Below are 72,089 nucleotides of genomic sequence, written 5' to 3' on the forward strand. Positions count from 1 at the left end.
TGTCCTTGTCCCCACGGTGAGCCACAGCCACCCCCCGCCTCTGCAGGAGACCCTCCAACAGTAGCAGGTAGGTCTGGTTCAGTCTCCCCTGGGGTCACTGCTCCTTTCCCTGGGTCCCGATGCTCACACTACTTTGTGTGTGCCCTCCAAGAGTGGAGTCCCTGTTTCCCCCAGTCATGTCGAAGTCCTGCAATCAAATCCCACTAGCCTTCAAAGTCTGATTCTCTAGGAATTCCTCCTCCTGTTGCCAGACCCCCAGGTTGGGAAGCCTGACGTGGGGCTCAGAACCTTCACTCCAGTGGGTGGACTTCTGTGGTATAACTGTTCTCCAGTCTGTGAGTCACTCACCCAGCAGTTATGGGATTAGATTTTGCTGTGATTATGCCCCTCCTACCATCTCATTGTGGCTTCTCCTTTGTCTTTGGATGTAGGGTATCTTTTTTGGTGAGTTCCAGTGTCTTCCTGTCGATGATTGTCCAGCAGCTACTTGTGATTCTGGTGTTCTCACAAGAGGGAGTGAGAGCATGTCCTTCTACTCCGCCATCTTGGTTCAGGCTCTTGCATTCATTCTTCTTTCACAGATTTGATGCAAAATTAGTTGGCTTTTCCTTAAAAAACTACAGAGAGAAAATATGCTAAATTTTTTTGTGCATTTGTTTACAGTTAGATATTTGAATATTGTATAAGAAAAATTACTCAATTCTGAAAAATATTTTGAATCATATTGTAAATTATGTGCAGATAATTCAAAGTTCTGCTTTCATTGACATATACGTTCATAATACTTATCTTAGAATTAGAGTAAAATTTCTACAGCTCCTGGAGTATAGCATTAACCTCAGCAGTTGTTTTGATATTGCATATATCCCACATTCCATGGCCTCCCATCTGTTTTTACTTTACAAGAAAGCTAAAATAGTTGGTAACTATTTTTTTTTCCTACTCTTCGGCAAGAGAATAATTTCCTTAAAATGGAAGAGGAAAGAATGGTTTTAATGTGACAAACATTATTTAATTAAAACACAGACTATAAAAGTGCCAAGCTTCCACTGCTTCACTTCTTAAAATATAATAATTTCAAATCTTCTTGCACCCTCAGTCATTATTTTTAGCAATTTGAAAGCAAGAACCATGTTGCTTCACCTCTATATCCTAGCACCTTTTCATTTCATGGGCTGTAAATAAAGAAATCTCCAGGGAGTTTCAAGCAACGTGAAAAATGATTAATGTATAGCTGTAGTAATATTGTTGGTTAAAACTTTATATAGTCAAGCTCCTTAACTTATTTCCAAAGAACTTAAACAAATACTATAATGTGGGGAAAGTGTTTGAAATAGACTTCTCACTTATTGTGACTCCCCTTACAACCCCAAGTAATTCATATTTGTTTGTCAAAAGAATTGTGTATTGTTGAGATGTGTTCATATGAAGACATAATAGAAACATCTGTCTCACTGGCTAAACAGTTGGCACCCATTTATTCATTTCATTGTTTCAACAGACACTTTTTGAATGCCTAATATTTACTAGGATTTAGAATTACAGAGATGAATAAGCTGCAGCCTCTCTCTTTGATGGTCTCAGATATGGTGGAAGATACTGACATGTAAAAAACTTATAATACAAATAGTGTGTGTTATAATAGATGTGAATACAATGTGTTGTGAGAGCTCAGAGGAAGGAGCAAGGATATTTCACTGAGAAAATCTGTTAAAGTTTACAGAAATGACATATTAGGTGGCTCTTAAAGGATAAAAAGTATTTAATAGGCATATGGAAGGATTAAGGATAACATTTCAGTTATTCAGAATAGGAAATTTTTAAAAACTTGAAGATATTAAAAAAAATAGTGCATTCCAGGATTGCCAAATAGTGGAGTATGACAGTAATGTGGCATGTGTGGATGATAGTGTTGACAGATTGAGACAGCAACATGGAAGAGGCCAGATTGGCAATACTCCAAGGTACCATACCAAAGGGTTTAGATTTTAGCATATATGTGGCAGGGGACATTGAAGGTTTCTGCAGTTGACTGATATTAATATACTTGTGTTTTAGAAGGCTATTTTAGATGACCATATACAGGTAGATTGGTGAACATGAGAATGTAGGTAGGAAATGTTTACAGTTGTCTAGGTGAAAGACTAGTTGTCTAGGTGAGAGACAAAATTGAAGGCTGTGGGAGGGAACATGTTAAATAGAGATTTAGGAAGATTTATAGTCCTAGAGTTTACAATAAAAGAGATCTAAGTAGAGTACAGGTGAGAAATGAAATAATGAGAATTGAAGTAATTGAAGTAATGAGATGCTCTCTGAAGTCAATCAGAGAGGAGAAGTAGAGGACCTTGAATAATAGCATCAGCATGTAAGAAGGCAAGGGAGAAAAAAGGATCCAAAGAAATGAAGAATTTTGAGTCAGAGTACTCATAGATACAGAAATAGAGCTAGAATGAAATGGTTGTGTAGGAAGCCAAGAGAGAAGAGACTTACATGAAAATGGTAACAATGGCAAATGTGAAATATATGTCAAGTAAAATAAAGTATAATAAAGGACTGTTGGATTTGACAATTAGGAAGTCATTGATTGACTTCAGCGCAAGCATTTTAAAGAACTAAAGACCAAAACTAATTTGGTGTGGGTTGAAAAATAATTACTAGGTTAAAAACTAGAGACAATGTGAGAAGTCTGCTTTCTTAAGAAGTTTGTATAAGGATTGCAATACAACAATAAGTTAAAGAGAAACAAAGTTGAGAGGTTTCTTCTCTTTTTCCTCCTCCTGCTTCTCCTCCTCTTTCACCTGCTTATTCATTAACTTCTTTTTATTTTTTAATGGGAAAACTTAAGCATAATTATAGACTGAAGGGAAGATGCAACTGTAGAGATATTGAAGACAGTGGGAGTGGTGGGAAAACCCATAACTGACAGTTCAAGGTCACAGAAAAAATAGGATAGAGATTGATATTACTATGACTTAACACATAACACCCCAGATTCTGCAGAAACCAAGATGGCGGAGGAGTAGGAGGATCTGGACTTCATCTCTCTCCACAAATGGGATAAAATATTTACAAATGAAGCGACCGACAAGGAATTAATCTCCAAAATATACAAGCAGCTCATGCAGCTCAATATCAAAAAACAAACATCCCAATCCAAAAATGGGCAGAAGACCTAAATAGATATTTCTCCAAAGAAAACATACAGATTGCCAACAAACACATGAAAAGATGCTCAACATCACTAATTATTAGAGAAATGCAAATCAAAACCACAATGAGGTATCACCTCACACCAGCCAGAATGGCCATCATCAAAAAATCTAGAAACAATAAATGCTGGAGAGGGTGCGGAGAAAAGGGAACCCTCCTGCGCTGTTGGTGGGAATGTAAACTGATACAGCCACTATGGAGAACAGTATGGAGGTTCCTTAAACTAAAAATAGAACTACCATGTGACCAGGAATCCCACTACTGGGCATATACCCAGAGAAAACCATAATTCAAAAAGCAACCAAAATGTCCATCAACAGAGGAATGGATAAAGAAGATGTGGTACATATATACAATGGAATATTACTCAGCCATAAAAAGGAACAAAATTGGGTCATTTGTAGAGGCGTGGATGGACCTAGAGACTGTCATACAGAGTGAAGTAAGTCAGAAAGAGTAACACAAATATCGTATATTAACGCATATATGTAGAATCTGAAAAAATTTGTATAGATGATCTTATTTACAAAGCAGAAATAGAGACACAGATGTAGAGAAGAAACGTATGGATACCAAGGGGAAAGGGGGGTGGGATGAATTGGGATTTTGGGATTGACATACATACACTATTGATACTATGTATAAAATAGATAACTAATGAGAACCTACTGTATAGCACAAGGAACTCTACTCAGTGCTCTGTGGTAACCTAAATGGGAAGGAAATCCAAAAAAGAGGGGATATATGTATATGTATAGCTGATTCACTTTGCTGTACAGTAGAAACTAACACAACATTGTAAAGCAACTATACTCCAATAAAATTTTTTAAAAAAAGAAGGGTAAACTGGATTAAAAAAAGACCCCAGGTTCTGGAAACTGGAACACCTGGGTTTATATTCTGGCTCTCCATTGAATATTTCTGTGAATTCAGAAATCTATTAAATGTTTCAAGTCTCAGTTGCTTCATATATAAAATGGGAGCAACAATAATAACCACATCATTGGGCTATTTATTATGAGAAGAAAATGACAAAATGGAACAAAAAAACCATGAAACACTTCCTGTTACACAGTAAACTATTATTATTATTTTACTATCAGAGGTGTATCTTTACAAAGGAGATAGGTTACCCATTTCTCTAAAATAAAATGAAAGGAGAAAAGAATGATTAAAGGCATAGATAATTTTATATATAATCAAGGACAATGTCAAAATTATTTTATTTCTGGAGCAGCTAACATGCTGTAGGTACAATATGCACATTTTTCTTGGGAATGAGTAGCTTGGAAGGCCAAATTAATTATCTCAGTTATCTTCTCTTTGATCAAATATTTAGGTCCTCAACCAAATATTTTAGTCATCTAAACTCAGACATAAAGTTTAGGGATGATAAAGAGTAACACAATCCACCCCATGTCCAGTTCTCACCTGACCTTCCACGCATGATCAACAAACTACCATATTCTTCACAAATAACCATAACTTTGTTATTATAAAGTTATCTTTGTATCTTACTACAAATATTTTAAAAATTGTGTTTTACGTTTTTTTTAAATTAGTCATAGATATGTGACACCTAGTACCTTAGTATGATGTTCTGAGTCTCCCTCCACTCATGTTTTATCCACCAATTAATTCTTTGTACAAATATTTATTTCTAATATTTGGCCACTTTTTCCAATATTGGTATACTGAAGCTGGCAGCCAGTGTCTCAGGATCAAGGCTACATCTACTGGAAGCTATTACTGGCAGAGTGATTGTCTGGGTGTCCATACTGCATCAACAAACATGCATATTAAGAAACTGTAGTTTGGAAGTCACATGTGGATGTATCACTGTTCTACCATAAACAGGTCACTGTCTTAACCTCCTGCCTATGAGGTAGATTAGCTAGATGTTAAAGCTATTAATGTATAATTTTAAGAATTAATGTTTTAGCATCCTATTTTCTTTGCCTTGCGTTCATTCCAGAACAACTGTGACAAAAATTATTTTCATTGTTCTATAGGGAGATCCTGCTTTGTCATATTACATCTGTTCCTGAAACTCAGGGACCCTTGGTGGCAGCTGAGGCAGATAAATCTGTCAGAGACATATGCTTCAGGTTCCAGGGACCCAAATGATCTCTGTCTCCTGGGTCAGTGTCATTAATGATTACAGTATTGATAAGCGCAAGTTAAAGTCGGCCTGCTCAGACCTCTCTTCCATATTAACTGTTCAGAATTGGATATCCATGATAAAATTTTCTACAACAATGAAAATTGTCACACTGCCAGCTTGATAAATTGGAGCCCCAACTGGCAGAGCCATTTGCCTTGCAGTAAGCACAAAATGACAGATCTTTGCTGAATACAAACTATAATGCTTGCATCTTTCACAGCTAGTTTAGCTTGTAAACACAGAAGAAAAAAAGACTTTGATAAAAATTGATGATTATGTACAAAACAAGCCCACAAGTAACTTTTTTTTTAGTTAGAAAGTATCACCTCAGTTATTGAAAGCTGGCCTAAATGAATACCCTAAAATAGCTGATGATGATGGTTCAAAAGTTCCTGTGGCATAGTAAACTGATTATTTTCCATACATTTCAACTAGTGTAACTTTCAACAATATGTTATTTATTATCTGCAAAAAGCTTTCTTTTCATCTTTACTTTCCACTCAGAACTTGAGTATTTACTGGTACTTTGTATAAACACTGTACTATTGCTTATATAGGTGTCTCTCCAATACCAAGTAATTGTAACACTTCATACAAATAGCCACCCTATGTGTATGATCAAAAAATAGAGAGGTATGGAAATATTTCAAAACATTTTAAGCATGCTATTGTGTGATACACAAGATTAATCCCTAAGCCTGCTCTTTTCTTTAGTTACTGAATAAATGATATCTGAACAATTCTATGATGTATCAAGAAATTGATGTTAATCTTCCCTTTTCAAGCAAAACTAAATTTACAGGCATGAATTTAATACCTTTATCTAGAAAAAGAGGAGCTCTTTTTTTTTTTTAATTATTTACGTCTACTTTATATTTTACACCAGCACTGCTTCTTCAACTTTAGGCTACCCAGGTCACTTATTGTTTTATACCATTATATAAGTTTCATATTATATTATACTTTATATTTCTACTTCTGTATACACTACAGCATGCACACCACCAAAAGTTTAGTTTCCATTCGTCACCATACTATTGACCCCCTTTGCCCATTTTGCCCTCCCGCTACCGTTTCCCCTCTGGTAACCACTACTCTGTTCTCCATATCTATGTGTCTTTGGTTTTTGTTTATTTTCCACATATGAGTGAAATCATATGGGATTTGTCTTTCTCATCTGACTTATTTCACTTAGCATAATTACCTCAAGGTCCATCCATGTTGTCACAAATGGCATGATTTTATCTTTTTTATGGCTGAGTAATATTCCATTGTATATAAACATTTTCTTTATCCATTCATTCATTGAGGGGCACATAGGTTGTTTCCGTATCTTGCCTATTGTAAATAATGCTGCAATGAACATAAGGGTGCATATACATTTTCAAATTAGTGTTTTCATATTCTTTGAATAAATATCCAGAAGTGGAATAGCTGGATAATGTTGTAGTTCTATTCTTAATTTTTTGAGAAATCTCCATACTGTTTTCCATAATGGCTGCACCAATTTACATTCCCACCATCAGTGTATGAGGGTTCTCTTTTCTCCACATCCTCTCCAACACTTGTTCAACATGCCTTGTAAGGCAGGTCTAGTATTGATGGACTCCCTCAGCTTTTCTTTGTCTGGGAAAGGCTTTATTTCTCCTTCATAGCTGAATGGTATCTTGCTGAATAGTGTATTATTGGCTGACAGTTTTTATCTTTTAGTGTTTTGAGTATGTCATTCCACTCTCTCCTTGACTATAGAGAAATCTGCTGATAGTGTAACAGGGGTTTCTTTGTAGGTTACCATTCTTTTGTCCCTGGCTGCCTTTAAAATTCTTTTTTATTTTTTAAAATTTATTTATTTATTTTTGGTTGCATTGGGTCTTCGTTGCTGCACGCGGGCTTTCTCTAGTTGCATCGGGTGGGGGCTACTCTTCATTGCGGTGCATGGTCTTCTCATCACGGTGGCTTCTCTTGTTGTGGAGCATGGGCTCTAGACACGCGAGCTTCAGTAGTTGTGGCACGCAGGCTCAGTAATTGTGGCTTGAGGGCTCTAGAGCGCAGGCTCAGTAGTTGTGGCGCATGGGTTAGTTGCTCCGTGGCACATGGGATCTTCCCAAACCAGGGAATTGAACCCACGTCCCCTGCATTGGCAGGCAGATTCTTAACCACTGAGCCACCAGGGAAGTCCCCTCCTTTAAAATTCTGTCTTTGTCATTGACTTTTTTTTTTAGATTGCTATTCATCTAGATTCTTCTTCATCTTTTTTTGTCATTGACTTTTGACAGTTTTAATATAATGTGTTTTGAGGAAGGTCTTTTTGCACTGAAGTAATTAGGTGTTCTCTTAGCTTCATGGAATTCTATATCCAGTTCCTTCCCCATATTTGGTAAGTTCTCAGCTATTATTTCTTTAAATGAATGTTATACTACCTTCTACCCTTCTCCTTCTGGGATACCCATTATCCTAATTTTGCCCTTCCTAATAGAGTTGGATAGTTCTCATAGAATTTCTTCATTTTTTAGATCTTATTTCTCTCTCCTCTTTTACCTGTGCCATTTCTAGAGTTGTATCTTTGAATTCACTGATTCTGTCTTCCACATGGTCTTCTCTATTTCCAATGCTTTCTAATGTATTCTTCATCTCATCTTTTGAGTTCTTCAGCTCCAGAATATCTGTTTAGTACTTTTTTTAGAGTTTCAATCTCTCTCCTTCTGTTCATTAATTTTATTCCTGAGCTCACTGAACTGCCTTTCTGGGTTTTCTTGTAGATCACTGAGTTTCTTCATGACAGTTATTTTGAATTCTCTATCAGTTACATGGCACTATTCAATGACTTTAAATTTGGCTTCTTGGGAATTGTCATTTTCTTTTTGTGGTTCTGTGTTACTGTGGTTCTTCACGGTGCTTGATGTTGTTCCTCTGCTGATGCATTTGAAGTCGTGAACACCTTTCTTCTTCTTCTTCTTCTTCTTCTTCTTCTTCCTCTCCTTCTTATTTTTCTCCTCCTCCTCCTTCTCCTCCTCCTCCTTCTTCTTCTTGTTCTTGATTCTAAGAATTCAACAGGTTAGTATTTAAGGGCCTTTCTTTTGTTTTCCAGTAGGTGGCACTACAGCACAAGTTTTTCGTTTCTCTTCCCTTAGCTACCTCTGGTTATACTTGAGAGCTGACACTTTCCACCCTACATGGCCTATTTCAGAGGTACCTCCCCTTGGTGATGATTGTGCCTCTGGGGTCATGGGTGCCTTGATGCTACTGATGTCACTGGCATTGCTGCCTGTGGCACCAGGATGGCAGGCACCTGTACTGGATCCAGAATCTCCTGAGTTGTAGGCCCCCCCATCATGAGGAGGGGTGGGGACCCAGGGTCACAGGTGTCACAGCCCTGATTAGGGTTGTTGGGTTCATGGGTGCCACCACTGCAGGTGGTGTTGGGGGGCCAGAGTCATGGGTTGCCTCCATGGCTGATGGGACAGGGTCGCAGGTTTTACTGCCCTCATGTCCAGTTCCCTGTGGCTGTGGGCAACACTGCAGCTGAAAGGCTGGTTATGTGTGTGCTGCCTTCCCTGATGCTACTGGGTTCCCTGGGGCTGCAGGCTCTGCCACTGCAGCTGGGGGTCCAGGATCACAGGCACACAACTGCTCCCCTTGTTCCATCTCCTCTATGTGTTCCAGTCCACCTACCTTTAGATGTACAGATGTGTGGAATTCTCCATCATCCTGGAGTATTGGGCAGAGGCAACTCTGTTGAGCTATGGGTGTTTTAATGGTTATAGACTGAAGAGGAGAGAAAAAGGGAGCATTTCATGATGCTGTGATGTTGACATCACTCAAGAATTCTTTATTAATAGTTCAATTTAAGCTTTTTCAACAATTATCTTAAAATTCTAGCTTAAACCAAATATATCAAAACTGAGAAACTTCCAAGTTACATAGTTACATTGTTACTTTAATCACCTGCTCTCAATCATTATCATTCCTAGTTCCTTCTTACTTTAATCATGTTGTTAAATAAACTTAAAAGACTTAGATATTATCCCTCTGTTTCTTTCTAACTTTAGACATAACTCCTTCATATTTATCTGAGGCCTCTCCAGGGTTGTTTGGCCACCAACAATTCTCAGCCTTATATTTTTCAGAATCTGCAAATCTCAGCTACTACAAGGAAGAAAATAATATTGTAAGAAAGTAAGACTGTTTCTTTCTCAAGACCCTGATTTAATAACTTTATTTTTTCATCCAATAAGTGAAAATATATTTTCCAGAAAATATGTTTTTATACTTTATAAGTAAATTTACATATGAGACCTCAGATTCATTTAATTTAAAAGCTGTTTTTAAGTTGAAAAACAAGTTTAATTAAAGCAAACAAGTCAGGTAACAATAATAACAAGAACATTGTTTACATATAAATACATACAATAAGGTGTATTAATCTTTTTTTATCTGTCATATATATCTTTTATTTTTTTTTGAGGTTTTGTGATTTTTATTAATTTATTTTTATGGAAGTATAGTTGATTTACAATATTAGTTTCACATATACAACATAGTGATTCAATATTTTTATAGATTATATTCCATTTAATGTTGTTATAAAATATTGGCTATATTCCCTGCACTGTACAATATCTTTGTAACTTATTTATTTTATACATAGTAATTTGTATTTCTTAATCCCATACCCCAATCTTGCCCCTCTCCCCTCCCCTCTCCCCACTGGTAACTACTAGTTTTTTCTCTGTATCTGTGATTCTGCTTCTGTTTTGTTATATTTTTTCACTTGTTTTTAAAATTCCACATATGAGTGATAACATACAGTATTTTCTTTCTCTGATTTATTTCACTAAGCATAATACCCTCCAGGTCCATTCATGTTGTTGCAAATGTCAAATTTTCATCTTTTTTTATGGCTGGGTAATATTCCAAGGTATAATCTTAATTATACAGATTGAAAAAATTTTATATCTACATATACATCATAATTACCACCCTAGTCAATTTATTACTCCATAAAGTTCTCTTATGTCCCTTTAATTAATTAATTAATTAATTAATTTAATATTAAAAATTTTGGCCGTGCCATGCAGCTTTTGGGATCTTAGTTCCCAACCAGGGACTACACCCATGCCCTCGGCAGTGAAAGTGTGGAGTCCTAACCACTGGACCACCAGGGAATTCCCTCTTATGTCCCTTTTAAATCAATCTCCCCACTACAGAGCCAATCATTATTCTTATTTCTGTCACCATAAATTTCTTTGCCTCTTCTTAGTTTTTCTCCCAAAGTGTTTGTACCATTTCCACCAACCAAAACATCTGAGAGTTCTGGTTGTTCTACATCCTTACCAAGCTCAGAACTGTCAGACTTTTTAATTTTAACTATTTTGGTATGACTATAAAGATAGCTCATTTTGTTTTTATTTGCTTTCCCATAATGAAGAATAATGTTGATCACCATTTGGGAAAAATGGAACAAAACACAATTAGATATCACTACACACCCATTAAAATGGATAAAATTATAAACAAAAACTTAAAATACCAAGTTTTGGAGAGAATGTAGAACAATTGGAATTCTCCAACATTGCTGGTAAGAATGTAAAATGTTATAATCGTTTTAGAAAACAGTTTGGCAGTTTCTTATGAAGTTAAATAACCACATACCATATGTCTAGCAATCCAAATCCTAAGTATCCAGGAAAAACGTAAATTATCTGCATATAAAAGCTTGGACATATATATATAGAAGCTTTATTCAAAAATTTCCCCAAACTGAAAGAACTCAGATACCTTTCAAAAGGTGAATGGATAGATAAACCTTGTTACATACATGGAATGGAGTGTTCCTTATCAAGATAAATAAAGAACTAGTAATTCATTCATCAACTTAGATAAATCTTAAAGGCACTTTGATAAAAGGAAGAAGGCAGATCCAAAAGACTATATATGATAAGTTTCCATTTATATGACATTATAGAAAAAGGAAAGTATAGGGATGGAAAACTGTTCACTGGTTGCAAGGGGTGGAAGGGTGGTAAGGAGTTAGACTACAAAGGGAGAGCTTGTGGGAAATTGGGAGGTTAAGAAACCATTCTATGAGGAATTGTGGTGGTGTTAACTATATGTATTTCTTAAAACCCATAGAACTATACACCACTAAAGAGTAACTATGCACTAAAGAGGGAAATTTACTATGTGCGCGTTAAAAAAATCTTTCAGGATGTGGTGGGTCCCAGGATGAATGCAGACTATGACAAATGAATCCACTTTACAACTGAGTCAAATAGTTACACTGAGGGAATGGAGAGTGAAGGAGATGGCCTAAGTAACTTTGGAAAACAGTATTTTTTGGCTAGAGAATGCAAGGTTATACGAAACGAGTTATACACAAATACTGTACTCTAGTTGCTAAATTTGTTTTTCAGACGAGTATGGGGTTGCAATTCTAAAACCATTTCATTTGTATTCCAGCATTGAAGAATAAGTAAATGTAGTGAAGAGCCAGTTTTCTTAGTGTTGGAGAAAGACATTGCAAATATAAAAGGAAGTATGCTAGAAGGAAACTGGTGGTACTGGATTAGAGTGAGAGGTATTAGTATGATTCTCTGTGTGTATATGTGTGTGTGTATAAACATGCAGATAAATAGATACAGGAATAAAGAGATGTACATGTATGCATTAGATAGTATTAATACATGTGGTTTCTAACTCCACCCACAGAAGGTGACTAGAAGCAATGACGCTTCAGTAGCAATGTCTAGCTACCAGTTATTAGTTTCTAAATACCATTCGTCACTAAAAGGAAGTTGTTGACTTCAAACTGTGGCAGGGAATATACAAGCTGAATTTGGAGCATCTTGTGATTTCAGAAATAAGGATGTACTAAAGTCCAAATATTAATGAAGTTATATCAGAAAGGTACAGAGCCAACCTGAAAGAGCTCACAAATGGCCAAATTTGGAAAAACTTGAGCAACAAAATAAGTAACAATATTATTGGATTATAACCCCTCCCAAATAAAATAAATAACCATTGGTCATAAAGATTTCATTAAATAATTGAGGAAGAAGGGACAACTCCTCCTTCCAGAAGAATTCCAACTGATATGTATAGAAGGAATGATGGAAATAGAATACAATATTAATAATTGCTGAGGTGAGATGTACCAAACAATGACAAATCTGGTCGACAAAGTTTTAAGGAGAAACAGGTTATTTCCATGGCTTTAAATTACTTCCAAATATTTATTAATTACAAAAGTGAAACCTGACAGCACCATGCAAACCAAGGGATCAAGGTTAACATCCTCAATAATAAGATATAATGACATCATTATGATATCTGATATAATGAACAGAGAAGGACACGTTACAATATTTTTACCAATAATAACAATAATGCATTACCTCAATGTAATCATGGAAAAACATCAGACAGACACAAATTGAGGGGCATTCTACAAGATAACTGACCAATACTCTTCAAAAGTGTCAGAGACAACTACAACAAAATGGGATCTCTGATTAGATCCTGGAACAGAAAAATTACATTAGAGGAAACTAGTAAAATCTTAATGAAGTCTGTTAATTTAGTTAATGGCATTATACTAATGTTTATTTCTTAATTTTAATAACTAGGGGAGATGAGTAAAGGGCATGTGGTATCTCACTGTACTACTTTTGTAAGTGTGTGATTAAGTCTAAAATGACTTCAAAATAAAAGTTAAAAAGAAAACAAGAAAAAAATAAGAAAATAAACAAGCAAAAAACAAATAGCAAGATCACAGCCTTAAAACCAAAGAAAACAACGCTTAAAATTAATGTAAATGGAAAAACATCCCATTTAAAAGGCAGAGATTGTAAGACCTAATGAAAAATAAGACAACTAAATACTATTTACAAGAAGGATAGTATAAAGACAGAAATTGTTGGAAAGCAAGAGTGGAAAAAATATACAACATTCACACCATCAGCATGAGAATTTGCATGAGTTTATAATATCAGATGAATCAGACTTCAAAAAAAGGAGTATTACCTATTACCAGACACAAATAGGAATATATCATGATGATATAATCAATTAAGAAAAGATGATCTTTATTGGATATGCACATAATTATTGAGTTTCTAAATGCATAAAGCAAAAACTGACAGAAGTGAAAGGAGAAAGACAACTCTACGATCATAGTTGATATTTTTAACATATCTCTTTCAGTAATTGATGGATAAGGAGACAAAAAATGAGTAAGGATATAGAATATTTGAACAACACTATCAAAACTGACCTAAGTGACGTTCATAAAGTTCTACTCTAGCATCCAGAGAACGTGGTATATTGACCAAGATAGACTACTATATACAGGGCCATAAGACAAGTTTTAATTAATTTAAAAATATTAAAATTATAAAGTGTATATAGTCTGACTGCAATGGAATTTAATCTGATACCAGGAAAAAATAGCCAAACTTTAAAAAGTAAACAACTTACTTCTAAATAACCCATAGATCAAGTAAGTAATCACACAGAAATTAGAAAAGTTATTTAAATGAATGATAACAAAAGAAGTGAATATACAGGACAATTTTTTAAATGTCTGAAATAAATGATCTAAGTCTCCAACTTAAAAGCTATAAAAATAATTGCACGTAAGTCCAAAGTAAGGAGATACTTTCAGCTTTTTCCCATTGAGTATGACATCAGCTGTGTGTTTGTCATATTTGGCCTTTATTATGTTGAGGTAGGTTCCCTCTATGCCCACTTTCTGGAGAGTTTTTATCATAAATGGATGTTGAATTTTATCAAAAAGCTTTTTCTGCATCTATTGAGATGATCATATGGTTTTTATTCTTCAATTTGGTAATGTGGTGTATCACACTGATTGATTTGCAGATATTGAAAAATCCTTGCAACCCTGGGATAAATCCCAGTTGGTCATGGTGAATGATCCTTTTAACGTACTGTTGGATTCAGTTTGCTAGTATTTGTTGAGGATTTTTGTGTCTATATTCATAGGTGATATTGGCCTGTTATTTTTTTTGTGGTATCGTTGTCTGGCTTTGGTATCAGGGTAATGGTGGCCTCATAGAATGAGTTTGGAAGTGTTCCTTCCACTGCAATTTTTTGGAGTAGTTTCAGAAGGATAGGTGTTAACTCTTCTCCAAATGTTTGGTAGAATTCACCTGGAAACCATGTGGTCCTGGACTTTCGTTTGTTGGGAGTTTTTAAATCACAGATTCAATTTCAGTACTTGTAATTGGTCTGTTCATATCTTCTATTTCTTCATGGTTCAGTCTTGGGAGATTATACCTTTCTAAGAATTTGTCCATTTTTTCTTGGTCATCCATTTTATTGGCATTTAGGTGCTTGTAGTAGTCTCTTATGGTCCTTTGTATTTCTGTGGTGTTGGTTGTAACTTCTCCTTTTTCATCTCTAATTTTATTGATTTGGGCCGTCTCCCTTTTTTTCTTGATGAGTCTGGCTAAAGGTTTATCAATTTTGTTTATCTTTTCAAATAACCAGCTTTTAGTTTCATTGATCTTTTCCATTGATTTTTCAGTCTCAATTTCATTTATTTCTTCTCTGATCTTTATGATTTCTTTCCTTCTACTAACTTTGAGTTTTGTTTGTTCTTCTTTCTCTAGTTGCTTTAGGTATAAGGTTCAGTTGTTTATTTGAGATTCTTCTTGTTTCCTGAGGCAAACTTGTATTGCTATGAACTTCCCTTTTAGAATTGCTTTTGCTATGTCCCATAGGTTTTGGATCATCATGCTTTCGTTTTCATTTGTCTCTAGGTATTTTTTGATTTCCTCTTTAATTTCTTTAGTGATCCATTGGTTGCTTAGTAGCATATTGTTTAGCCTCCACGTGTTTGTGTGTTTTGCAGTTTTTTTCTCGTAGTTGACTTCTAATCTCATAGCATTGTGTCAGAAAAGCTGCTTGATAAAATTTCAATTTCATTAAATTTACTGAGGTTTGCTTTGTGGCCCAGCAAGTGATCTATCCTGGAGAATGATCCATGTGCACTTGTAAAGAATGTGTATTCTGCTGCTTTCCAAATGAATGCTCTATAAATATCAATTAAGTCTATCTTGTCTAATGCGTCATTTAAGGCCTGTGTTTCCTTATTGGTTTTTCTCTATGGATGATCTGTCCATTGATGTAAGTGGGGTGTTAAAGTCCCCCACTATTATTGTGTTACTGTCAATTTCTCCTTTTATGGCTGTTAACATTTGCCTTATGTATTGAGGTGCTCCTATGTTGGGTGCATATATATTTACAATTGTTATATCTTCTTCTTGGATTGATCCCTTGATCATTATGTAGTGTCCTTTTTTGTCTCTTGTAATAGTCTTTATTTTAAAGTCTACTTTGTCTGATATGAGAATTGCTACTCCAGCTTTCTTTTGCTTTCCATTTGCATGGAATATCTTTTTTTAATTCCCCCACTTTCAGTCTGTATGTGTCTCTAGATCTGTAGTGGGTCTCTTGTAGACAGCACATACACAGGTCTTGTTTTTGCATCCATTCAGCCAGTCTGTGTCTTTTGGTTGGAGCATTTAATCCTTTGCCACTTAATGTAATTATCAATATGTCTGTTCTTATTGCCATTTTGTTAATTGTTTTGGATTTGTTTTTGTTGGTCTTCTCTTCTTTTGTTCTCTTCTTTGTGATTTGATGACCTTCTTTAGTGTTGTGTTTGGATTCCTTTTTCTTTTTCACGTGTGTATCTATTATAGATTTTTCATTTGCAGTTACCATGAGATTTTGATATAGCAGTCTATATATATACATGATTGTTTTAAGTTGCTGATCTCTTAACTTCAAATGCATTACCAATATCCTGCACTTGTACTCTCCTCCTCTCACAGTTACTGGTTTTGATATCATATTTGTGTGTGGATGATTTCCTATCTTTACTGTATGTTTGCCTTTACCAGTGAGCTTTCCAATTTAGTAATTTTCTTGTTTCTAATTGTGGTCTTTTCCACCTAGAGAAGTTCCTTTAGCATTTGTTGTAGAGCTGGTTTGGTGCTGCTGAATTCTCTTACCTTTTGCTAGTCTGTAAAGCTTTTGATTTCTCTGTCAAATCTGGATGAGAGCCTTGCTGGGTAGAGTATTCTTGGTTGTAGGTTCTTCCCTTTTATCACTTTAAAAATATCTTGCCACTTCCTCCTGGCCTGCAGAGTTTCTGCTAAAAAATCAGCTGATAGCCTTATGGGGGTTCCCTTGTATATTATTTGTTGCTTTTCCCTCATTGCTTTTAATATTTTCTCTTTATCTTTAATTTTTGGCAATTTGATTACTACATGTCTTGGCATGTTCCTCCTTCGGTTAATCCTGTATGGGACTCTGCACTTCCTAGACTTGGGTGACTGTTTCCTTTTCCATGTTAGGGAAGTTTTCAGCTATTATCTCTTCAAATATTTTCTCAGGCACTTTCTCTCTTCTCCTTCAGGGACCCCTCTAATGCATATGTTGGTGCATTTGACATTGTCCAGAGGTCTTTTCAACTGTCTTTGTTTCTTTTCATTCTTTTTTCTTTATTCTGTTCCATGGCAGTGATTTCCACCACTCTGTCTTCCAGCTCACTTATCTATACTTCTGCTTCATTTATTCTGCTCTTGATTCCTTATAGTATCTATTTCAGTTCAATTATTGTATTCTTCAACTCTGGTTGTTCTTTATATTCTCTAACTCTTCGTTAAAAACTTCTTGTAACTTCTCACTCTGTGCATCCATTCTTTTCCTGATTTCTTGGATCATCTTTACAGTCATTACTCTGAACTCTTTCTCGGGTAGATTGCCTATCTCCACATCACTTAGTTGTTCTTCTGGGGTTTTATCTTGTTCCTTTAGAACATACTCCTCTTCCATGTAATTTGGAACATATTCCTCTGCCATCTCATTTTGTCTAAATTTCTATTTGTATTTTTATGTATGTGGAAGGTTAGTTATGATTCTCGACCCTGAAGAAGTGGCCCCCTGTAAGGGATATCCTACGTGTCCCAGCAGTATACTCCCCTCTCGTCTCCCAAGGGCTAGGGACCAGCTGGTCCCAGGTTAGGTTCTGAGCTGTGTTTGTGGACTCAGTTCTGCAGGCTGCAGTACTGTAGTTTCCTTACTTTTGGTATTGGCCCCCTGGTGGATGAGGCTGGTCTAGAGTTTGTGCAGGCTTCCTAGCAGGTGGGGGCTGGTGGGTGGAGCTGGATCTTGGCCCTTTGGTGGGCAGGGCCTTGTTAAGGTTCATATCTAGAGGTGGCTGTGGGCTTAAGAAGACTATAGGCAGCCTGTCTGCTGATGGGGGGGGCTGGGTTCCAACTCTGTTGGTTGTTTGGCCTGAGGCGTCCCAGCACTGGAGCTCACAGGCTGTTGGGTGGGGCCAGGTTTCGGTGCCAAGGACCCAAAATGTCTGCCTCCAGCCAGAGTTCACATAGGTCCCAACTTTGTCTGCCACCAGCTTTTGTTGCCCAGAGAGAGCCACAGCTCCGCCTCCCCAGGAGACCCTCCAAGACCAGCACGTAGGTCTGGCCCAGGCTCCTATGGAGTCACTGCTTTTGCTCTGGGCCCCAGTGCATGTGGGACTTTGTGTGCGCCCTCCAACAGTGGAGTCTCTGTTTCCCCCAGTCTTGTGGAGCTGCTGCAATCAAGCCCTGCTGGCCTTCAAAGCCAAATGCTCTGGAGGCTCCTCCTTCCAATGCCAGAACCCTAGGCTGGGGAGCATGGGTGGGGCTCACAGCTCTCACTCCTATGGGAGAACTTCTGCAATACAGTTATTCTCCAGCTTGTGGGTTGCCCACCCAGGTGGTATAGGATTTGATTATATCACGAGTGTGCCCCTCCTACCATCTCGTGGTTTCTTCTTTATGTCTTTGAATGTAGAATATCTTGTTTTGGTAGAGTCCAGTCTTTTTTATTGATGGTTGTTCAGCAGTTAGTTGTGATTTTGGTGTGCTCATGAGAGGAGATGAACTCAAGGTCCCCCTACTCTGCCATCTTGTCTCTCTCTCCCTGAATTTTAAGGTATTATTATAACATCCCATCTTCATCTTTTTGGTTAACTTTATCATTCTTTTTCTCAATTATTAACTAGGACATTTACATCTTTACTTTTTTTTCTTTCTTTAACAACATGCACCTAATAATGTATTTTTCTTTCAGATTTTATATACAGTATTTTAATTATAGTTTAGTTCGGATACTCAAATTTTCCTTATTTAATTTTTATTCTGTGATTCATTTAGAAGAGTGTTTTAAACTTTTGGATTTTGGAAAATATGGCTACATTTTGTTATCAGCTTCCAATTTAATGTATTGTTGTGGAAGAATGTGGTGTTGTCCATATGGTAACAAATCTGGTTTGAGTTTGCTTTGCTCTGTGGCTACTTTCATGGTCATTTATGTAAGTGTTCTATGAATTCTAAACAAATGTGAATTCTGTAAATGGTGGTTGCAGTTTCTATATTTAATTAGATTACAAATTTTATTGTGTTATTTGTATCTTCTATAAACCTTGCTATTTTAAACTGCATGATGAATAAATTATTTGGAAGTTTGTGTTAAATCATCATATAATATTTGCAGATTTATAACTTTCTTTTCATAATCAATTTTATCTTTACATATTTTAAATCTATATCATTGGATATAAACAAGTTCACAATTTTAATAGCTTGTTTGGGAAATATGCTTCTTAGCACCAATTAATAATCACATACTGAATAGTGCTTCTTTCATTCATGTCTATTTTATCTGATATTAGTATCAGGAACCCATTTTTTTGTATTTGTAATGATTAGGTGTTTTTATATTAATTTCTTTCACATTTCTATGATCTCATAGTTTAAGTATGTGTATTTTAAAGAATGTATATAATTTTTAAAATCTGGTTTGATATTTTCTTTCTTTTAGTTGTTGAGTTTGATATACTGATATTTATTATGATTACTGATTTGTTACCATATATTTATTTAATTTATCCTCTCCCCTTGTCTAATGCTTAATTGGCTGAAATTCTTTTTTTTTAATTGAAGTATAGTTGATTTACAATATCATGTATGTTTCAGGTATACAGCACAGCAATACAGTTATATATATGTTCTTTTTCAGATTCTTTTCCCTTATAGGTTATTACATAATATTTAGTATAGTTCCCGGTGCTATACAGTAGGTCCTTGTTGGTTATCTATTCTATACAAAGTAGTGTGTATATGTTAATCTCAGCCAAATTACTTTCTCTATTTAGGTGTTCTACATTCTATTTTAATTTTTTGATCCTTACTTTCAATGTTTTAATAAGGATACTTTAGTTTAATTCTTTTTACTGTATCTACCATCTGTTTTATAATAGAAGTACAATAGGATTTAACTCCAGGCACCCTCCACCTCCATCTTGTTGGTTATATTTGTCTAGAGCAGAGATTCCCAAATGTTGTGCTTGGGAAACTGGTATGGTGAGAAATCTATATAAATGTGTGGAGAGATCAATACCATAGGTACTCAAGGAAGCTAGGGGAGGCCAGGAGCATTAAGAGTCCCCAAGCCAATCACCTCAGTTTGAGAAACCTTGATGATTTACTAGAGCATGACATACAGAAAGTATCACTATCTTACTTGTTCAGCTGTGTGCAAAAATAATGCAATTAATAACATAGAATTTTATTTTCTCCATTAACCACTTATACTTAGTCCTTGTCATTATTCACTTTTTATAGGCAAGGCATACTCAAATCTACTCACATATTTATTAATTTCTTTACACACCACTGCTTCTTGCATCGTAATAGTTTTGGTACAATTTTTAACCACCTGAAATACATCTTTTAATAGTTCTTTTAGTGATAACTTATGAATCATAATTCTTATATTCTTTGTCTGTAAAATGTTTTTATTTGACCCTAATTATTGATTAGTTGCATATAAAATTGTTGTTGAGTAGTTCTTTTTCCTCAAAACTTTAAAAGTAGTATTTTTTCTGTCAATTATTTCGATTGTTCTGTGGTGTTTGGAAAGTTTTGGAAATTTAGCTCTTAATATACTGCTTCTACCGAATTCTTTGTAGTCTCTCCTTCTGCATCTCCTTTCAATATATATTAGACCTTATTATTCATTCATCTACATCTCTTAAATATTCCTTCATATTTTTTTTAACCTCTTTGATTCTATGTACTTCATTTTAAGTAATTTCTTCTGTTTCATTTTTCAGTTTACTGATCCTATTTTCAGTTATGTCTAATCTGATATTTGACCAGCTTGCTGATGTTTTATTTCTGCAGTTAACTTTTTCAGTTCTACAAGTTCTCTTTTGTTCTTTTGAAAAATTATAGTATCTAAGACCTTCTCTGAAATATTGGTAAGTCTTATTCTGTTCTGTTTTTTCTGACTACTCCAATTCTTAGGGCTTGTTTCCTTTTAGGATTTTCTATTTTATCTATGAGCTCATGTTCCTTATATATTAATCTGTAGGTCTTTTTGAGCCCTGTGTTGAAGTTGTGTTCCTCTAGAGGAAATTTGACTTTGTTTCTACTAGTTCCATAGGGCAGTATCAAACTTGGACTTCTTTAGAATAAATTCTCTAACTTTTCTCAGACAAAATAATGTGAATTCAAGACTGCATACTGGCATGTGGACTTGAATTAATTACCTCTTGCTGCATAACAAATTTCCCTAAAACTTAGTGGCTTAAAAATCACACATTCTTTATATCACAATGTTCATGGTTTAGGAATCCAGGCACCATGTAGGTGAGTCCTCTGCTTCAGAATGTTTTACAAGGCTGAAATCGAGGTGTCAGCAGGGGCTGCATTCTCATTTGAAGACATGATTGAGCAAAGATCCACTTTACAAATCCACTTACATAGTTCTTGGCAGAATTCAATTCCTCAAGAGTTGTTGAACAGATAACCCCTCACTTCTTCCCAGGCTGTTAGTCTGAGGCCTCTCTCAGTCTTTCCCAAGTCTGTCTGTCTGTCTCTCTCTCATATATGTGTGTGTGTCTGTGTGTGTGTCCACACACACACTGTTGGCAGTGTTTTTCTAGAGAACCCTGACTGGTACAGTTTTTGGTACTGAGTTGTTCAAGGAGAATGGAATTTTAAGGATGAGTTCTCTGAATTGGCTCTGGAGTTTCTGGAATTGGCTTTCTAACCTCAATAGATTTACAGATGCTAATGACTCTATTTGTAGTAGTAAATAGAGCTCTGATAGTCTATGGTGTGATTTGGCAATTTAGATATGCAAAATATCAGCATTGGTTAATCCTAATCAACCACTTAAAAGAAACAAGGAACTAGGTGACTGTGTATATGATATTTTGAACAGTTTCAACAAACTAATAAATATAGGGAGATTGGCTGCTTACTCCTAATGTCCTTGGACAAATTTGGAAAGAAAAGAATGAGCTCAAGGATTTGAATTCTGAGCTCAAATGCCACTTAAATTACCTGAAATCTTCTATATGTGCTCTGAAGGAGATATCTTCTGTAGCCATGGGGCTTAGATTGCTGAATATCAACCCCAGAATCTCAACTGCATCTGGCTGTATTACAACACAATTTAAACTCACAGCCTCATAGGGTGATTATGATTAAAGTAGAGCACTGATGGGGAAGGACCGGGGCCCTGAAAGTTGGAATGGAGACATGTGGAAGAACACTGATGGAGCTGGGGACACTGAGCCCTAAATTCTGATGAATTTTCTTTGCCACTGGGAGCACCTTTAGTGGAGTCAGTTATCCTGTAAAACAATGCTGATTCTTCTCAAGACTCATCCCCCCCAACTCCTCTTTGTGTCTAGATCTATAACTAGACTCAAGTTCCAGCAGGTTCCTGAAGGTGAGATACAAAGTATGACCCATAAGAAGTTGTGCTACACTCCAAAAGAACTGCTTGAATTTTCTAATTTATATAGACAGAACCCCTCATAATATGTATAAGAATGGATACTATGGAAGAAGAATAATGGTGGGAGGAACATGAAGTTGTAGTAGACCAAATTAATTTACATAGGTTCACTAAGCAGAGATTCTGCATTTAATGTTGCAGTCCAAGGAATTAGAAAGGGCTCTAACAGTTTGTTGGTTTGATTGGTTGAATCGTGGATCTAAAGATGCCCCATCATGTTTGAGTTGGAAATGCTAGACATGACTTAGTTTAATGTAGAGGAAGGGATTCAAAGGCATAGGGATATTGGAATGTTAGAATGGATTTGTCATGTAAGAACTACTCATCCACACTGGGAGGGTCTAGAAGGCACATATTTCACCACAACTGTAAGAAATAAACTTGTGAGGGGAGCCCAGTGTCCTTGAAAAGCCCTGTGGTCACTCTTCTCTGTAGGCCAGACCCTGCAGTGGAAAATGCAGTCAGTGAATTGGGAAACCTAAATGCAATGGGAGTAAAAAATCCCATGGTGACAGAGTCATGTGGTGACACTTAACCACTAAAGGCAAGGTGGTGCAGTTACCATACTGGACAGTAGAGTCAAAGCAGCAATCAGAATCATCTGATTTGCATAGACCTATAGCATTGGCTAGTTTATCATGATGTTTGTAGAAGTGAAACAGATAGGAAGGGTACTAAATTATTACTTGATCTTATATGCAGAAAAGTTCCAGATCAAGCAAGCGAAAGTCTAACTTAAATCATAAAAACAGTCATGGCCCCTCAATCAATTCTCAGACTTGAACCAGTTTACATTCCTAAAACCCCTTGAATAAAGGGGTAATTGAGTCACTTTGAAGAAGGACCCCTGAATACTGCCAAAAAATTATTCTCTTAATCTTCTTTCTCTCAACATTACCCAAAGGGTTCTACAAATATTTACGAGGATAACTGTGTATTTGGGGAAAAAGAACTAATCAGGCCTTTCAGGGACTACTGGACAATGACTCTGATACCCAAATCCTAATTTCAGGACACCCAAAGTGTCACTGTGGCCCACCAACAGAGTAGGGACTTATGGAGGTAAAATAATATAATTTTACCTCTTTTCATCTCACAGTGGGCCCAGTGATTCCCTGAACCCATCCTGTGATAATTTCCTCTGTTCTGAATGCAGAATTGTAATAGATACATTCAGTAGCGGGCATAATCCCCACATTGGTTCCCTGACCTGTGGAGTGAGGGATATTACAGTGGGAAAGGCCAAATGGAAGCCATTAGAATTGCCTCTACCCAGCAAAATAATAAACCAAAAGCAATACTGCATTCCTGAAGGGACTGAAGAAATTGGTGCTACAATCAAGGACCTGAAAGGTACGAAGGTGGTTATTCCCACCACATTCCCATTTTACTTGCCTATTTGGCCTGTGCAGAAGACAGTGGATCTTGGAGAATGACAGTGGATTATTCTAAGCTTAACTGGGTGGGGACTCCAATTGCAGCCTCTATACCAGATGTGGTTTCATGGCTTGAGCAATTTATCATATCCCCTAGTACCTTGTATGCAGCTATTGATCTGGCAAATGCATTTTTCTCCATTCCTGTCAATAAAGATCAGCATAAGCAGTTTTCATCCAACTGGCAAGGCCAGAAATACATCTTCTCTGTCCTAATGCAGGGGTATATCAACTCTCCAGCCATATGTCATAATTTGGTTCACAGGGATCTTGATTGCCTTGCCTTTCCAAAAGATATAACACTGGTCCATTACATCAATGACATTATGTTGATGGGACCTAATGAGCAAGAAATAGCAGCTACTCTAGTCTTATTGTTAAGACATTTGTGTGTCAGAGGGTAGGGTTTAATCCCACAAAATTCAGAGTCCTTCTACCTCAGTAAAATTTCTAGGAGTCTAGTGATGTGAGGCATGTCAAGAAGGATAGGTTGTTATATCTGACTCTCCTGTAACCAAAAAAGAGGTGCAATACCTAACGAGCCTCTTTGGATTTTGGAGGAAACAGTCCTCATTTGGGTGTGTTTCTCTAGTTCACTTATTTACTGAGTGACCCTAAAAGCTACTATATTTTTGTGGGGCCCTGAATAAGAGCAGGCTCTGCAACAGGTCCGGGCTGCTGTGCAAGCTGTTCTGCCACTTTTGCCATAAGACCCCTTAGATCCAATGGTGCTTGAAGTGTCAGTGGTAGATAGGGAGGCTGTTAGGAACCTCTAGTAGGCTCCTATAGGTGAACTGCAGAGCAGGCTCCTAGGATTTTGGAGCAAACGCTGCCATTCTCTGTGGATAACTATTTCACTTTTGAGGAGAAAGTTATTGGCCTGCTACTGGGCTTTAGTAGAAAATGAACGCTTGGTCATGGGCCACTAAGTTACCATGTAACCTGAGCTGCCCATCAGAACTGGGTGTTATTGGACTCACCAAGCTGTAAATTTGGGCATGCACAGCAGCACTCCTTCATCAAGTGGAAATCCTACATACAAGCCAAGCTGAGCAGGCCCTCAAGGCACAAGTAAGTTACACGAAAAAGTGTTCCAAATGCCCCTGGTCCCCATTTCTGCTATGCTACCTTCTCTCTCCCTGCCTGCTCCTTGGCCTCATGGGGGAGTTCCCTATGGTCAGTTGACAGAGGAAGAGAAGACTTGGGCCTGTTTTACAGATGTTTCTGCATGATATGTAGGCATCACCTGTAAGTGGGCAGCTATAGTGCTACAGTACTTTCCTGGGACATTCCTGAAGGACAGCAGTGAAGGGAAATTTTCTGATTGGGCAGGACTTCAAACATTGCATCTAGTAGCTTGCTTTTCTCAATAACGAAGTGAATATGGTGGCAGAGATGGAGGTTATGCATGAGCTCATTATGGCTTCCACTCACCAAAATGAACCTAGCTATGGCCACTGCTGAGTGCCCAATCTTCCAACACTGAGTCCCCAACATGGCATCATTTCCTGGGGTGGTCAGCCAGCTACCTGGTGGCAGGTTGAGTACATTGGACCACTTCCACTATTTACTTCACAGTAAACGAAGTGTAGCAATGGGCCCAAGCTCATGGAGTTTATTGATTGTACCATGTTCAGCACCATCCTCAAACAGCTGTCAAGAGAATTGTGGAACAGCCTTTTGAAGACTCAGTTACAGCACCAGCAAGGTTGAAATACCTTGCAGGGCTGGGGAAAGGTTCTCCAGAATGCTGTATATGCTCTGATTCAGCATCCAATATATGATGCTGTTTCTTCCATAGCCAGGATTCACAGATTTAGGAATCAAAGGATAGAAATGGTAGTAGTACCACTATTACTCCTAGCGACCCACTAGCAAAATCTTTGCTTCCTGTTCCTGTGATCTTATGCTCTGCTGGCCTAGAGGTCGTAGCTCCAAAGGGAGGGATGCTTCCACGAGGAGACACAACAGTGACTCCACTGAAATGAAAGTTAAGTCTGCCACCTGGCCATTTTGGGCTCCTCATGTCCCTGTATGAACAGGCAAAGAAGGGAGTAACTGCTAGCTGGGATGATAGTTCCTGACTACCAGGGGGAAATTGGACTACTACTCCACAAAGAAGGCAAGGAAGAGTATGTCTGGAATACAGGAGATCCCTTAGGGTACTTCTTAGTGTTACCACACCCTGTGATTAATGTCAATAGAAAACTACAATAACCCAATCCAGGCAGAACTACTAATAGCCAGACTCTTCACGAGTGATGGTTTGGGTCACTCTACTAGGTAAAGAACCATGACCAGATGAAGGGCTTGCTGAAAGCACAGGGAATACATAATGGGTAGTGGAAGAAAGTAGCTATAAATACCAGCTATGACCATGTGGCTAATTACAGAAATGAAGACTGTAATTGTCATGACTATTTTCTCCTTATTTTGTTATGAATACATTTTTGTGTATCTCTATCGGTCTATCTAGCATTTATCTTTGTTTTCTTCCCTCTTTTATCCTCTTATCATGTAACACATAATATACTGACTTTTTATCATAGTATTTAATTAGTTATTTTTACATTATATTTAAGTAATAGGATATCAAGAACATGAGTAAACATCATTCAAGGACTTTACCTCCCCTTTTTGTGAAAGATTTTGTGTGTTTTCAGTTATACACAGGATAGTTGTATCATGTTAGGTGAAAGTATTACCTTGTTATTTTCTTTATTTAAAGACTAAGTATGGTTTAAGACTATGTGAATGGGCACCATATTGACAAGGGGTAAACTTGTGATGGTTAATTTTATGTGTCAGGTTGACTGGGCCACTGGGTACCCACGCATTTGGTCAAACAATATTCTGTGTTTGTCTCTAAGGATATTTCTTTTCGTTTTCTTTTTTGTTTTTTGTTTTTGCCACGCCACGCAGCTTGCAGGATCTTAGCTCCCCAACTAGGGATCAAACCCGGGCTCACAGCAGTTAAAGCACCAGGTCCTAACCGCTGGACCACCAGGGAATTCCCTCTGATGATATTTCTGAATGAGATTAATACTGAATCAGTAGAGTTAGTAAAGCACATTGCCCTCTCTTATGTGTGCGAGCCTCATCCCATCAACTGACGATCCAAATAGAACACAAAGGCTGAGTAAGAGGGATCTCATCCTGCCTGACTGATTGTGTTGGGACATTGGTCTTTTCTTGCCTTCAGTCTAGAACTGAAAAATCCTGCCGGCTTTCAAATTGGAACTTACACCATCAGCTCTCCTATTTCTCAGGCCTTCAAACTTGGACTGGAATTACACCATTGGCTCTCCTGGGTCTCCAGCATGCCAAATAAATAATCTGAGAATGTACATATCTCATAGATGTCTATATATCTAGACATATAAATATCTACAGTATATATTATACTATAATTTTATATATATATATATATATATATATATATATATATATATATATATATATATATATATATATAATTGATTTGGATTTTGTTGATTCTGTTTATCTAGTGAGCCCTGGCTAATACATATACCTTTAGAGTTAACCTATACACAGGGTGAGAGAGCTGGATTATGTATTCACAAGTTCTAGTCCCAGTTATTTGTTGAGGGCTGACGCTCTGTAGTATTAATTTCCTGATATTTTTTAGCATATCCTATATGCAGGCAGAGAATTCTCTAGCAGTCAAAAGAGCTCTCTGGCCAAGTGTTGCAGGTACTGGCTGTAGGAACCACCATGCAGAGCAATGGTATGAGCTGAGGTGATATAGACAGCACACTGAAATCATTTGCTAGAGAAAGCAATAGGATAAATAGTTCTGCAGCTTAATAGGTATGGTTGGGCTACAGGTACACATTTGTAATCATAGGCATATTTTAAGTCATTAGAATGGAGAATTTTTACATAAGTTTTGTGTAATGATTAAAGGGCCCAGGTCATATTCTTAAAGAAAACCAGTATTTAAGAGATGTAGAAGAGTAGAAACTAACAAAAGAGACATAAGAGGATCCAGAGAGATAAAAGCAAGTAGAGTGTGTTATCAGGAAAGTCAAGTAACCAAAGGGATTTTCCCCCCAAAGGGCATGTCTTCAAGAATTTTAAATACTATCATGGAGGAAGATAAGGTCTGAAAAATGTCTATTGGACTCAGTCACATGGAGGACACTTGTGATTTGGAAAGTAGTGGGCCACAAAACCAGATTCCAGTACATGCAGTGTGCTTGATAAAAGGAATTTTGTTTCAGAAATTTGTGAAGGATAAAATTAAGTTAGGTACAGAGAGAGGATTGATGAAATATTTTATTTGCTTGGTTGTATTTATGATGGGAGAGATATAAGCATGCTTAACTGTTGATGGCAGAGACAGTACATAGAGAGTGGTAAAAGAGAAAGGAAATAGGATAATTAAAAGTGTCAGATACCTGGAAGGAAGGAAATCATGTCTCAATAGATATCAAGGGACACTATTTCCACCTTTAACAACTGGAAAATTGGATATTTGCATCATAATATAAGAACCATATATATATATATGTATATATATATATAAAGCCTAGGTATTGATAAAATGGTTGGATTAGGTTGGGAGTTATTCGTAGTTATCTGCTTGTACACCTGAGCTATAATATGGTTCAAGTAAACAGTGCATGGTATATAATATTTCACAGATTCATCCATATTATTGTTTGTATCAGTAGTTACTTCCCTTTTATTGCTAAGGAGTATTCCATGGAGATAACACAATTGGCTTAACCATTCATCTGCTGATAGATATTTAGATATAGAATATTAGAAATAAAGCTGACGTAAACATTCCTGTATAAGTCTTTGTGCACGCACATGTTTTTATTGCTCTTTGTTAAATACCCAAGAGCATTATAAGAAACTGCCAAACTGCACCATCAGTGGTAGCATTGTTATCATTTGTGGAGGACCCATTTTATGCTATAATATTATACGTGCTAAACATTTTACAAAAATATTTGGATTCAATCCTTGAAACAACTCTACTTGATTGATATTATCCTGTTTATTTTACCAATAAGGAAACTGAGAATCAGAGAAACAAGGTCATATGCCTTAGGTTACACAGCTAATAATCGTGAAATTAGGACGTGATTCTAAGGTGATTGGATTCTAGAATCTGTATTGTAACAGGAACATTCAACTAGTGTCAATCCTGGCTTTAGCTTTTGAAGTTTTGAAGATTTATGAGTTAACCTAGATTTTCAATTTTTCTGGGGGCTGCTGGTGGGAACCAGTTACTTGGCCAGTTACTGAGCTTAGGAAATTGCAATAACTTTCATTTTTCTTTTATTTTCTTTCTTTTTTTTGCTTATCATCTCATTAACAGTGACACTAATAAAATGATTAAGCAATCATAAATGAAACTCAATATGACAATTGTTTGTGGTTGATGTATTTGAAAAGATAACTGTAGTCATAAGACTGAAGTTAAACCAATAAAAGAGAAAAATTCAAATTTGGTAGTGGCTTACAACTTTGACATGAGTGAGGCTACCAAGGGAAGCAAACTGTGAAACTGTTTTATGGAATACTGAATCCAGTATAAGACATATTATTCAAGTGAGAAAAAAAAATAGTGGTCTTTAATAGACAATATAAGCTCTTAATGGCAATATTATTCAGGAGAAAGACAGAAACCTATATAAACATTGTCATATTTATAAATTTGGCGAAGGCTCTAGAGTTGCTACCAAATTGATCTTTATTCTTTACTACATTTTATGAGAGAAGAAATATGCTATGAAGATACTCAACAATTTGGAGATTTGTGAAGTTCTTTTGTCACATCCTTAACAATTTTCAGTAGTCTTTTTTTTTTTTAACATTTTTATTGGAGTATAATTGCTTTACAATGGTGTGTTAGTTTCTGCTTTATAACAAAGTGAATCAGTTATACATATACATATATCCCCATATCTCTTCCCTCTTGCGTCTCCCTCCCTCCCACCCTCCCTCAGTATCCCACCCTTCTAGCTGGTCACAAAGCACAGAGCTGATCTCCCTGTGCTACGTGACTACTTCCCACTAGCTATCTATTTTACATATGGTAGTGTATATATGTCCATGTATACACTACCACTCTCTCACTTTGTCCCAGCTTACCCGTCTCCCTCCCCATGTCCTCAAGTCCATTCTCTAGTAGGTCTGCATCTCTATTCACATCTTGCCCCTATGTTCTTCATGACTGTTTTTTTTTTTTTAGATTCCATATATATGTGTTACCATACAGTATTTGTTTTTCTCTTTCTGACTTACTTCACTCTGTATGACAGACTCTAGGTCCATCCACCTCACTACAAATAACTCAACTTCGTTTCTTCTTCTGGCTGAGTAATATTCCATTGTATATATGTCACATCTTCTTTATCCATTCATCTGTCAATGGACACTTAGGTTGCTTCCATGTCCTGGCTATTGTAAATAGAGCTGCAGTGAACATTGTGGTACATGACTCTTTCTGAATTACGGTTTTCTCAGGGTATATGCCCAGTAGTGGGATTGGCGGGTCGTATGGTAGTTCTATTTTCAGTTTTTTAAGGAACTTCCATACTGTTCTCCATAGTGGCTGTATCAATTTACATTCCCACCAACTGTGCAAGAGTGTTCCCTTTTCTCCACACCCTCTCCAGCATTGATTGTTTGTAGATTTTTTGATGATGGCCATTCTGACCCGTGTGAGATGATATCTCATTGTAGTTTTGATTTGCATTTCTCTAATAATTAATGATGTTGAGCATTCTTTCATGTGTTTGTTGGCAATCTGTATATCTTCTTTGGAGAAATGTCTATTTAGGTCTTCTGCCCATTTTTGGATTGGGTTGTTTGTTTTTTTGATATTGAGCTGCATGAGCTGCTTGTAAATTTTGGAGATTAATCCTTTGTCAGTTGCTTCATTTGCAAATATTTTCTCCCATTCTGAGGGTTGTCTTTTCGTCTTATTTATGGTTTCCTTTGCTGTGCAAAAGCTTTTAAGTTTCGTTAGGTCCCATTTGTTTATTTTTGTTTTTATTTCCATTTCTCTAGGAGGTGGATCAAAAAGGATCTTGCTGTGATTTATGTCATAGAGTGTTCTGCCTATGTTTTCCTCTAAGAGTTTGATAATGTCTGGCCTTACATTTAGGTCTTTAATCCATTTTGAGTTTATTTTTGTGTATGGTATTAGGGAGTGTTCTAATTTCATTCTTTTACATGTAGCTGTCCAGTTTTCCCAGCACCACTGATTGAAGAGGCTGTCTTTTCTCCACTGTATATTTTTGCCCCCTTTATCAAAGATAAGGTGACCATATGTGCGTGGATTTATCTCTGGGCTTTCTACCCTGTTTCATTGATCTATATTTCTGCTTTTCTGCCAGTACCATACTGTCTTGATTACTGTAGCTTTGTAGTATAGAATGAAGTCCAGGAGCCTGATTCCTCCAGCTTCGTTTTTCGTTCTCAAGATTGCTTTGGCTATTCGGGGTCTTTTGTGTTTCCATACAAATTGTGAAATTTTTTGTTCTAGTTCTGTGAAAAATGCCAGTGGCAGTTTGATAGGGATTGCATTGAATCTGTAGATTGCTTTGGGTAGTAGAGTCATTTTCACAATGTTGATTCTTCCAATCCAAGAACATGGTATATCTCTCCATCTATTTGTATCATCTTTAATTTCTTTCATCAGTGTCTTATAATTTTCTGTATACAGGTCTTTTGTCTCCTTAGGTAGGTTTATTCCTAGGTATTTTATTCTTTTTGTTGCAATGGTAAATGGGACTGTTTTCTTAATTTCACTTTCAGATTTTTCATCATTAGTGTATAGGAATGCAAGAGATTTCTGTGCATTAATTTTGTATCCTGCTACTTTACCAAATTCATTGATTAGCTCTAGTAGTTTTCTGGTAGCATCTTTAGTATTCTCTATGTATAGTATCATGTCATCTGCAAACAGTGACAGCTTTACTTCTTCTTTTCCAATTTGTATTCCTTTTATTTCTTTTTCTTCTCTGATTGCTGTGGCTAAAACTTCCAAAATTATGTTGAATAATAGTGGTGAGAGTGGGCAACCTTGTCTTGTTCCTGATCTTAGTGGAAATGGTTTCAGTTTTTCACCATTGAGGACGATGTTGGCTGTGGGTTTGTCATATATGGCCTTTATTATGTTTAGGAAAGTTCCCTCTATGCCTATTTTCTGCAGGGTTTTTATCATAAATGGGTGTTGAATTTTGTCGAAAGCTTTCTCTACATCTATTGAGATGATCATATGGTTTTTCTCCTTCAATTTGTTAATATGGTGTATCACATTGATTGATTTGCGTATATTGAAGAATCCTTGCATTCCTGGGATAAACCCCACTTGATCATGGTGTATGATCCTTTTAATGTGCTGTTGGATTCTGTTTGCTAGTATTTTGTTGAGGATTTTTGCATCTATGTTCATCACTGATATTGGCCTGTAGTTTTCTTTCTTTGTGACATCTTTGTCTGGTTTTGGTATCAGGGTGATGGTGGCCTCGTAGAATGAGTTTGGGAGTGTTCCTCCCTCAGCTATATTTTGGAAGAGTTTGAGAAGGCTAGGTGTTAGCTCTTCTCTAAATGTTTGATAGAATTCACCTGTGAAGCCATCTGGTCCTGGGCTTTTGTGTGTTGGAAGATTTTTAATCACAGTTTCAATTTCATTACTTGTGATTGGTCTGTTCATATTTTCTATTTCTTCCTGGTTCAGTCTCAGCAGGTTGTACATTTCTAAGAATGTGTCCATTTCTTCCAGGTTGTCCATTTTATTGGCATAGAGTTGCTTGTAGTAATCTCTCATGATCCTTTGTATTTCTGCAGTGTCAGTGGTTACTTCTCCTTTTTCATTTCTAATTCTATTGATTTGAGTCTTCTCCCTTTTTCTCTTGATGAGTCTGGCTAATAGTTTATCAATTTTGTTTATCTTCTCAAAGAACCAGCTTTTAGTTTTATTGATCTTTGCTATCGTTTCCTTCATTTCTTTTTCATTTATTTCTGATCTGATCTTTATGATTTCTTTCCTTCTGCTAACTTTGGGGTTTTTTTGTTCTTCTTTCTCTGGTTCCTTTAGGTGTAAGGTTAGGTTGTTTATTTGAGTTGTTTCTTGTTTGTTAAGGTAGGGTTGTATTGCTATAAACTTCCCTCTTAGAACTGCTTTTGCTGCATCCCATAGGTTTTGGGTCGTTGTGTTTTCATTGTCATTTGTTTCTAGGTAATTTTCTGTTTCCTCTTTGATTTCTTCAGTGATCTCTTGGTTATTAAGTAATGTATTGTTTAGCCGCCATGTGTTTGTATTTTTTACAGATTTTTTCCTTTAATTGATATCTAGTCTCATAGCGTTGTGGTCAGAGAAGATACTTGATACGATTTCAATTTTCTTATATTTACCAAGGCTTGATTTGTTACCCAAGATATGATCTATCCTGGAGAACGTTCCATGAGCACTTGAGAAGAAAGTGTATTCTGTTGTTTCTGGATGGAATATCCTATAAATATCAATTAAGTCCATCTTGTTTAATGTATCATTTAAAGCTTGTGTTTCCTTTATTTTCATTTTTGGATGATCTGTCCATTGGTGAAAGTGGGGTGTTGAAGTCCCCTACTGTGACTGTGCTACTGGTGATTTCTCCTTTTATGGCAGTTGGTATTTGCCTTATGTATTGAGGTGCTCCTATGTTGGGTACATAAATATTTACAGTTGTTATATCTTCTTCTTGGATTGATCCCTTGATCATTATGTAGTGTCTTTGTCTCTTGTTATAGTCTTTGTTTTAAAGTCTATTTTGTCTGATATGAGAATTCCTACTCCAGCTTTCTTTTGATTTCCATTTGCATGGAATATCTTTTTCCATCCCCTCACTTTCAGTCTGTATGTGTCCCTAGGTCTGAAGTGGATCTGTTGTAGACAGCATATATACGGGTCTTGTCTTTGTATCCATTCAGCCAGTCTATGTCTTTTGGTTGGAACATTTAATCCATTTACATTTAAGGTAATTATCGATATGTATGTTTCTATCACCATTTTTTCAATTGTTTTGGGTTTGTTATTGTAGGTCTTTTCCTTCCCTTGTGTTTCCTGCCTAGAGAGGTTTCTTTAGCATTTGTTGTAAAGCTGGTTTGGTGGTGCTGAATTCTCTTAGCTTTTGCTTGTCTGTAAAGGTTTTAATTTCTCTGTCAAATCTGAATGAGATCCTTGCTGGGTAGAGTAATCTTGGTTGTAGGATTTTCCGTTTCATCACTTTAAATATGTCCTGCCACTCCCTTCTGGCTTCCAGAGTTTCTCCTGAAAGATCAGCTGTTAACCTTATGGGGATTCCCTTGTATGTTATTTGTTGTTTTTCCCTTGCTGCTTTTAATATTTTTTCTGTGTATTTAATTTTTGATAGTTTGATTAATATGTGTCTTGGCGTGTTTCTCCTTGGATTTATCCTGTATGGGACTCTCTGCACTTCCTGGACTTGATTAACACTTTCCTTTCCCATATTAGGAAAGTTTTCAACTATAATCTCTTCAAATATTTTCTCAGTCCCTTTCTTTTTCTCTTCTTCTTCTGGGACCCCTATAATTCAAATGTTGGTGTGTTTAATATTGTCCCAGAGGTCTTTGAGACTCTCCTCCATTCTTTTCATTCTTTTTTCTGCTCTGCAGTACTTATTTCCACTATTTTATCTTCCAGGTCACTTACCGTTCTTCTGCGTCTGTTATTCTGCTATTGATCCTTTGTAGAGAATTTTTAAGTTCATTTTTTGTGTTGTTCATGATTGTTTGCTCTGTAGTTCTTCTAGGTTCTTGTTAACCGTTTCTTGTATTTTCTCCATTCTATTTCCAAGATTTTGGATCATGTTTACTATCATTATTCTGAATTCTTTTTCAGGTAGACTGCCTATTTCCTCTTCATTTGTTAGGTCTGGTGGGTGTTTACCTTTCTCCTTCATCTGCTGTGTGTTTCTCTGTCTTCTCATTTTGCTTAACTTACTGTGTTTGGGGGTCTCCTTTTTGCAGCCTGCACGTTCGTAATTCCCATTATTTTTCCTGTCTGCTCCCAGTGGCTAAGGTTGGTTCAGTGGGTTGTGTAGGCTTCCTGGTGGAGGGGACTAGTGCCTGTGTTCTGGTGGATGAGGCTGGATCTTGTCTTTCTGGTGGGCAGGTTCACGTCTGGTGGTGTGTTTTGGGGTGTCTGTGACCTTATTCTGATTTTAGGCAGCCTCTCTGGTAATGGGTGGGGTTGTGTTCCTGTCTTGCTAGTTGTTTGGCATAGGGTGTCCAGCACTGTAGCTTGCTGGTCGTTGAGTGGAGCTGGGTCTTAGCGTTGAGATGGAGATCTCTGGGAGATTTTTGCCGTTTGATATTACGTGGAGCCAGGAGGTCTCTGGTGGACCAGTGTCCTGAACTTGGCTCTCCCACCTCAGAGGCACAGCCCTGATGCCTGGCTGGAGCACCAGGAGCCTGTCATACACACGGCTCAGAATAAAAGGGAGAAAAACAGAAAGAAAGAAAGAAAAAGATAAAATAATTTAAAATAAAATAAAATAGTTATTAAAATAAAAAAAAATTATTAAAAAAAATTTTTAAAGTAATTAAAAAAGAAGAAAGAAAGAACACCAAACCAAAAAACAAATCCACCAATGATAACAAGCGCTGAAAATTATACTATGAAAAAAAAAAAAAAAGGACAGACAGAACCCTAGGACAAATGGTAAAGGCAAACCTATACAGACAAAATCACACACAGAAGCATACACATACACACTCACAAAAAGAGAAAAAGGGACAAAGATATATATATTGTTGCTCCCAAAGTCCACCTCCTCAATTTGGGATGATTCGTTGTCTATTCAGGTATTCCACAGATGCAGGGTACATCAAGTTGACTGTGGAGATTTAATCTGCTGCTCCTGAGGCTGCAGGAAGAAATTTCCCTTTCTCTTCTTTGTTGGCACAGCTCCCAGGGTTCAGCTTTGGATTTGGCCCCGCCTCTGCATGTAGGTCGCCTCAGGGCATCTGTTCGCTCAGACAGGACGGGGTTAAAGGAGCAGCTGATTCGGGGGCTCTGGCTCACTCAGGCCGGGGGGGAGGGAGGGGTACAGATGCGGGGCGAGCCTGCGGCAGCTGAGGCCACCGTGACGTTGCACCAGCCTGAGGCACGCCATGTGTTTTATCCTGGGGAAGTTGTTCCTGGATCACAGGACCCTGGCAGTGGTGGACTGCACAGGCTCCTGGGAGGGGAGGTGTGGATAGTGACCGGTGCTTGCACACAGGCTTCTTGGTGGCGGCAGCAGCAGCAGCCTTAGCGTTTCACTCCGTCTCTGGGGTCCGCGCTGATAGCCGCGGCTCACGCTCATCTCTGGAGCTCGTTTAGGCAGTGCTCTGAATCCCCTATCCTCGCGCACCAGGAAACAAAGAGGCAAGAAAAAGTCTCTTGCCTGTTCGGCAGCTGCAGACTTTTTCCGGACTCCCTCCTGGCTAGCTGTGGTGCGCCAGCCCCTTCAGGCTGTGGTCACGCCGCCAACCCCAGTCCTCTCCCTGTGATCCGACCGAAGCCCCGAGCCTCAGCTCCCAGCCCCCGCCCGCCCCAGCGGGTGAGCAGACAAGCCTCTCGGGCTGGTGAGTGCTGGTCAGCACCGATCCTCCGTGCGGGAATCTCTCCGCTTTGCCCTCCGCACCCCTGTGGCTGCGCTCTCCTCCGTGGCTCCGAAGCTCCCCACCTCTGCCACCCACAGTCTCCGCCCACGAAGGGGCTTCCTAGTGTGTGGAAACCTTTCCTCCTTCACAGCTCCCTCCCACTGGTGCAGGTCCCATCCCTATTCTTTTGTCTCTGTTTTTTCTTTTTTCTTTTGCCCTACCCAGGTACGTGGGGAGTTTCTTGCCTTTTGGGAGGTCTGAGGTCTTTTGCCAGCATTCAGTAGGTGTTCTGTAGGAGTTGGCCCACATGTAGATGTATTTCTGATGTATTTGTGGGGAGGAAGGTGATCTCCACGTCTTACTCTTCCGCCATCTTGAAGCTCCTCCTCAGTAGTCATTTTTAATCCTTTGCATTTAATAGAATGAATTATGATTACCTGTTTATGTGCCTATCTTTTTCATCCCACTGTGAGCTCTCTTATGATTGAGATCCTACCTGATTAATCTTTATTTCCCCAGCAGTTAGCGCAGTACCTGCTTGAAAGCTTATGGGAGGGACTCAAATGCTTACTTAGTGACCAGAATGAATGTATAAATAAGTAAACAAGATACTCAGAGGAGAGGCTTTGTTCAGTTGCAATCACAGAAAATTGCTTCACAAGTTACAAATAAAAAATTTAGAAAAGAAATTTTGCTCTAGGAGCAAATTATTTTAGACTTTACTAAGAAAGAACATTGGCTGTTTCCTAAACCAAAGAAGATACTTTTAAGAGACCTTTTCAGCTGTGTGGATCTCAACAAAATAAATGACAACTTCTACTTCTGATAAGATGTATTTTCATAAAAGAATAGGTCAAAGTAAATTTGTCCCATGTTTCTGGAAATACAAATGCATCATATAAATATACAACTCTGAAATGGTTGAGTGTAAAAGAGAATATGACAAAATATGTTAATTCCAAATTAATTAGAAAATGAAACATACTGCATATCATTATCTTTTCATTTGCTTTCTAGTTTGGCATTTCATTTATTTATTATTTGAAATGTGTAGTTACTTTCAGTAACGTGTAACTACTTTGAAATCTAAAAATAAAAGAGAAGAGCCAATTTTAGAAATAACCCAACAAGTTCCCTTAGAATGATTCCCAATACATAAATACACATAGTGGGAAAGTGCCACAACCAAAGAAGTAAACTCAGATGTTACTGATTTCATGAAGCATTTCTCCAAATCTACGACCATCTCTCAATCCCTATGTGAAAGCCTTGGTATTTGAAGTTGGCACTGTTTATGGATATCTCCTTGCTTTGCTGTTTCACTCTGCTTTCTAACCAAGGAAGAACAGATTCTAACAGTTTTCATTTTCCTGACACTGCCCAGTCTGACTACAATTAAGTTCAACAAACTAAATTCTGCTACCACAGCAGCAGCCAACTCATGGGAATCTGCTATCATTACAAAAAAAGTTAGACTGTATTAATAGCTACAAATATGACTCTGTCCTCAGAAATAGAGTTGCTGGTGTAGAACATCATTAAATGCATGTTAATAATAATTTATTATTAACTGTCTTCTATGTAGATTTCAAGGAGTGACCTGGCATATTGCCTTAGAAACAAATATATAATACAGAATACTTTTTATCCTCCTCTGAGTGCCAGTAACTCATTTAACTAGAATAAGAAAAGTAGCAGTGAGATCCAGTAAATAATGAGGTCTATTTGGTGGTTTTCCACAAAGATATGTGGGTACTGATTAAAACAGAGAGAAGAAAAGGGGGTCACCTTTTTCAAAAGTCATCCATATATTCTGTCTTTGATCAAGAGCATAGAGGTCACATGGGAATTTCTTTGTAAATCAAAGAGAAAATTTGTCTTCACAGTTAATTAATAGAACCTCTTAAGTAAAAAGAACCTTATATTTGGGTGATTTTATCACTTGTTTACTGTGCTAGAATTTTTTCAACTACATTTTGAAAATGTTAAGATGAAATAAAAATTTTGAGTACTAAACGAAGTATTGTAAGTGCTGTTCCTTAGATTGTTCATTGCATTAGCATTATTACATTTTAATGAGAAAGAAGTCAGTCACAAAGGAAAATGGCAAATCAAAGCAATCTGCATTATTAGTGAATTCCCAAGCCAAATAATCATGAGTTCTTTTCTACCATTCTTTACAATGTAATTACAAGGAGAGACTGCCTGTGTTTCTCAGCTAGTTCACAATCTTGGAGCATTCCAGATAGGATGATGATAATTATTTAATATGAATTAGAATGATTAGAGTGCTCAGATTTTTTTAACATCATTGTTACCTGAAATAGCCAAGAAGAATATTGTAATGCATCATTCCTCAAGAAAATGACCCAGTTATTCTAAAGAAACCATCTCTGCATATGGAACTACTAAATAGTTGGTAATCTAATATCTGCCACTTGTGGATAGGTTAAACAGAGAAAAATATCTACTCTTTTTTTAAATTAAAAAAATTTTGATTGGAGTATAGTTGATTTACAATGTTGTGTTACTTTCTACTGTATGGCAAAGTGAATCAGTTATACATATACATATATCCACTCTTTTTTATATTCTTTTTCCATATAGGTCATTACAGAGTACCGAATGGAGTTCCCTGTGCTATACAGTAGATTCTTATTAGTTATTTATGTTATATATAGTAGTGTGTATATGTCAATCCCAATCTCCCAATTTACCCCTCCCCCCACTTCCCCCGGTAACCGTAAGTTTGTCTTCTACATCTGTGACTCTATTTCTGTTTTGTAAATAAGTACACTTGTACCATTTTTTTAGATTCCACATATAAGTGGTATCATACGATATTTGTCTTTCTCTGACTTACTTCACTTAGTATGACAATCTCTAGGTCCATCCATGTTGCTGCAAATGGCATTATTTCGTTCTCTTTTATGGCTGAGTTAATATTCCATTGTATATATGTGCCACATCTTCTTTATCCATTCATCTGCTGATGGACACTTAGGTTGCTTCCATGTCCTGGCTATTGTAAATAGTGCTGCAATGAACATTGGGGTACATGACTCTTTTTTGAATTATGGTTTTCTCAGGGTATATTCCCAGTAATGGGATTGCTGGGTCATATGGTAGTTCTATTTTTCGTTTTTTAAGGAACCTCCATACTGTTCTCCATAGTGGCTGTATCAATTTACATTCCCACCAACAGTGCAGGAGGGTTCCCTTTTCTCACACCCTCTCCAGCATTTACTGTTTCTAGATTTATTGATGATGTCCATTTCTGACCAGTGTGAGGTGATACCTCATTGTAGTTTTGATTTGCATTTCTCTAATAATTACTGATGTTGAGCATCTTTTCATGTGCTTGTTGGCCATCTGTATGTCTTCTTTGGAGAAATGTCCATTTAGATCTTCCACCCATTTTTTGATTGGGTTTTTTTTTTCATATTGAGCTGCATATAAGCTGTATATTTTGGAGATTAATTCTTTGTCAGTCGCTTCATTTGCAAATATTTTCTCCAATTCTGTGGGTTGTCTTTTTGTTTTGTTTATGGTTTCCTTTGCTGTATAAAAGCTTTTAAGTTTAATTGGGTCCCATTTGTTTATTTTTGTTCTTATTTTCATTACTCTAAGAGGTGGGCCATAAAAGATCTTGCTTCGATATATGTCAGAGAGTGTCCTGCCTACGTTTTCCTTTAAGAGTTTTATAGTAGCTGGCCTAACTTTTAGGTCTTTAATACATTTTGAGTTTATTTTTGCATATGGTGTTCCGAGTGTTCTAATTTCATTCCTTTACAGGTAGCTGTCCAGTTTTCCCAGCACCACTTATTGAAGAGACTGTCTTTTTTCCATTGTGTATTCTTGCCTCCTTTGTCATAGATTGATTGACAATGGTGCATGGGTTTATCTCTGGGCTTTCTATCGCGTTCCATTGATCTATATTTCTGTTTTTGTGCTAGTGTCATACTGTTTTGATAACTGTAGCTTTATAGTATATGCTGAAGTCAGGGAACCTGACTCCTCCAACTCTGTTTTCCTTTCTCAAGATTGCTTTGGCTATTTGGGGTCTTCTGTGTTTCCATACAAATTGTAAGATTTTTAAATTCTAATTCTGAGAAAAATGCCATTAGTAAATTGATAGATTGCACTGAATCTGTAGATTGCTTTGGGTAGTATAGTCATTTTCACAATATTGAATCTTCCAATCCAAGAACATGGTATATCTCCATCTGTTTGTGTTGTCTTTGATTTCTTTCATCATACCTTATTTTTTTGTGAGTACAGGTCTTTTGCCTCCTTAGGTAGGTTTATTCCTAGGTAATTTTATTCTTTTTGAAGCAATGGTAAATGGGATTGTTTCCTTGATTTCTCTTTGTGATCTTTCATTGTTAATGTATAGGAATGGAAGAGATTTCCCTGGTAAAGTTGCAGGATACAAAATTAATACAAATTCATTGATGAGCTCTAGTATATAGTTTTCTGGTAGCATCTTTAGGATTTTCTATGTATAGTATCATGTCATCTGCAAACAGTGACAGTTTTACTTCTTTACTGATTTGGATTCCTTTTATTTCTTTTTCTTCTCAGATTGCCATGGCTAGGGCTTCCAAAACTATGTTGAATAATAGTGGTGAGAGTGGACATACTTCTCTTTTTCCTGATCTTAGAGGAAATGCTTTCAGTTTTTCACCATTGAGAAGGGTGTTTGCTGTGGGTTTGTTGTATATGGCCTTTATTATGTTGGGGTAGGTTCCCTCTATGCCCACGTTCTAGAGAGTTTTTTATCATAAATGTTGTTGAATTTTGTCAAAAGCTTTTTCTACATCTATTGAGATGATCATATAGTTTTTACTCTTCACTTTTTTGATATGGTGTATCAATCACACTAATTGATTTGCAGATATTGAAGAATCCTTGCATCCCTGGGATAAATCCCACTTGATCATGGTGTATGAGCCTTTCAATGTGTTGTTGGATTTGGTTTACTAGTATTTTGTTGAGAATATTTGCATCTATGTTCATCAGTGATATTGGCCTGTAATTTTCTTTTTTGTGGTATCTTTGTCTGGTTTTGGTATCAGGGTGATGGTAGCCTCGTAGAATGAGCTTGGGAGTTTTCCTTCCTCTGAAATTTTCTGGAAGAGTTTCAGAAGGATAGATGTCAACTCTTCTCTAAATGTTTGATAGAATTCCTCTGTGAAGGCATCTGCTCCTGGAATTTTTGTTTGTTGGAAGCTTTTTAATCACAATTTCAATTTCAGCACTTGTGATTGGTCTGGTCATATTTTCTATTTTTTCCTGGGTCAGTCTTAGGAGGTTGTACCTTTCTAAAACTGTGTCCATTTCTTCTAGGTTGGCCATTTTATTGGCATATAATTGCTTGTAGTAGTCTCTTATGATCCTTTGTATTTCTGTGGTGTCTGTTATAACTTCTCCTTTTTTATTTCTAAATTTATTGATTTGAGTCCTCTGTCTTTTTCTCTTGATGAGTCTGGCTAAAGGTTTATCCATTTTGTTTATCTTCTCAAAGAAGCAGCTTTTACTTTCATTGATCTTTGCTATTGTTTTCTGTCTCTATTTCATTTATGTCTGCTCTGATCTTTATGATTTCTTTCCTTCTACTTATTAGGGGTTTTGTTTGTTCTTCTTTCTCTGGTTCCTTTAAGTGTAATGTTAGGTTGTTTCTTTGAGATTTTTCTTGTTTCCTGCGGTAGGATTGTATGGCTATAAACTTCCCTCTTAGAACTGCTTTTGCTGTGTCCCATAGGTTTTGGATCATCGTGTTTTTGTTGTCATTTTTCTCTAGGTATTTTTTGATTTCCTCTTTGATTTCTTCAGTGATCCACTGGTTATTTAGTAACATATTGTTTAACCTTCTTGTGTTTGTGTTTTTTACAGTTTTTTTTTTTTCCTGTAATTGATTTCTTGTCTCCTAGCATTGTGGTCAGACAAGATGCTTGATATGATTTCAATTTTCTTAAATTTACTGGGGCTTGATTTGTGACCCAAGATGTGATCCTGGAGAATGTTCTGTGTGCACTTGAGAAGAAAGTGTATTCTGCTGCTTTCAGATGGAATGTCTTATAACAACATGTATATCAATTAAGTTTATATGGTCTAATGTGTCATTTAAGGCTTGTGTTGCCTTATTAATTTTCTGTCTGGATGATGTATCCACTGGTGTAAGTGGGGTGTTAAATTCCCCCACTATTATTGTGTTACTGTCCATTTCTCCTTTTATGGCTGTTACCGTTTGCCTTATACATTGAGGTGTTCCTATGTTTGGTGCATATTTATTTACAATTTTTATATCTTTTTCTTGGGTTGATCCCTTGATCATTAGGTAGTGTCCTTCCTTGTCTCTTGAAACAAACAGTCTTTATTTTAAAGTCTATTTTGTCTGATATGAGTATTGCTACTCCAGTTTTCTTTTGATTTCCATTTGCATGGAATATCTTTTTTTAATCCCCTCACTTTCAGTCTGTATGTGTCCCTAGGTCTGAAGTGGGTCTCTTGTAGACAGCATATATACGGGTCTTGTTTTTTGTAACCATTCAGCTAAGTCTGTGTCTTTTGGTTGGAGCATTTAATCCATTTACACTTAAGGTAATTATTGACATGTATGTTCCTGTGGCCATTTTCTTAATTGTTTTGGGTTTGTTTCTGTAGGTCTTTTTTCTTCCCTTCCTCTTTTGTTCTTCTCTCTTGTGGTGTGATGACTATATTTAGTGTTGTGTTTGGGTTGCTTTTTCTTTTTTGTGTGTGTATCTATTGTAGTTTTTTTAGTTTGCATTTCCCATGAGGTTTTGATAAAGTAGTGTGTGTGTGTATACACACACACACACATATATATACACACACAAGGTTGTTTTAAGCTGGTCATGTCTTAATTTCAAATGCAATTCCTATTTACTGCATTTGTACTCTCCTCTTCTCACGGTTGCTGGTTTTGATATCATATTTGTGTGTGGATGATTTCCTGCTTTTACTGTATGTTTGCCTTTACCAGTGAGCTTTCCCATTTGTGATTGATTTTCTTGTTTCTAGTTGTGGCCACTTTTTCCTCCCTGCCTAGAGAAGTTCATCTTGCATTTTTTGTAAAGCTGGTTTGGTGGTGCTGAATTCTCTTAGTTTTTCCTTGTCTGTAAAGCTTTTGATTTTCTTCATTGAATCTGAATGGGAGCCTTGTTAGGCAGAGTTATCTTGGTTGTAGGTTTTTTTCCTTTCATTGCTGTAAATATATAATCCCACTCTCTTCTGGCCTGCAGAGTTTCTGCTGAAAAATCAGCTGATAACCTTATGGGAATTCCCTTGTATGTTATTTGTTGTTTTCCCTTGTTGCTTTTAATAGTTTTTCTTTGTATTTAATGTTTGTTTGTTAGTTTGATTAATATGTGTCTAAGCGTGTTCCTCCTCGGGTTTATCCTGTATGGGACTCTCTTCACTTCCTAGACTTGGGCGACTATTTTCTTTTTTACATGTTAGGGAAGTTTTTGACTATAATCTCTTCAAATATTTTCTCAGGCCCTTCCTTTCTCTTCTTCTTCTGGGACCCGTATAATTCGAATGTTGGGGCGTTTAATGTCCCAGAGGTCTCTGAGACTGTCCTCAATTCTTTCTTTTCATTCTTTCTTTTTTCTTTATTCTGCTCCTCAGCAGTTACTTCCACTGTTCTATCATCTTCCAGCTCACTTACCCATTATTCTGCTATTAATTCCTTCTAGTGTATTTTTCATTTCATTTATTGTATTGTTCATCTCTGTTTGTTTGTTCTTTAGTTCTTCTAGGTCTGTTAAACATTTCTTGTATCCTCTCAGTCCATGCCTCCATTCTTTTTCCAAGAAAGATCTTGGATGATCTTTACTATCATTACTCTGAATTCTTTTTCAGGCAGATTGCCTGTTTCATCTTCATTTAGTTGTTCTTGTAGACTTTTTTATCTTGTTCCTTCATCTGCAGCATATTTCTTTGTCATCTCATTTTATCTGACTGACTTACTGTGTTTGTGGCCTTTTTTCTGCAGGGTACAGGATCGTAGCTCCTCTTGCTTATGGTGTCTGCCCCCTGGTGGGTAAGGTTGGTCCAGAGGCTTGTGCCATTATCCCCTTGATATGGGGTTTGACTGGTGTTGTGGTGACTACAGCCTGCCCTGGATTTTGAGTGGGGCATGCCTTTTGCTCTGTGGTTGTCACTGCCCTGTTTGTTAGGGGTAGGGGTCTGCTCCCTAGTTGTTGCAATAGAGGCCTCCAGATCTGTTTCTTAGCTGTGTTTCTGATCTGTGTTGTGAGGTAGGCAGGATTGGAGCACTCCCAGTAGGATAGAAGCCACTGAGTATTCCTCCTCTGGAGCTGTTCACCTGTGAATGTGCTCTGTTCTGTCCCCTTTCACCTGTTGTGTGGGCTCACAAAGTACAGTTGTTGGCACTGCTCTCAGTCCCAGGTTAACTGAGGTTATGCTGGCAATTGGCCCTGGTGACTCTCAGGAGTTTTCACCAGGCCACTGGCACAGATCCACTGAGGTCAGGTCCCAGGACTGCAGTAGTTGTGCACCTGGACCTGCTGCGGGGGCAACTCAGACTCTGGCCTTGTCCAACCCCCAAAAGCGTATATGCCCACAAAACCCACAGCTGGTAAAGCTGGGACCCATCCCAGCTTCAGTAGCACTTGTCCTTTCAGATGTTTGTTTGTTTCACAGGTGCTGAATTTAGGAAGCCATCAGCAGAGTTGTAACTCTGTGGTTCACGTCACCACGAGGAGACATTCAGCACTTCTTCCTTAGTCACATGGCCTCTGGGGCTCAGCTGTGGTTTCAGCCCCACCTCTGCATGTGTTCCTCTCACCGGAGTCTGTTCCAGAGTTTGCCAGAGCACACGAGCCCCGTCAGGCAGTGATTGGGTCACCCAGGTGGGGTGGGGGCGGAGGAGGCAATGGCAGGGGCATGCAAGCCAGCTCTGGTGGGAGCCCTCTGTAGTGCCCATAGAGGCAGGGGCCAGCATGTGAGCAGAGAGGCTGCAATGGTGGCCCCACCCCTTGCACATCACTTAACAGTGGCGCTTCACTTCTATGTTGTCAGTCAGTCTAGGCTTCCTCCATGAGCATTCCTGGTTGTGGAGTTCCTCTCTCCCATCCCCTCAGGCTGTCTCCTCTCAGCCAACAGCAGTCCCCTTCCCGGGTCTACTTTCCATACCCCACATTCCAGCACCCACCCTTCTCAGGCTGGGGCATGCAGGGTTGTGGCATGGACCGCCTGTATAGGTCTCACTCTGTCCTGCCACAGACCAGTTGCTGCACTCTCCTCTGAGTCCCTGAAACTCCGTCTCTGTCCCAGATGATCTCCCTGCCAGTGACTCGGCTTCCCTGAGTGTGGGAACCTCTCCTTCAGCTCCCTCCACAGGGGTGCATGTTCTGTCCTGTTTCCTCTTTTCCTTTCTTTCATCCTACCCAGTTGCATGGGGATTTTTCTTGTCCTTTTAGGTGTTCGAGGTCCTCTGCTTGTGTTCAGCAGGTGTTCTTTGAGAACTGTTCCATTTTTAGATGTAGTCCTGATGTACTTGTGTGGAGAGGCCAACTCCAAGTCTTCCTATTCTGCCATCTTGACTCCGTCCCCCCAAAATAATCTCTTAAAAATTTATGAAGTAGAACTAGTTGCAAATAATAACTCTGCTTGTTGAAAAAAATGTTCTCCCAGAGGATTAGGCCTAAGGAAAAACATTATATTTATCTATTCAATTGTGCTAAAAGTACTTATTAAACACTGTATATTATACATAGTGACAAGTAAAAGACAAACGGAAAAGAATGCATGCCACAGAGGAGGCCACTATTCAAGAGTGAAACAACTTCCTGTGGGAGTGATCAAGATGGCAGAGTAGTACGACAGGGAGCTCACCTCCTCCCACAAATACATCAAACATACATCTACACGTGGAATGATTCTCACAGAATATCTATTGAATGCTGGGAGACAATCTCAGGCTTCTGAAAGGGCAAGAAAATCTCCACATAACCAGGTAGGAAAAAAGAAGAAAAAAAAAAAAAAAAAGAGAAAGAAAGGAACTGGGCCAGGACCTGCACTCCTGAGAGGAAACTGTGAAAGAAGAAAGGTTTCTGCACCCTGGGAAGCTCCCTCACCAGCAGAGAAATCAGTCAGCTCAGAGGGGAAGCTTCAGAGGAGAGCGCAGCAACTGGATTGTGGCAGGCACAATGAAGAGAGACCTGCACTGATGGTCGGTACTGCCACCCTACGTTCCCCAGCATGAGATGCATGTCCACCAGTGCGGGCAGGGGGCTGGGTGCTGAAGCTTTGGCTTCAGCAGTAAGATGCAGGGAGAGTACTGGGGCTGGCTGCCTGGTGTGGCCACAACTGAGGGTGTACACAGAGGAAGCCTGGGCCTGCCATAGCAGCAAGATGCCACTGTTGGGGGGAGGTGTGTGACCCACCATAGCCTCTTTCCCTACATGTGCCCTCTCAGGCAGCAGGACACCACCTACATGAGCTCTGGGAGAGTGTGTCAACCACCACCATCACAGGCTCTGGGGGCATGTGTGAGCCTCTGCTGCTGCTGAGAGCTCTGGGAGTAGGCACCAGCCACTGCATTGGCACACCCTCTATCAGGGCAATGATAATGGCTAGCACATGCTGAGGAAAGAGGCAGCAGGCATCCATACTAATAACAGGCTTTACACCAAAAATATTCAGCCACACAGCCTACACAGGGATACTCCCACATATAAATAGCCGTCCAAGACCACAGTAGATACTCTGTGAATTTAGGACCACAGTTAAGAGAAATATAAGTAAAATGAAGAAGCAGAGGAACCACTCCCAGTTAAAAGACCAAGAGAATTCCTGTGAAAGAACAAACAATGAAACAGACCTCTTCTTCAGTCTAATAGACACTGAGTGAGTTCAAAAAGGAGATAATAAAAATGCTGAAGGAATTAAGAAAAGCTATCAACAAAAATGCAGATTACTGTAAAAAGGAACTAGAAGCTATAAAGAGAAGCCAAGAAAAATTAGAAAACTCATTTGCTGAGATGAAAGCTGAGCTAAAGGCAATGAATAGCAGAATGAATAATGCAGAAGAATGAATAACTGATCTGGAAGATATCAATAGAATAACAGAAATCACCCAATCAGAAGAGCAGACAGAAAGCCAAATGAAAAAAAAAAAAAAAAGAAAGCAATATAAAAGAGACCTATGTGATAATATAAAGTGTGCAAATCTATGCATAATAGGGATTCCAGAAGGCGAGGAAAGAGGATCAAAAATGTATGTGATGAAATTATGACTGAAAACTTTTCAAACCTAAAGAAGGAAACAGATATTCAGGTACAGGAAGCATAGACAGTGTCAAAAATGATGAACCCAAACAGACCTACACCAAAACCTTTTATAATTAAAATGGTAAAAGTTAAAGATAAAAAGAGGATTTAAAGGCAGCAAGAGAAAAACAAATAGTTAATTACAAGGGAACCCCCCATAAGGCTATAAGCTGATTTCTCTATAGAAACGTTGCAGGCAAGAAGGGAGTGGCAAGATAGATATATTCAAAGTTCTAAAAGGGAAAAATCTGCAACCTAGGATACTCTAACCAGCAAGATATCATTTAGAATAGATGGAGAGAAATAATTTCTCAGACAAGCAAAACTGAAAAGAATACAGCAATACTAAACCTGTCCTAAATGAAATACTAACAAACAGGTCTTCTCTAAATAGAAAAGAAGCAATAATCTATAGGAAGGAGAAAATCACAAATGGAAAGTAAATCACTTAAATAAGCCAGATTAAAAAAAAAAATCAAAATATTTTTGTGAAAACGATGATAACCACATGAACAGCAAAAGATTAAAAATGAAGATGTAAAAGAGGAGGATATCAAAATCATAAAATTGTGGGAGAGGAGAGTAAGAAAATGTAGATTCCTTTTTTTTTCTTTTTTGGAATGTGATATGACTATCAGTCTAAAGCAAGTAGATACGGGAAGGGGATAACATACTTGAAAAAACAGGGTAAGCACAAATCAAAAAACATATAATACATTAAACAAAAATAAGAGAACACAAGCATAAAATAAAAGGAAACAATCAAACCACAAAAAAATAAAAACAAGAAAAAGAGAGGAACAAACGAAAAACACAGAATCATGCTTGCTTTGGCAGCACATATACTAAAATTGGAATGATACAGAGAAGATTAGCATGGCCCTTGCACAAGGATGACATGCAAATTCGTGAAGCATTCCACATTTTTAATCAAAGAGGAAATCAAAAAATGCCTAGAAACAAATGACAACTAAAACATGATGACGCAAAACCTATGGGATGTAGCAAAAGCAGTTCCAAGAGGGAAGTTTATAGCAATACAATCTTACCTCAAGAAACAAGAAAAATCTCAAATAAACAACCTAACCTTACACCTAAAGCAACTAGAGAAAGAAGAACAAACAAACAAAAAACAGTTAGTAGAAGGAAAGAAATCATAAAGATCAGAGCAGAAATAAATGAAATAGAAATGAAGAAAACAATAGCAAATATCAATGAAACTAAAATCTGGTTCTTTGAGATGATAAACAAAATGGATAAACTTTTAGCCAGATTCATCAAGAAAAAAAGGGAGAGGACTCAAACCAATAAAATTAGAATGAAAAAGAAGAAGTTACAACAGACACCGCAGAAATACAAAGCATCCTAAGAGACTACTACAAGCAACTCTATGCCAATAAAATGGACAAATTCTTAGAAAAGTACAACCTTCCAAGACTGAACCAGGAAGAAATAGAAAATATGAACAGACCAATTCACAAGTAATGAACTTGAAACCATGATTAAAAATCTTCCAACAAACAAAACTCCAGGACCAGATGCCTTCACTGGGGAATTCTATCGAACATTTAGAAAAGAGCTAATACCTATGCTTCTTAAACTCTTCCAAAAAATTTCAGAGGGAGGAACACCCCCAAGCTCATTCTACGAGGCCACCATCACCCTGATACCAAAACCAGACAAAGATGTCCCCCAAAAAGAAAATTACAGGCCAATATCACTGATGAACATAGATGCAAAACTCCTCAACAGAATACTAGCAAACAGAATCCAACAGCACATTAAAAGGATCATGCACCATGATCAAGTGGGGTTTATCCCAGGGATGCAAGGATTCTTCAGTACACACAAATTAATCAATGTGATACACCATATTAACAAATTGAAGAATTAAAAAAACCCATAGATCATCTCAATAGGTAAGCTGAATTCTTTATTATTCTTAAAGTTATGAGCCATTAAATGTTGTCCAGGCTCATGGGTCAAATCAGAGATGGCCAGGACCTAAAGATCAGGTAGGCCATCAGAGATTACATTAGGTCTAAAAAGGGCCCAAGTATTATGAAACAAATTCAAGGAGGTGACCAAAATGTCAGGGGGACCTGGAAGTGGCAACAGTAGATAAACAACAAAAGCAAAACTAAGGAGTGTAAAATAATAAAAGCAACAATTAATGTACAAGAAAAGAGGGGAAATTAGAGTATATTAATAATGAGATATTTCTTATTTTTTTCTTTTCAAAACAGTAAAATTGAAACCAAAGAAATAAAATCCTAACATCAATGGACCTTGAGGGTATGATGCTAAGTGAAACAAGTCACATGGAGAAAGACAAACACAATATGGTTTCACTCATTGTGGAATATAAAAAACAAACAAAAAATGAAATAACTGCACAAACCAAACAAAAATAAACATGTAGATATAGAGAACAGAGTAGTGGTTACCAGAGGAGAAGGGGTGGGGTGAGGGCTAAATGGGTAAAGGGGAACAACTGTATGGTGATGGATGGAAATGAAGTTTTTGGTGGTGAGCACGCTGCAGGGTATATAGAAGTAGAAATATAATGTTGTATATATGAAACTTACATAATGTTATAAACCAATGTTACCTCAATAAATGGCCTAAATGGGAAAAGAGTCAAAAAAAAAAAAAAGATTGGATATGTGTTTAACTGATTTACTTTGCTGTACATCTGAAACTAACACAACATTGTAAATCAACTGTACTCCAATAAAAATTTTAAAAAAATAAAATTATATCAACTTGAGAAAACAGTGGAGAAAATCTAAATATTAAAGAAAATGACTGTGAAATCAAGCAAAAGAGACATGGCATTTTTTAAAGAATAAATTAATGAGATGTGCAAATATATGCTAATATATTTTGAATATTTCCCAGGAAAATGCAAATGGGCAAAAAAAGAGAAAACCTGAATAAACCAATGACCTAGAACATTTTTTTTTTAATATGACAAAATTACTCTAAAATGCATTTGACAAACTTTTAAAAATATGGGTGTTTTCAAAGTTACAAAAGAACAGATTCTTTCAATTCATTTTACCTATTTATTTTTCAATGTTTCATTTTTAATCATATTAAAAAAAAATTTAAGGCAGTATATACATGACATATGAGCTCCACTCTTAGTCTTCAAGGCTCCCTGCCCTTCACAGTGATCCCATTGATCTCTTTTATTTTACTTAATAGATGCTCAATAAGGGTTTTTTTTAATTTGCTATATTGGAGAAAGATTTCCAAAGTGTTATATAAACCTATCATAACACAATAAAATTTTGTAATGATCACTTTTAAAAATAGTAAATTTCATAACAATCTCAAATTATAAATGCCAAAATTTTAAAGTAAGCCCCAGTAAAATAAATATTGCAGTAAATTGACAGAAATACAATATAGACTAGTACAAACTGAGATGTTAAAATATTAGTAAATCCTTCATTAGATCAAGGAAGAAAACAGACAAAAATATGGCCATTAATATTCTGAATAGGCATTTGATGAAAAACAGCACATTTTCCTCATTTAGAAAATGTCTAGGAATAATAAATAGTAAAAATAGTAAACTAAGAATAAAAGGGTTTTTAATAGATTAAAACAGTATTTAATGTAGTGCAAATAAAAGATAAAAGGATATCTCTAATTGCCTTTAGTATTTATTATGTTTTATATATTCTCACCATGTTCAATAACATTAGATGTTTAGTTCAAGATAGTGGGCTGAGCATATAATTTCTCCAAAATCCTTTCTAATAATGATGAGGTATGAGAAATTAATAAATTGGTAACAGCACTATAGCACGAGGAATAGTATTATCAGCAGACTAGAAATTGTGAGGCATTTCTCAAAAATATATTAATCAGAAAATATCAGATTGTAAAAGAAACAAGTGTAAAAAAAGATGTATCGATATATACACACACATACATATATACATAGCATTTTACACTAAAGACAGGCATAGTCAATTTTTTAAAATGATGTCAGTGAAAATGGCAAATTATGGAAATCTGAAAGTTTATCCTTCCACAAAAGTAATAAATAAATTGACAAAACTGTCAAACTTTTTTGGAACTGTAGACTCTAATCCAAACCTTATAGCAACCAGGGAAACAATCAAGAAAAGATAGCTGAATCTTAGTAAAAGAACTTCATGGTATTTTGACTTATCCTGGTAACCATCCCCACCTTCTCAGTATAGCAGTGGCCTTGAAGACAATAACTGTGATTACCAGTACAGGTATGTTATACCAGAGACAGCAATGGACCTTATTCTAAAAAAAAATGTGGTTGTTAGTTTTGACTCATTTTGTGGGTCCCTGAACAGTTGTATCAAAGGACTTGCCTTTATTTAGCCTAACTTGGAACTTTCTAAAGGCTAAGGGAGCTACCAAGGGGGAGGGGACACTTGTGGGAAACATTTAAAAGCAAATGTAGTAGCTGCTACTTCTTGAGTTAACACCAGTTGGGGCAAAAAATACTCTAACCAAAATGTTGAGAGATAAGGCTAGGGAATGAGATGCTTTGGGAAATAAGGACTTTGAAAAGGTTCCACATATTCCTGGAAATGTAGAAGGTCATGTGTATGCCAGGGCTGGGTACATGCTCATAAAAGATGTGAGAAGGTTCTAAGCTCCTACTTATCACTAAACTTCAGGGTTTGTGCAAATAGGAATTGAAGTTTAAGGCAGAATTGTAAACTCCTTGCTGAGCACTGAAGGTATGCCCCAATGCTCATGCAGAGCCAAGTTGCAAAGATTGGTAGATTTACTGGATTCCAGATATTTAGAAAATCTCTGTTCAGTAACTAGCTCACCACTAAATTAATGGAAAAGGGACTTCAGTAATAACATAAAACAAATAATATAGAATTGATGAAATTTGTTCATAAAAATCACAAAACAAAACAAAAAATGACTATAACAAGCATCAACAATAAACCCTGGGAAGGGAGAAAAATGTGATTTGCAGAGTTGCCATATTATAATAGTCAAAATATCCAGTTTTTAACCAAAATGCAAATACAAATACTGCATGATTCCAGTTATATGAGGTATCTGAAGTAGTGAAATTCATAGAAAAAGAAAGTAGAATGATGTTTGCCAGGGTCTGAGGGGAGGGGAAGGAGGGAAGTTGTTGTTTACTGGGTATACAGTTTCAGATTTCCAAGATGAAAATTTTCTGGAGATGTTTCACAACAATGTGAAAATACATAATGCTACTGAACTGTACACTTAAAAATGGTTGAGATGGTAAATTTTATGTTATGTGCTTTTCACTACAATAAAAAAATCTAACCTTTATTAAGGAGCTACAAAAAGAGGAGCAAACTAAACAAAGCAAGCAGAAGGACAGAAACAAAAAGGACTAGAGTGTAGCTAAATCAAATAAAAGAAACCAAGAGATAATCAACAAAACCAAAGGATAGTTCTTTGAAAAGATCACCAATATTGACAAGCCATTAGATAAGGCGAGGAAGAAAAATAGAGAAGTGTTAAATTACTAAAATTAGGAATGAAAGTAGGGACATTACTACCGACATTAAGAAATAAAAGGGATTACAAGATAACACTATGAATATTTGTATGTTGATATAGACAACCTAGATAAAAAGGACAAATTCCTTTAAACATGCAAACTACCAAAACTGACTCAAAAATAAATAGAAAATCTGAATAGACCTGTAAAAAGTATAGAGATTAAATAACAAAAAAACTTCCAATACATAAAAGCCCAAGCCAAGATGGCTACACTTATAATTTCTACCAAACATTTAAAGAATAATAAATGCTAATTCTTTACAAAACCTTCCAGGAATTAAAAAGAAGAATGAACACTTGCCAACTCACTCTATGAGGCTATAATTACCCTGATACCAAAACTACACACAAATACCAAAAGAAAGTACAGCAAAAGACTAATCTCTTATAAATATAGATGCAAAAATCATCAACAATACACTAACAAGCCAAACCTAGCAATATATAAAAGGATTAAGCACCATGACCAAGTAGAATTTATTCCAAGAATACAAGGTTGATTTAATATATGAAAATCAATTAATGTAATACACCATATAAATGAATACAGGCAAAAACCACATAATCATCTCAATAGAAACAGAAAAAGCATTTGACAAAAATTCAACACTCCTTCATGATAAAAAATCATTTAAACTAGAATTAAAAAGAAACTTTTTCAACATGATAAACAGCATCTATGAAAAACCCACAGTTAACATCACTGTGATAAAACAATTAAATATTTTCCCTCTAAGATCCAGAATAAGACATGGATGTCTGTTCTTGCCACTTAACTTCAACAATATACTAGAAGTTCTAGCCATAAAAATTATGTGAAAAATGAAATGATACACATCCAGACTAAAAGAAAGGAATAAAACTACCTCTATTCACAGATGCAAGAATCTTACATATAGAAAATCCTAAAAATCCATACAAAAATTAGTAGAGTTAATAAACAGGTTCAGCAAATTTGAAAGACACAGAATCCACATATAAATATCAGTTGTATTTCTGTAGAAGAGCAGTGAATAATCCACAAATAAAATTAAGGAAATAAATCCATTTATAATAGCATTGAAAATAATAAAATACTTAGGAATACTTTTAAACTACGAGTTGTTAGGAGCTCAGCTGAGCTGAAAAGAACTCATCTGTCTGATGTCAGAGTAGCGGAATAAAGCAATAAGCCAAAATGGAAGTAACAGTGAAATCTTTAATCACATACTGTGATGGCATAAACAAAAGTCTAACCTAAGAAAACACTGACTTTCCCCTGATTCATTCTCCCCCATGGAATGGCACACTCATCAAGGCTCAGGTGGCCAGCAAAGACATGGGTGTGATCCCATTCTCGAGGGCATATGGAACAAAAGGCTCCTGCAGTTTTATGGAACCAGAGACCATGGGAAGAGAGAGAAGGATGGCTAGGGGTAAAAAAATTCTGAGTACTGAGTTAGAATAAGGAAGAGTGTCTTTAAGGTTTTCCACTTCTTCCCTGATAAGGAGGTCTTGACAGGGTTACATGAAGAAACCTCAGCCAGTGTCCTGAGATAAAGACACACCTAGGAATGAGGGCACTTGCCAGGGAATGCAAATACGTAAAGAAGAGCATGACAGGCCAGATGGACTTGAGTCCTTGACTGCAACTTCCCTCAGAGACTGGAATTCATTGGCTGTGCATGAAGTCTGGTGTGGGAAGGGCAGCACTCCACCCGTGAGACCTGCTGGGTAAAACCTATGTAATTGCTATGGTTGGGCACGAAAAATCACACAGAGGCTTTTGGGCAGGAGCCAGACCCCTCAGGATGTTGAAGACATATACTGAAAACAATAAAATATTGTTGAAATAAACTAAAGAAGATAAATAAATAGAAAGTCACTCCATGTTCATGGGGGTGGAAGAATTAATATTATTAATACAGCACTACTACTCAACAAAATCATCTATAGATTCAATGGAATCCCTGTCAAAATTCCAAGTCCATATTTTTTTTTTTTTACAACTGAGAACCAGATGCTAAAATTCACATGGGAATTTTCCAGAAAGTGGGTGGGAGAACCAACATTAAAACCTCTGTTTTTGACCCCCAATTTAGCTTTTCCCCAATAACATACACTGCTCCATGAATGTGCCAAATAATATAATGTAAAAATAATTTTAAAATCAGTAGCACTACCATTTTTTTCTGACTTCTCATGTGGTTATCTCATAGTAAATAGAATAAAAAGAATATGTTTGATATAAGTGAGCTAAATAAACACTAGTGTTCATGATACCAAGTTTCCTAATATCTGGCCTATGGTAGGATTTCACTTTCCCTGGCCCTTGAAGTTATAAAGCCATATGACTCACTGTGGCTAATCAAATGTAAACAGACATGGCAGGAATCACTATTAAGCTGATGCTCAACTCTCCAGCCTAACTCTTCCTGTACTGCAGCATATGTGAAAGCATACGTTCATGGGGTGTCTCCATGAAAATAGGTCCTGAGTAACTACAATGAGCAAAAAAGCCTTTGGCAATGCACACTGGACCTGTATTATGAATGAAAAATAAACTTTTGTGGTTTTAAGTACTGAGATTTTGAGATCATTTTTTACTGTAGCAAATTATAACTTACCCTTACTAGTTGAGATTTATATAAAATTCAAATGGATTCTTGCTATTGTATTTATCTACACACACACACACACACACACATGGATGTATGTGTGTGTGTGTATCAAAAGTAGGCATTATTCCTATTAATTATCTACAAAATCTAACATAAAAGCATAGAGTTAGAAAATCTAATTCTTATAAAACATTTCAATCTGATTTTTTCTACAAAGTCTACTCTTTTTGTCATGCATAATTCCGTATAAGCTTGTATTAAAAAGAAGCTTTGACAAGCTTTGACCCACATGACATTATGAGATACTTCCTTGAATAGGACAATAAAGCTATTAATTACCCTTTAAAAAAATAATTTCAAGTCATATCCTTAATACATTTTGAACTTTATTCCCAAGATTTAGTAACAATTACACAGTGAAGAAGGGTATCAGATGACATTCTATCCTTATGACAGATGGTTTGATTAAGGTATTCAAAAACATATAAAAGTACAGTGAAGTCAACACCTTGAGCTGTATGGCACTTCCAGGCAGCAGACACTAATTGGAGAAAACGTCTGTATGGGTTTAAAGTCGATTGCTAATCAATTTCTCTCCAAAATATTTGACAGGTCCCCCACTGACAAATTATTTTGAAATCTACATGTAGGAGAACTATCCTAATATATCCTACTTGAGTTTTGAAGAGGGAGAGAATCTTATTAATTAAGATCACATTTTTATCCATGTGCAAATTAAATAGTCTGCCTGAAATATACAAGTATTTCTTTGGGTGATTTATTAAGGAAATATATTGAAATTTTTATTGGGAGCAGGGAGCACAGAAAGAGGAATCAGTTTTTCTGCTCAAGTAACTGTATGACATCAAAGTATCTAGATAAGAGTGAAAAATTCAGTAAATCACCACTGATGGCCTTCAGCCAACAAAAATGATGTTTAGTGTGCATTTTCATTTCTCAATAAGACTATAAAATTTAATTGGTACAGTCACTATGGAAAACAGTATGGAGGTTCCTCAAAAAAAGCTGAGAACAGAACTACCATATGATCCAGCAGTCCCACTTCTGGGTATTTATCCAAAGAAAATGAAAACACTAACTTCAAAAGATATTTGTACCCCCATGTTCATTGCAGCATTATTTACAGTAGCCAAGACATGGAAACAATCTAAGTGTCCATGACAGATAAATGAATAAAGAAAATGTGAGATACACACACACACACACACACACATACACACACACACACAGAGGAATATTACTCAGCCATAAAAAGATAAGGGTTAATATCCAAAATATACAAAGAACTCATACAACACAAAATTTTAAAAACAACAACCTGATTAAAAATGGGCAGAAGACCTGAATAGACATTTTTCCAAAGAAGACATACAAATGGCTAACAGACACATGAAAAGGTGATCAACATCAGTAATCATCAGGTAAATGCAAATCAAAACCACAATGAGAGATCACCTCACACATGTCACAATGGTTATTTTCAAAATGACAACAAATAAGTGTTGCCAAGGATGTGGAGAAAAGGGAACCCTCATGCATACTGTTCTCCATAGTGGCTGCACCAATTGACATTCCCACCAACAGTATAGGAGGGTTCCTTTTTTTCCACACCCTCTCCAGCATTTATTGTTTGTAGATTTTTTATGATGGTCATTCTGACTGGAGTGTGGTGATACCTCATTGTAGTTTTGATTTGCATTTCTCTAATAATTAGTGATGTTGAGCATTTTTTCATGTGCCTGTTGGCCATCTGTATGTCTTCTTTGGAGAAATGTCTACTTAGGTCTTCTGCCCATTTTTTGTTTGGATTGTTGGTTTTATTTGATATTAAGTTGTATGAGCTGTTTATATATTTTGGAAATTAATCCCTTTTCAGTTGCATCATTTGCAACTATTTTCTCCCATTCTGTAGGTTGTCTTTTTGTTTTGTTTATGGTTTCCTTTGCTGTGCAAAAGCTTTTAAGTTTTATTAGATCCCATTTGTTTAGTTTTATTTTTATTTCCAATACTCTAGGAGATGGATCCAAAAAGATATTGCTGCGATTTATGTCAAAGAGTATTCTGCCTGTGTTTTCCTCTAGTTTTATAGTATCTGGTCTTACATCTAGGTCTTTAATCCATTTTGAGTTTATTTTTATATATGGTGCTAGAGAATACTTGAATTTCATTCTTTTACATGTAGCTGTACAGTTTTCCCAGCACCACTTATTGAATAGACTGTCTTTTCTCCATTGTATATTCTTGCCTCCTTTGTCAGAGATTAATTGACCATAAGTGCATGGGTTTTGTTCTTGACTCTCTATCCTCTTCCATTGATCTATGTGTCTGTTTTTGTGCCAGTACCATACTGTTTTGATTAATGTAGCTTTGTAGTATAGTCAGAAATCAGGGCATCTGATTCCTCCAGCTCTGTTTCTCTTCTTCAAGATTGCATTGTCTGAGGGAGGTTCAAGATGGCGGAAGAGTAAGATGCAGAGATCACCTTCCTCCCTACAGATACATCAGAAATACATCTACATGTGGAACTGATCCTATAGAACACCTACTGAATGCTGGCAGAAGACCTCAGACCTCCCAAAAGGCAAGAAACTCCCCACGTACCTGGGTGGGGCAAAAGAAAAAAGAAAAACAGAGAAAAAGAATAGGGACAGGACCTGCACCAGTAGGAGGGAGCTGGGAAGGGAGAAAGGTTTCCACACACTAGGAAGGCCCTTCGCGGACGGAGACTGGGGGTGGGGGCGGAGGGGGGAAGCTTCAGAGCCACGGAGGAGAGCGCAGCCACAGGGGTGCGGAGGGCAAAGCGGAGAGATTCCCGCACAGAGGAGCAGTGCCGACCAGCACTCACAAGCCCGAGAGGCTTCTCTGCTCACCCGCCGGGGTGGGCGGGGGCTGGAAGCTGAGGCTCGGGCTTCGGTCGGATCCCAGGGAGAGGACTGGGGTTGGCTGCATGAACACAGCCTGAAGGGGGCTAGTGCACTACAGCTAGCTGGGAGGGAGACCGGGAAAAAGTCTGGACCTTCCGAAGAGGCAAGAGACTTTTTCTTCTCTCTTTGTTTCCTGGTCCGCGAGGAGAGGGGATTAAGAGCACCGCTTAAAGGAGCTCCAGAGACGGACGCGAGCCGCGGCTATCAGCGCGAACCCCAGAGACGGGCATGAGACGCGAAGGCTGCTGCTGCTGCCACCAAGAAGCCTGTGAGCAAGCACAGGTCACTATCCACACTGCCGCTCCAGGGAGCCTGTGCAGCCCGCCACTGTCAGGGTCCCGTGATCCAGGGACAATTTCCCCGGGAGAACGCACGGCGTGCCTCAGGCTGTTGAAACGTCACACTGGCCTCTGCCGCCGCAGGCTCGCCCCACATCTGTACCCCTCCCTCCCCCCAGCCTGAGTGAGCCAGAGCCCAGGAATCAGCTGCTCCTTTAACCCCGTCCTGTCTGAGTGAAGAACAGATGCCTTCAGCTGACCTACATGCAGAGGCGGGTCCAAATCCAAAGCTGAACCCTGGGAGCTGTGCGAACAAAGAAGAGAAAGGGAAATTTCTCCCAGGAAACTCAGGAGCAGCGGATTAAAGCTCCACAATCAACTTGATGTACCCTGCATCTGTGGAATACCTGAATAGACAACGAATCATCCCAAATTGAGGAGGTGGACTTTGGGAGCACAGATATTTTTTTTCCCCTTCTTCTCTTTTTGTGAGTGTGTATGCTTCTGTGTGAGATTTTGTCTGTATAGCTTTGCTTTTACCATTTGTCCTAGGGTTCTGCCTGGCTGTTTTTTGGGGTTTTTTAAAAATTTTACTTTAAAACATTTTTTTCTTAATAATTAGTTTTTATTTTAATAACTTTATTTTATTTTATTTTATTTTATCCTCTTTCTTTTTTTCTATTTTTTCTCCCTTTTATTCTGAGCCACGTGGATGAAAGGCTCTTGGTGCTCCAGCCAGGAGTCAGTGCTGTGCCTCTGAGGTGGGAGAGCCAAGTTCAGGACACTGGTCCACAAGAGACCTCCCAGCTCCACATAATACCAAACGGCAAAAATCTCACAGAGATCTCCATCTCAACGCCAAGACCCAGCTTCATTCAACGACCAGGAAGCTACAGTGCTGGACACCCTATGTGAAACAACTAGCAAGAGAAAAACACAACCCCATCCATTAGCAGAGAGGCTGCCTAAAATCATAGTAAGGCCACAGACACCCCAAAACACACCACCAGACATGGACCTGCCCACCAGAAAGACAAGATCCAGCCTCATCCACCAGAACACAGGCACTAGTCCCCTCCACCAGGAAGCCTACACAACCCACTGAACCAACCTTAGCCACTGGGGACAGACACCAAAAACAACGGGAAATACGAACCTGCAGCCTGCGAAAAGGAGACCCCAAACACAGTAAGTTAAGCAAAATGAGAAGACAGAAAAACACACAGCAGATGAAGGAGCAAGGTAAAAACCCACCAGACCTAACAAATGAAGAGGAAATAGGTAGTCTACCTGAAAAAGAATTCAGAATAATGATAGTAAACATGATCCAAAATCTTGGAAATAGAATAGAGAAAATACAAGAAACGTTTAACAAGGACCTAGAAAAAGTAAAGAGCAAACAAACAATGATGAACAACACAATAAATGAAATTTAAAATTCTCTAGAAGGGATCAATAGCAGAATAACTGAGGCAGAAGAACGGATAAGTAACCTGGAAGATAAAATAGTGGAAATAACTACTGCAGAGCAGAATAAAGAAAAAAGAATGAAAAGAACTGAGGACAGTCTCAGAGACCTCTGGGACAACATTAAACACACCAACATTCAAATTATAGGGGTCCCAGAAGAAGAAGAGAAAAAGAAAGGGACTGAGAAAATATTTGAAGAGATTATAGTTGAAAACTTCCCTAATATGGGAAAGGAAATAGTTAATCAAGTCCAGAAAGCACAGAGAGTCCCATACAGGATAAATCCAAGGAGAAACACACCAAGACACATATTAATCAAACTATCAAAAATTAAATACAAAGAAAACATATTAAAAGCAGCAAGGGAAAAACAACAAATAACACACAAAGGAATCCCCATAAGGTTAACAGCTGATCTTTCAGCAGAAACACTGTAAGCCAGAAAGGAGTGGCAGGACATATTTAAAGTGATGAAGGAGAAAAACCTACAACCAAGATTACTCTACCCAGCAAGGATCTCATTCAGATTCGATGGAGAAATTAAAACCTTTACAGACAAGCAAAAGCTAATTCAGCACCACCAAACCAGCTTTACAACAAATGCTAAAGGAACTTCTCTAGGCAGGAAACACAAGAGAAGGAAAAGACCTACAATAACAAACCCAAAACAATTAAGACAATGGTAACAGGAACATACATATCGATAACTACCTTAAATGTAAATGGATTAAATGCTCCAACCAAAAGACATAGACTGGCTGAATCAATACAAAAACAAGACCCGTATATATGCTGTCTACAACAGATCCACTTCAGACCTACGGACACATACAGACTGAAAGTGAGGGGATGGAAAAAGATATTCCATGCAAATGGAAATCAAAAGAAAGCTGGAGTAGCAATTCTCATATCAGACAAAATAGACTTTAAAATAAAGACTATTACAAGAGACAAAGAAAGACACTACATAATGATCAAGGGAGCGATCCAAGAAGAAGATATAACAATTGTAAATATTTATGCACCCAACATAGGAGCACCTCAATACATAAGGCAAATACTAACAGCCATAAAAGGGGAAATCGACAGTAACACAATCATAGTAGGGGACTTCAACACCCCCCTTTCACCAATGGACAGATCATCCAAAATGAAAATAAATAAGGAAACACAAGCTTTAAATGATACATTAAACAAGATGGACTTAATTGATATTTATAGGACATTCCATCCAAAAACAACAGAATACACATTCTTCTCAAGTGCTCATGGAACATTCTCCAGGATAGATCATATCTTGGGTCACAAATCAAGCCTTGGTAAATTTAAGAAAATTGAAGTCGTACCAAGTTTCTTCTGACCAGAACGCTATGAGACTAGATATCAATTACAGGAAAAGATCTGTAAAAATGACAAACACATGGAGGCTAAACAATACACTACTTAATAACCAAGAGATCTCTGAAGAAATCAAAGAGGAAATCAAAAAATACCTAGAAACAAATGACAATGAAAACATGACAACCCAAAACCTATGGGATGCAGCAAAAGCAGTTCTAAGAGGGAAGTTTATAGCAATACAACCCTACCTTAACAAACAAGAAACAACTCAAATAAACAACCTAACCTTACACCTAAAGGAACCAGAGAAAGAAGAACAAAAAAACCCAAAGTTAGCAGAAGGAAAGAAATCATAAAGATCAGATCAGAAATAAATGAAAAAGAAATGAAGGAAACGATAGCAAAGATCAATAAAACTAAAAGCTGGTTCTTTGAGAAGATAAACAAAATTGATAAACCATTAGCCAGACTCATCAAGAAAAAAAGGGAGAAGACTCAAATCAATAGAATTAGAAATGGAAAGGAGAAGTAACAACTGACACGGCAGAAATACAAAGGATCATGAGAGATTACTACAAGCAACTCTATGCCAATAAAATGGACAACCTGGAAGAAATGGACACATTCTTAGAAATGTACAACCTGCTGAGACTGAACCAGGAAGAAATAGAAAATATGAACAGACCAATCACAAGTAATGAAATTGAAACTGTGATTAAAAATCTTCCAACAAACAAAAGCCCAGGACCAGATGGCTTCACAGGTGAATTCTATCAAACATTTAGAGAAGAGCTAACACCTAGCCTTCTCAAACTCTTCCAAAATATAGCTGAGGGAGGAACACTCCCAAACTCATTCTACGAGGCCACCATCACCCTGATACCAAAACCAGACAAAGATATCACAAAGAAAGAAAACTACAGGCCAATATCAGTGATGAACATAGATGCAAAAATCCTCAACAAAATACTAGCAAACAGAATCCAACAGCACATTAAAAGGATCATACACCATGATCAAGTGGGGTTTATCCCAGGAATGCAAGGATTCTTCAATATACGCAAATCAATCAATGTGATACACCATATTAACAAATTGAAGGAGAAAAACCATATGATCATATCAATAGATGCAGAGAAAGCTTTCGACAAAATTCAACACCCATTTATGATAAAAACCCTGCAGAAAATAGGCATAGAGGGAACTTTCCTAAACATAATAAAGGCCATATATGACAAACCCACAGCCAACATCGTCCTCAATGGTGAAAAACTGAAACCATTTCCACTAAGATCAGGAACAAGACAAGGTTGCCCACTCTCACCACTATTATTCAACATAATTTTGGAAGTTTTAGCCACAGCAATCAGAGAAGAAAAAGAAATAAAAGGAATACAAATTGGAAAAGAAGAAGTAAAGCTGTCACTGTTTGCAGATGACATGATACTATACATAGAGAATCCTAAAGATGCTACCAGAAAACTACTAGAGCTAATCAATGAATTTGGTAAAGTAGCAGGATACAAAATTAATGCACAGAAATCTCTTGCATTCCTATACACTAATGATGAAAAATCTGAAAGTGAAATTAAGAAAACAGTCCCATTTACCATTGCAACAAAAAGAATAAAATACCTAGGAATAAACCTACCTAAGGAGACAAAAGACCTGTATACAGAAAATTATAAGACACTGATGAAAGAAATTAAAGATGATATAAATAGATGGAGAGATATACCATGTTCTTGGATTGGAAGAATCAACATTGTGAAAATGACTCTACTACCCAAAGCAATCTACAGATTCAATGCAATCCCTATCAAACTGCCACTGGCATTTTTCACAGAACTAGAACAAAAAATTTCACAATTTGTATGGAAACACAAAAGACCCCGAATAGCCAAAGCAATCTTGAGAACGAAAAACGGAGCTGGAGGAATCAGGCTCCCTGACTTCAGACTATACTACAAAGCTACAGTAATCAAGACAGTATGGTACTGGCACAAAAACAAATATAGATCAATGGAACAGGACAGAAAGTCCAGAGATAAACCCATGCACATATGGTCACCTTATCTTTGATAAAGGAGGCACGAATATACAGTGTAGAAAAGACAGCCTCTTCATTAAGTGGTGCTGGGAAAACTGGACAGGTACATGTAGAAGTATGAAATTAGAACACTCCCTAACACCATACACAAAAATAAACTCAAAATGGATTAAAGACCTAAATGTAAGGCCAGACACCATCAAACTCTTAGAGGAAAACATAGGCAGAACACTCTATGACATAAATCACAGCAAGATCCTTTTGGACCCACCTCCTAGAGAAATGGAAATAAAAACAAAAATAAACAAATGGGACCTAATTAAACTTAAAAGGTTTTGCACAGCAAAGGAAACCATAAACAAGACGAAAAGACAACCCTCAGAATGGGAGAAAATATTTGCAAATGAAGCAACTGACAAAGGATTAATCTCCAAAATTTACAAGCAGCTCATGCAGCTGAATATCAAAAAAACAAACAACCCAATCCAAAAATGGGCAGAAGACCTAAATAGACATTTCTCCAAAGAAGATATACAGATTGCCAACAAACACATGAAAGAATGCTCAACATCATTAATCATTAGAGAAATGCAAATCAAAACTACAATGAGATATCATCTCACACGGTCAGAATGGCCATCATCAAAAAATCTAGAAATAATAAATGCTGGAGAGGGTGTGGAGAAAAGGGAACACTCTTGCACTGTTGGTGGGAATGTAAATTGATCAGCCACTATGGAGAACAGTATGGAGGTTCCTTAAGAAACTAAAAATAGAACTACCATATGACCCAGCAATCCCACTACTGGGCATATACCCTGAGAAAACCATAATTCAAAAAGAGTCATGTACCAAAATGTTCACTGCAGCTCTATTTACAATAGCCAGGACATGGAAGCAACCTAAGTGTCCATCAACAGATGAATGGATAAAGAACATGTGGCACATATATACAATGGAATATTACTCAGCCACAAAAAGAAATGAAATCAAATTATTTGTAGTGAGGTGGATGGACCTAGGGTCTGTCATACAGAGTGAAGTAAGTCAGAAAGAGAAAAACAAATACCGTATGCTAATACATATATATGGAATCTAAGACAAAAAGCAAAAAGGTCATGAAGAACCTAGGGGCAAGATGGGAATAAAGACATAGACCTACTAGAGAATGGACTTGAGGATATGGGGAGGGGGAAGGGTAAGCTGTGACAAAGTGAGAGAGTGGCATGGACATATATACACTACCAAATATAAAATAGCTAGTGGGAAGCAGCCGCATAGCACAGGGAGATCAGCTTCATGCTTTGTGACCACCTAGAGGGGTGGGATAGGGAGGGTGGGAGGGAGGGAGACGCAAGAGGGAAGAGATATGGGAACATATGTATATGTATAACTGATTCACTTTGTTATAAAGCAGAAACTAACACACAATTGTAAAGCAAATATACTCCAATAAAGATGTTTAAAAAAAAAAGATTGCTTTGTCTGTTTAGGGTCTTTTGTGTTTCCATACAAATTTTTAAATATTTTGTTCTAGTTCTGTGAAAAATGCCATTGGTAATTTGTTAGGGATTACACTGAATATGTAGTTCGCCTTGGGTAGTATGGTCATGTTAACAATACTGATTCTTCTAATCCAAGAATATGGTATATTTTTCCATCTGTGTCATCAATTTCTTTCAACAGCGCCTTATAGTTTTTAGAGTACATGTCTTTTGCCTCTCTTTTAGTGGAGAGGAATTTGTTGTCATGTTGTTACCTTTTTCTCCTAATAGAATAACCTCGCTTTCTCACTCCATCTTTTCAAATCCTAACCATTCTTTAAAGACCAACTTATATGTTGTATTTGTATAATTGTATGATATAATTTCTTTTAGATATTCTTTGTGATTTGCTGTAACTGGCCTTGTCTAACTGCTATTGCTATTGTCTAACCCTAATCTGCTTTTCAGGTCAAAAACTGAGTATTTATGGGACCTGCATGCTCCTGGATACCCTGTCTAAACCTTGAAGGATGCTGGTTCCTATCTCTGACCAGTCTCACATAGCAGTCATTCTTTTGGTCAGATTTCCTGTTTCATAGGGCATTGTATTCTTTCTTGTATGGGAATTCCTAGGTTTAAAAATGCTTAATAAATTCATTCTCTCTCTCCCTCTCTCTCTCTCACATCCCTGCCCCCTTTCCCTCCCTCCCTCTCTCCCCCACTTTCCCTCTCTCTTCCCTCCTTCTCCCTTCCCTCCTTCTCTCAATAAAGTAAAACTTTCAGAAATGAGAAGGGGAAAAATAAAATATCTCTCTCTCTCTCTCCTCATTCTTGAAGGTTTTTCTTGGCAATCTGACAATAACTCTGCCTTAAAGCAAAGACTGAGTTTGTTTATAGAGGGAACAAGTTATGTGCAAATATATTAGTAAGGTTGCAACTTGCAAGTCTATGGCAGACAAAAATTCACTGCCTAAATGCTTTTGTGATTCTGGGAAAAGTATTTTTGTAAGAGATATTAAGGAAGACTTTGTGAGAAAATGTAACATACAAACAATCCACACATATTTATGAAATCCAAGCACATAATGTCTTACTAGCAGGCCACAACAACTGTATTAAGTAGATAAGGGGAAATCTATTGAAGCAAATGAATTTTTAATTGAAAACTGAATTCCAAACATGACCCATATTTGTACTATAATATAGATGTTCTATAAGTATAGTCACATTATATTTGTTACTCTGCTTTATTTTTCTTCTTAGCAGTTAACACTTTTATAATGTATAATTTGTATATCATCTGTTTCTCTGCTAAAACATAAGCTATATGTGTGCAAAGGATAGTCATTCTTCACTGCTATATCCTCGACACTTAGAAAAATGCCTGACTCATAGTTTGTACTCAATGAATATATGTTACATGAATGAAAGATGAAGGAAAGGAGGTAGTCCTTGGAAGTTAAGATGTAATTTCTTTAAAAATCTTAGAGTATCTTCTGATATGCTTTTTTATTTTCAAAATGTCAATCTGATACCAGTGATAATTAAAACACATCTTTTTGATGACAGTGACAAACCACTGTATGGGTAATGAAACATCATGAACACCAATATGCCTGCTTCTGGGCCAGTCATACTGACACTTTACAATAATTATTATAATTTACAGTAATTTAAACTAACTTAATAAACCAGCATTGAATGTATTATCTCAACCTTTGGTTTTATGAAGCAATAGCACTAATTGGAAGATATTATTTTAATCACCTATTTTGAACTGTAGGGCAAAATAAAACTTTCAAAAGCAGTTTTTTGGTTTTTCTAAGGAGTTTTTGAATAATTAAAAAAATTCAGAGGCAATCCGACAGCAGGAAGCCAAATTTTCATGCTAAATAACAATACTTATGCATTTTTGAAGGTTCAAACTCCTACTACAAGTATCCTACCATGGAGGTAAATCTCTCCAGATGAAGTTGGAATTGTTGGTTGAAACTGTGTATGTACATTATTATATCTTTATGTTTGCCTTCAAATTGTGACCTTTTTATAACTCAAAGCCCTTTGATATAATTTGCCATTTATATGTAAAAATGATGTAATGTTTTGACAGTAGATACCTTGAAGATCAAATCGAAGAGTCTACATTCTATTTGCTTTCAAATTATTATTTCAAATGGAACAAATTTTAAATGGTCTTGCACGACATATCAGGTACTTCCACTTGAGACCATGATTAACTTGTACCTGAATAGTTATCATACTATGAATAATTAGAAAACTGACAAAAATATAAGAAGCAAATATTTTTCAGGCATTGGAAAATAGTGCATGATTGTGATCCATGAGAAAATCAAAACAAATGAAATGAGCCCTACTATTGTCTGGATTTTCTGCATCAAGGCATTTATTTGATACTGGCTGAGAGAGGGGGAACCCAAGCAAAGGACAGATGTCTCATTGAGCAAAGGAGAGAAGAAACTGGAGTTCATAGAAACTGAAATAGCTAGAATACGCAGGGCCAAGTAGGAGAGAGAATGTGGATATGCAGAGAAAGTGCTCTCAAACCTGAATAGTTTGAATTGAGTGTCTGAATAAAAAAATTACAATAAAATACGTGTACATCCTATTGGTTCTATTTCTTTGGAGAAACCTAACACAGTGTCTTGACAAAAATAGTTTAGAACAGTTGCAAAACATATAATGCACAAAAAAGCAGCAACAACAAACACCATATAGAGGAAAGAATCTGATTTACAAAGTTAACACATTATCATGTTAATAAGTACATTTTCAACAAAAAAAATAATGATACTCAAAGAAACAAGTAAGTTTCACCCATTCTCTCTCTCTCTCTCTCTCACACACACACACATGCACACACACACAATTATTGGTTTGGCCAAAAAGTTCCTTCGGTTTTTAAGTAAAAATAAAAGACACATTTTTCATTTTCACCAAGAACTTTATTGAACAATGTATTCACCCTTCTGTTCCATTACCTGCTGCCATTTTTCAGGCAACTTCATAATTCCATCTTTCCAAAACTTTTAATCTTTTTGAGCAAAGAACTATTCCAGGTGCCTTTTACAGTCTTCCAGGGAATTGAAATTTTTTCCATTAAGAGAATTTCATAAAGATGTAAATAAATGTAAACCTGAAGGTGCACTATCTGGTGAATATGGCGGATGAATCAGAACTTCCCAGCCAAGCTGTAACAGTTTTTGCCTGGTCATCAAAGAAACATATGGTCTTGCATTATCCTGATGGAAGGTTATGCGTTTTCTGTTGACTAATTCTGGATGCTTTTCGTCCAGTTCTGCTTTCAGTTGGTCTAATTGGGAGCAGTACTTGTTGGAATTAATCGTTTCATTTTCTGGAAGGAGCTCATAATAGAGGACTCCATTCCAATCCCACCATAAACACAACATCGCCTTCTTTGGATGAAGACCAGCCTTTGGTGTGGTTGGTGGTGGTTCATTTTGCTTGCCCCACGATCTCTTCCATTCCACATTATTGTACAGTATCCATTTTTCATCACCCATCACAATTTGTTTTAAAAACGGAACATTTTCATTACGTTTCAGTAGAGAATCACTTGAGGAAATATGGTCAAGAAGGTTTTTTTCACTTAACTTGTGTGGAACCCAAACATCAAAGCGATTAATATAATCAAGCTGGTGCAAATGATTCTCAATGCTTGATTTGGATATTTTGAGTATGTTGGCTATCTCCCACATGGTATAAGGTTGATTGTTCTCAATTAATGTCTCAATTTGATCACTATCAACTTCAACTGGTCTATCTGACCGTGGAGCATCGTCCAGCAAGAAATCTCCAGCACAAAACTTCACAAACCACTTTTGACACATTCAATCAGTCACAGCACCTACTCCATACACTGCACAAATCCTTTTTTGCATTTTGGTTGTGTTTTTACCTTCCTTGAAATAATAAAGCATAATATACTGAAAATGTTGCTTTTTTTCTTCCATCTTCAATATTAAAATGGCTACACAAAAATTCACCAATTTTGGTAAGTCTTTTCTTAAATGCACGCTGATATGACAGCTGTCACATACAATCTAACAAAACTGTTTTGAATGAAGTTAAGGACAATTAAGTGCTACTAAAGCCATCTTAATGGAAAAAACCGAACAAACCTTTTGGCCAACCCAGTAATAGAAACTATGCCTGAGGAAGCCCAGCCATTGGACTTTATAGACAAATAATTTACTCAGCTATTACAAATATGTTCAAAGAACTATAAGGAATTGTGAAAAGCATGTATCAGCAAAAAGATAATATCAATAAAGTGATACAAATTATAAAAAAGAGCCAAATAGGGATTCTGGAGTTGAAGTGTACAGTAACTAAAATAAAAAAGTTCACTACAGAGTGCTAACAGACATTTGATTAGGCAGAAGAAAGAATCAGTGAACCTGAAGAGAGATCAGATGAGATTGTCTAGTCCAAGGAGCAGAAAAGAAAAAGAATGAAAAAAATAAAAGAGCCTAAAGATATTTGTGGGACACCATTGAGCGTACCAAGATGCACATAATGGGATTTGCAGAAGGAGAGAAGAGAGAGAAAGGGTTAGAAGGATTATTTGAAGAAATAATGGCTAAAAACTTGCCACATGAATCTATACATAAATCTATACATCCAAGAAGCTCAAAAACTCCAAAGGATAAACACAAAAGGTCCACACTGAGACACATTATAATCAAACTATAGAAAGAAAAAGACAAAGGAGAGAATCTTGAAATCAAGAGAGAAGAGACTCATTATATGCAAGGGATCCTCAATAAGATTAACAGCCAATTTCTCATCAAAAAACATGGAGGCTAGAAAGAAGTAGGATGACATTTTTAAAGTGTTGAAATTAAAAAAAACAACAGCAACCCTGCCAACCAAGAATTCTAGATATGGAAAAACTACCCTTCAAAAATTAAGGAGAAATTATGACATTTCCAGATAAACAAAAGCTGAAGGAGTTTGTTCCTAGCACATCTGCACTGCAGGAAATCCTAAAGGGAATTCATCAGGCTTAAATGAAAGGAGACCAGACTTTAACTCAAAGCCGTATGAAGAAATAAGAACTCTAATAGAGGTAAGTTCACAGGTAAATATAAAAGTCAGTGTTATTACATTTTTGGTCCGTAACACCACTTTCTTTTTTCCTGTATGATTTAAAATGTAAACCCATCGAACAATATTATAAATCTTTGTTAATAGGAATATAATGCATAAAGATTTAATTTGTGGCAGTAAAAACATGAAGAGGAAAAAGCTGTATAGGAGCAGAGTTTTTGTATACTGCTGAGGCTAAACTGGCATTAGTACAAACTAGATTGTTCTAAATTAAAAATGTTAAATATAATCCCCAGAGTAACCACTATATACCTATAATGTATACAGAAAATTCAATGAAAAGAGAGTCAATACAGTACACTAGAAATATCAACTGAACATAAAAGAAGGCAGAAATGGAGCAATTAATGAACAAAAAACATATGAGATAAATAGAAAACAAATAGCAAAATGATAGAAGTAGTCCTTCCTTATCAGTAATTATTTTAAGTGAATGGATTGAAAACACCCTTTGAAAGTCAAAGAGTTGATCCATCAAGGTGACATAACAATTATAAACTATATACACTTAACAACAAAGCCTCAATATATATGAAGTTAAACTGACAGAACTGAATGGAGAAATAGAAAGTTTAACAATAATAATTGGAGAATTCAATACCCACTTTTAATAATGGATATAAGAACTAATAATAACTAATAATGGATATAAGAAGATCTCTAAGTAAACAGAGGACTTGACCAACACTATATATCAACTAGACCTAACACATATAAATGCACTCCCTCTTACCCCCCAAACAGCAGAATATATAGTCTTCAAAAATGCACATGGAACTTTTTTCAGGATAGACCATATGTTAAAACTCAAAACAAATCTCAACAAAATTAAAAATAGTGAAGTCATACAAAATATTTTCTTTGACCACAATTGAATAAAACTAGAAAGTACTAACAGAAGAAAGCTGGAAAATTTACAAATATGTGGAAATTAAACACTCAAATAACCAATTGGTCAAAGAAGTAAATACAAGAGGAATTATAAAACACTTTGTAAGAAATAGAAACAAAACCACAATACACCAAACTTTTGGGATGCATCAAAATCAATGCTGAGAATAAATCTTATAGCTGTAAATGCCTACATTAAAAAGGAAGAAAGATCTCAAATCAGTAACCTAACTTTACACCTTAAGGAACTAGAAAACAAAGGGCAAACTAACTCAAAGCTAGCAGAAGGAAGGACATAATGAAAATTATAGTTAGATAAAACAAATAGGGAACAGAAGAACAACAGAGAAAATCAATAAACCAAAAGTGCTTTTTTTAGACATAAGATGAATTTTTAAAATATTTAGCTAGATTGACTACAAAAAAAGAGAGAAGCCTCAAATTACTAAAATCATCAGAGTAAGTGAAGTAAGTGAGAAAAAGATAAATACCATATGATATCACTTATATGCGGAATCTAAAATATGACACAAATGAACCTATCTATGAAACAGAGACAGACTCACAGACATAGAGAACAGACTTGTGGTTGCCAAGGGGGCTGGGGAGTGGGGAAAGATGGATTGGGAGTTTGGGATTAGCAGATGCAAACTATTATATATAGG

General features: G+C 36.9%; 1 non-coding gene across 1 annotated transcript; it reads left to right on the forward strand.

Annotated features, from left to right (window-relative positions):
• Positions 1–48,480: 48,480 nt before the first annotated feature.
• On the forward strand, positions 48,481–48,583 carry LOC133082849 (U6 spliceosomal RNA). Its single transcript, XR_009699065.1, has one exon. It is a non-coding gene; the product is annotated as a U6 spliceosomal RNA (small nuclear RNA).
• The last annotated feature ends 23,506 nt before the right edge of the window (positions 48,584–72,089 follow it).

This window comes from Eubalaena glacialis, chromosome X (genome assembly GCF_028564815.1).
Source record: "Eubalaena glacialis isolate mEubGla1 chromosome X, mEubGla1.1.hap2.+ XY, whole genome shotgun sequence".
Taxonomy (NCBI): Eukaryota; Metazoa; Chordata; class Mammalia; order Artiodactyla; family Balaenidae; genus Eubalaena; species Eubalaena glacialis.